At 35.3% G+C, this 72,089-nt stretch overlaps 1 protein-coding gene across 1 annotated transcript; it reads right to left on the bottom strand.

Annotated features, from left to right (window-relative positions):
* Nucleotides 1-13,039: 13,039 nt before the first annotated feature.
* LOC146159014 (uncharacterized) lies at nucleotides 13,040-62,129 on the bottom strand. The gene is made up of 31 exons (XM_083384825.1): nucleotides 61,815-62,129; nucleotides 59,532-59,746; nucleotides 58,835-58,966; nucleotides 58,283-58,438; nucleotides 58,149-58,211; nucleotides 57,626-57,860; nucleotides 57,211-57,395; nucleotides 56,754-56,825; nucleotides 56,265-56,462; nucleotides 35,597-35,668; nucleotides 35,168-35,362; nucleotides 33,070-33,141; nucleotides 32,105-32,299; nucleotides 31,780-31,851; nucleotides 30,465-30,659; nucleotides 30,013-30,084; nucleotides 28,789-28,860; nucleotides 27,037-27,231; nucleotides 24,932-25,120; nucleotides 24,518-24,589; nucleotides 23,460-23,531; nucleotides 22,596-22,757; nucleotides 20,852-21,049; nucleotides 20,527-20,598; nucleotides 20,041-20,208; nucleotides 19,663-19,734; nucleotides 19,178-19,369; nucleotides 16,831-17,025; nucleotides 15,912-16,103; nucleotides 15,203-15,274; nucleotides 13,040-13,357 (listed from the first exon to the last, which is right to left on the bottom strand). The coding sequence occupies exons 1-31, from the start codon at nucleotides 61,870-61,872 to the stop codon at nucleotides 13,040-13,042; spliced, it is 4,428 nt and encodes a 1,475-aa protein (XP_083240951.1). The 5' UTR covers nucleotides 61,873-62,129.
* Nucleotides 62,130-72,089: the final 9,960 nt, after the last annotated feature.

The following is a 72,089-nucleotide window of genomic DNA, read 5'->3' as shown; positions in this document are numbered from 1 at the left end:
CCATCTTTTACGGCTTATCCAAACTACACCAACCTGAAATCCCGCTTAGGCCTATTGTTTCATTCATTGGGTCCCCCAGATATAACTTAGCTATACGTATTTCATTAATTTTGATCTTTAGGTCTCTCTTAGGTCAAGCAGAATATTACGCACAAACTCGATTGATTTTGTTGAAGAAATTACAAGTCTTTAAATACAAAAAGATTGTTTGCAAATCCCTGATAACCAGGCTATACAAGTTGCTAAATAACGCCTTAACCTAGACAACACACTGGAAAACAAGACTAAGTTTAATATTAATGCTATATTAGAAGGGTTAACAATATGTCTAAAATTAATATTCCTTAAACTCATAGGAAAACATTAAAAACAGATATTTGGAACAGTAATGGGATCACCTTCATTAACTGTGACAAACTTGGTTATGGAGGACATCGAACAATGCTCCATGAATTCATTTCCATACCCCTCTGCTACACCTATTAAATTTTTCACTAACAATAGGGACGAAGCTCACGAAATTAAACATGTTTAAAAGGCATAAGAATTATTCCTTATATTCCAGGTCTGACAAAAAAACTAAAACTTATTTTGAAAAGCCAATACATTTCTACAGCTTTTAAACCGACAAGAAATTCGAAACATTTTACCCTCACCTGAAGATCTAGTTAAACCAAAAAAACGTAAGGGGCTGTTTATGAGATTCCCTGCGGAGGTTGTTTAGCAACATAAACAGGGCCTGAACAAATGCGTGATGTCCGCCACGAAAGGGCATCCCGGTCAGCTCTGGCAGAGCAAGCGATTGAACTTCGACACGAAATTGATTAGGATATTCGTAACATTTTAGACTGGGGATCGCACTATTACAAAAGGTTTATTCAATCATTCGAGATTGACAAATTTCCTAACACCATTAATAAAAAGGATTCGTGGTATCCGACTATCTCTATTCGTCGTTGTAGATAACGCCATAGCTGATAAACGCTCGTTGTCCGACGGTGCAGTACTGCACTGGAGGATTCTGTCGCGTCACAGCTTATCGCATACTTCAGTGAAGTCTAGATTTATTAGTTTTAATCTATAGTTTTTTTATTTTAGACTTTTTAATATATAAGATGGCTAACGCACTCTCGTTTTAATTATTAACCCTGGTGAGGTCAGCTGGTATCTGCTGCCGAAACGTCGTTTATACTTCGTTTCCACCAGAATAGCGATTTCTATCTATTGTTATGTTGGAGCTAATTCTATTTCGGAGCACTAGATTGTTGCCAAAGCTATGTTTGGCCAATATCATGAATGCAATGCAACAAAAAATGTTAAGGTTTAGTTTTACTGAGCTACCAATGTGGTATATATATTAGTTAGTTAAATATTATTCTGCAAAAATACAAGGTTATTATTGCCAGTAATACGTTACTATGACTTAATAATTACGCTGTACGTAATCTCGCAAAATATGTGACCTTTAGCAAATTCGTAACGAATTTTGCGCGTTTTACGATGGAATCTTGCTGATGAAAGATTAGGACAAAAAAGGATAAATTATATCGCTTCAACTTCAAATTACCTAAATAAACAGCAGAATTGGATTCAATACCGATTTATATTTTAATCCATGATTCGACATTCTACTGGCGAGTATAATTTTGTAAGCAAAAATATTTAGAAAACAGCGTTGCAAAAATACGTTACAATGAAGGTTTCCAACTATATTGAAAAAAAAACTTAATTATTTACCAAATTTAAAAAATCACTATCGTTTTTTAGTTCCCCGACCTAGCTGGAAAGTTATGCCTGTGAATGTTCCGTGACCCCCCATGTGTGTCCGAGGGGCAGGGTTGGGGGAACCAGTGTAGGCTGTAAAAAATACAATGCTTACCTCGTCCATAGTCTGCATATATTTATCAATGATCTTTTGCATCTCGCTTTCAAGCTTCTGTTTAACATGTTCCTGCCAAAATAAAGATGGAAATACGGATGGTAACTGCAAAAATTATTTCCGTGTCTTTTCCCTAATTTTTATAATGTCGAAATAAAAATTGAAGCACAAATTTGAAATTAATTTGATAATGAAAAAGTAAAATAACATCTAAATAAGACATGACAAAAGCAAAAGCGTTCTTTGACTCCCTGTATCCGGTAAATATGCACTGTAAAACATAATAAATAGGCCTACTTATAAACTTTGTGTTATAAATAGACGTCGATTGGGACTTTTTAAAATAAAATCTGTAAAAAATTTTCATTTCGTAAAACACCGTTTTTGTAGTTTTTCGACTAGGGACCATCCTATGGAGACGGGTATGCAAGTTTTTTGCGCAAAGTGCGCAAAAAGAGCCCGCGGAAATGTGCACACATTGTTTTTAAGCGCCTTCAATAAAGAAAAACTATAGGAATTTAACGATACGTGGTTAGTGAAATTTTCAGATGTGTACGCTTAGTAAAGGTTTTGTATTTAAATTTTTAGTCACAGGTTCTTTGTGTAATTTATATTGACGATAAGTTATTGTATAAGTGACATTTGTGATTATAAATGTCAGTATCTATTAAATTATCGTGCCAGTTTTACCACACATATATTTGTTTTAGGATGGCGCAACAATAGTACTAAAATGAATTTAAGTTCACCATATTTAATTTGAGCAAAATATGAACAATCGCACAACCTATAAATGCCGATAATTATTTTTGACATTGAAACATTTTATTTTGCAAAAATCATAATTTACCTCATTGATTAATATAATTATATATGTGCACGGTGCATATAAAAAAAATAGATTACCTCATTTTGATCAAATTCCTCCAGAACTTCCTTAAAGTGCATTTTTATATCGTCTTCTAGCTTTTGTCGAATATCAGTAAAATCCTTTTCTGGTTTTTGATGATTGATGAGTACGTCGTATTTTTTCAAACTGTTGGTTCTGTTACGCTCGTGTCGTTCTTCCAAGTTTTGTCTGTCTGATATTTGAGAGATCTAAACATGTTTGCGATGGTCAGCCGGCAAAATTTGCTTATTGTATAATTATGGCCTAAATTTATTTTCGAAAGATATCTTGTTTTGCTGTTATTTTCTATGGACCAAACATTTATTCTCGGGACATATCGTGTTTTGCCGCTGTTCTTTTTTGGTTTGTTTTGATATGTTTCAGAACGATATAAAACCAAAGTGTAATTTATAAGATTAAATAAATAAACCAAGTATATAAGCCTATTTATAATAACCCAATTACTTACTCCCTCCCTCTCCTGACAAAATATACAACAACCGCAATCGCCATCCACTCTAGTTTAAAACACTGTTTTTCGATTGATGGGCCATTTCACTATAGGCACATACCAAATACGTGTAAATAGTACAGTGTTTCCTTAAGGTAAAAATAACCTAACATAGGAACTTAAATGTACGCAAATCATCTTAATTATTTAATTGGTTATGTTTACTACTTACATTATTTTTCATTCCTTGTTTATATTTCGAATGTCAAATGCTTTATTCTTTGCTTTTATAAACTCGTATAGTGCATTTACCTATGAGAAAATTTCAAAGAAATGTAAAACTTCGTTGGTATAGTATAACTTTGCGAGCAACGTTCATACACGTCCCCGTGTTTTTTCTATACCTCTTTAAACTATAGATTAGCTAAAAAAAAAAACAAGCTTTACACCTTTTTGCTATACATTAAAACAAGGTGAAATGTGGCTTGGTGACATCCTATATAGCCGATAACGGTTGTTTCGTTGACATACTTTTACCAAAATTTAAAACTAACATGAACCGCTTGAAAAATGCATGTATTAACAGTTTTGAGAAATATAATCAGATATCAGAGTGTTGAACAATATTTTTGTTGAATATAGCTGCTTTAAGTTCGTAATGAAAGAAAAGATGTTTAGGTGAGGTGAAATAAGTTGCATTTACAGATTTGCATATACGAAACAGTGATTTTGAGATTACTTTTAATGTATGTTTTTACAAGTTGATTTAGCAAGATTGCAAATTATTCGTGGTAACCTTTTTTTATTATTCCGCCGCAAAATAGAACGGAAGTAACTATAAATATCTTCATTGAGGCATTCACGAATCTCTGTAAATTCCTTGTTTAACTTCTTCTCATTACGATTATATTCTTTTTCACTTTTAGACTTTAGTTTCTTATGCCTTTCCTGTAAAATGCTGTCCTCTTCGTAGAATTCAGATACCTAAACATGTTTTGTGATCACCGCCAACAACACAACTAATTAAAGATGCTGTTGCAAAAAAAAACGATGCCAAAGATTTCCACTGTAACATTTGCAAATAAAAAACACTAAGATGCCTTTTTTTAAACAAGAAGACAACAAACCACGTATGAATAAACAACTTTTAGGAGGTTCTGTGATTTGTGGGACAAAAGGTTATTTTTTTGCAATATTGCATTCCTAAATATATTTACCTCGTCATCTTGTTTTTGGCAATATTTATTGTAGACGGTATTCCTTATTTTTTCCATCTCATTTAGAGCATTCTCCTGCAAGAAATATTTGCAATCATCATTGTAATTCTCCTATGTTATATATTTTGAAGTTTACTTTTTATAAGCGACATAATATCGACTCCAAACTGGTCAGTCGTATAATATACTAGCACAGCTCAGCTACTTATGGTAACAGAACAACTGTTTAACTAATGTATTTTACATAAAATACAACAATTTTGTAGTGCCTATATATAAGTGTTGGGCAATATTAGCCCGAACAAACAATGCGCCACTGTACGAGCTCTGGTTGAATTTCAATAATTTGGACTTCGTGATACAACTAACTTAATAAACAGTTCTTGTTTTTTCAGAAATATTGTTTGCCATTGTGTATCTAACAATAGCTCTATATATCTGGAAAAAATTGGGTAAAGCTTTTGCATGATTCGTGAAAAAAGAAATTAACGTTAATAAAACGTTTAATTTAGAAGTACACGATCAATAATCCAAAATTACTTAAAAATGGCAATTTCTAATATAGCTTCGAATTTTATCATTTGTCTAATTAATTATCCTAAATATTGTTAATAAGACAGTTTATATTCAATCCAATTGCATATGGAATCCTCTTAATCTAAATAAAACATACGAAACCATGTGAGCCTAATAGTATTAATCCTTTAAGTAAAACATACAAAATCACAATATGATTTTCTGGCGGAAATTTCAGCATGCCACTCTTTTAATTGATGAGGACCATGAAAAACAATGGGTAGAGCATTTGCGGGTTCTCTATTTTGTTATTTCGACAAAAATATTATTGCTTTACCATTTGATCACAATTGCGCCGTTCCACATCATCAAAGTACTCATCAATTTCATTTTCGAGATTTTGACGAATTGTTTCAAAATAATCTTCTGGACGCTTGCTGGCCCTATCGTCGTAATATCACGGTTTAGTTAGGTGCAACATCTCAATCCTGTGCGCAACTTTGTAACAGTGACAATCACCTGAAAATAAATTTCCGTATATTGGTCTTTAACCTAATGACTCCTTACAAGACGAATTGTCAGCAACGACAAAAATGCGTTTTTGCAAGTTTAAATATTTTTTAAACATGAAGACTTTTTTTGGGATATTGTTTCTTGACAACATGAGTTAACTGTCATCTACCTTGTCGATATTTTTTCGGTAACGTGCGTAGGCATCGTTCTTTGCTTTTTCCGACCTGTTTTGAGACTTTTCCTGAAACAATAGATTTGTGGAAAGTTAGCAAATACTTCATATGTGCTTTAGCATTAAAGTTCAGTTTACCTCATATCTTATTGAGTTAATGCTATCAAATCATTAAACTGAAAGCTCTTGAAAAAACGTTTGAGTTGCTCTAAAAGCATGTTATTCACCCTAACTCAGACAGAAATTAAGTTATATCGGGAATGTATCGAGTAAATTCAACGTAGTAATTAGAAATCGTAAAATGCCGTGAACGAAATTTCTAGTTTAGCTGTTAGAGCGGGTAACGTGATATGATTTCTATGAAAATAAACATGTCGGAGCAATCACACTTTCCTTTTTTAGTTTGGCGGAGTCATGCTTAGTTTAGACCAGTGGTTTTTAACCTGGGGGTCGCGACGTTTACTGAAGAACTTATACAGTTACACACCAGCCCTTGCAACTGGTCCAACAACTAAGTGAAAACTCTAACCTGTAATCCAAGTTGCAATTACTTATATTGCGCTATGCTTATTCTCAAATTTAATAAAGACAGAAATCAGAAGCTAAACAAGTGTTTACTGTACTGCAAAAAAAACTGCTATCCATTGTCGCAACAACTGCGTTGTGACAATAACTATAGTTGTTACGTCACATTTTTTATCACGACAAATATTTGGGTATGATGTCACAAGTAGAGCCAGATCTCAGGTGTGCCCTGGCAACAACAGAGCCACGCGAGCACGCATAGACAAGCTTGTCGCCAAGATGCAACACTAGCCATCTCACTGATGCTGCCTTGTGCATGAATTTAATAAATGTGTATTTTTTTGAATAGAGTGGTACTATAATTTTTGTTATTTTTAATAATATTTTTTTGTTCTATTGCGCATACACAAATGTATTACATATGCAGGAATATTTTTTTTGGAGGGCGTCATTTGTTACCTTGGGTTGTTAAAATGGGTCGCAGTATGAAAAAGGTTGAAAACCATTGGTTTAGACGAAATTCTGACGAGAGTTCGTTGCCTAAAATGTTTAAATGTTTGCAGTGCAATTATTTATGTTAATTTTGTAACGAAGCGACAATTACCCAAACAAGGTGGGTTTAGTAGCATTGCCAAAATTAAATCTAGTACAAGTGTCTTGTGGTAAAAGTACTGGTATTGTACTTTTTCCGGATTTATATCTGCGTAGTGCAATAGTATTTTTCTACCCTATTAAAACAAACGTTACTTCCAATCACCTTATTTTTTTGGTTTTGTTGCTGAACAAATACAAAGTGCTTATTAATGTCTTCATTAAGCTTTCGTTGAATCTTATGGAAATTTTCTTGTGGCTTCTTATTCTCGATGCGATTATTATATTCTTGCAATGCTTCTGACTAAAGTCGCTTGTGATTTTCCTTTAAACTTGTTTCACTTCGGTAGGTATCGCTCTCCTATATCCATTTTATATAATCTATTACCTTTAATTTGTGGTTCGCAAGCGTTTTGCCATTATAAGAGACTTATATATGTATTATTTTTATGGCCTTAAATAAAAATAGGTCAATATAAAAAATATAGGTATTTTAAAGTTCAACAATTACTCCAAAATAGGAAAAATATAATTGAGTAAACGTTTAACAACTCCTAAACAACCTCCTTGATGTTTCGTTGATAAAAAGTGAAGGCTTCGCTCCTTGCATTTTCGAAATCGTTTTGTGCACTTTCCTTCAAGTGGTAGAAAAAATAATAAATTTTTTATTACGTGGACTTGTCTAAATTAATAGTTAGGTTAACTTTGAAAAAAAAAGTTTGGCCAAATAGCGATAACACTATTTGGGTGTGTAACGATCGTCACAGTACTCAATTGACCATGAAACTTTATTTGTTCTTGATAGATTTTATACGTTATACGATTTCCTACCGCACGCTGTTCGTTCCGTCGTTTTATCTTGTCGAACTCGTTGTCAAGAAATTCGTCGAGCTGTGAGCGACATACCTGTGCGAAATCTTCACCTCTGTTCTGTACAAGCAGTGCTCGCGCTTTGATCTTGTTTAGTTCGTGTTTTTCCTCGAGACGAGATAGTTCGGTGTAGGTCGAGCCAAAGGCCTGTTCCTATAGGAATATCGAAGCCAAATAAAGGTCGGGCGGCGTTGGTAATTTTGCCCGATAAGATAAACTGTTCATATTTTGACAACCTTAAGTGCTAAACAAACAGGAAGGATATATGTAAAGAAAATGAGCGAATAACCTTATGTACTATTTACTGCACTATTTGAAACGTGAAATAAGGAATGAACGTGGGCCGTTACAAGTATTATATAGTTGGATCAATAGCGGTTATATTCGAAATTGCAAGAATACAACTGGTATTTAAAACGATAAAAGTGTTCTTAGTCTTACTTCTATCATTTGAAAAATGTAAGAAGTATCCTTAGCTGTGTTCATCAACCCCAAAGTCTGGTCTTCAGCTCTTCTCTGAAATCAAATTTTGCTTTAAAGTTTTACTGTGAATATCTAAAAACTCCTAATGTACATCAAATATAATGTTTGCAAATGATGAACTATTTAATGTAGTTTACAATTGATGAGTATTACAAACGAAATGCTCTGTTGCCTGAATGTTATTAGCAGTTTTTAAAATATATCCTACAAACCCTAAAATGTTTAAACATTTTTAAACCAACAAATAAACAATTTTTCACGTTTTGAAAGGGAAGTACTGGCTACTAAATTTGTGTAAGAAGCCATGTTTTTAAAAACTGAAAACGTAAAAGCAGTTTACAGTTTTCATAACTGGCGAAATCACGCGCGACCAGCACCAAAAGTTTTCAGCTTGCAACACTTAATGTCTAATGTTTATAACCTATATCATCGTAAATGTCAAACTATTGAAGTCATTCGATCGGATAACTGAATCGAAATACCAATATATTTACTTTGATAATGTCGTTGGTTGCATCTTTCGTTTTCTTCGGCGATTTTTTCCAGGAGGCGTTTTCGTTCTCTCTCTCGCTCTGGATTCGCTTTGTCGTACTAATAGAAACACCTGTCCGACTTGAAAGAAAACACCTGTCCGACTTGAAAGTTCAACAAGATAAACGCAGTGTATACTTTTTAGTTGAATTCTATAGCCAGGGTTGCCATTGACGTGGACCAAAAAATAAGGACAACCGAAAATTAGATTAGCATTTAAAAGACGTTTTTTGACATGCAGTTTTATTATATGAGCCGTGTCATATTACACTCCATACTTTTGCAAGAAACAATCTACTCCAGCAAGTCCTTGTTATTAGCAATAGCTTCGTGGATTACACGACAGCTCAGATCTAGGTTTACTTTTACTTTTAGCTGAGATTTGACTGTCATTTCACTAAGTCTGTTCCTTTTCTTGGTCAACTGGGCCGAAACAAGAGAGAACACTCTTTCCACAAACGCATTGCTGACCGGAAGGGAGAAAATGATGCTCACCAGCTTGTAGAGCAGCGGAAAAGAGTTGCTTCCGGTAAACATCTTCATCCACTTGGCCTCAGGGTCATCCTTGCGGAACACATCATCTGGAATCTTCTTGAACAGAGCGTTAACAGCTGAGACCTCATCAAACAGCTCATCGTTCATTGCCATTAGTGGATCAACTTGCTTCGCCAAAGCCTTGACTTCCTCGTACTCGACTGCCTGATCTTTCAGCAGGGTCCAGTTGATGTACGTTGGATGCTTCTCAAATCGATACCACTTGTTGATATATTCCAAGGTAATGGTATTGAATTCCTGGAACCTTGCTTCAAGAACCTTAGCATGCTCTTCATCGACTGTTTTTAGCAGCTCGCCTGTTGTTGCCCCGAAAAACCCTGAACTCTGGCTTGTAATATTTTGATCTTGAAAGATTCAAGTTGACTTTTGCAAGAGTATAACAGTGGTTTATTGAAAAACAAGAGAGCGCTGTGGAGGAATAAAACGATGATCAGTGACTCTTCTGATTTAAATAAATGCGCTTTGAGTGGTTCCCATAGATCGACCATTGGCTCGAGTACAACATCAAGTGTGGTCCATCGAGTCGATGTGTGAGTTGGTAGAGTCGAGTAGTTGCTATCAAGTTACTCACAGAAATGTGGAGCCTCATCGCCCTACCAGTTTGGCTTTTAAAGAGGCTACCAATCTTCAGTACGATTCTTTCTATGTCAAGTTCGAGGCGCTCTGCTTCCTTCTCTGCTGCGTTATGTAAAATATGAGCAGGGCAGCCTACTGGGATCAGATTCAATGTTTTCTCATTAAGACGAGCGAAGACGTTGTTTTTTGCACTATGCTGTGATCCTCCAAGATTCACTGGCGCATTATCGGCACAAAAGGATGACAGCTGTTTCATGTCTAGGCCATTCTCTCGAATAGAGGAGAGAATAAAGTTTGTGATCTGTGCCGAGGTTTTTGCCTGGCATCGATCGCAGGTCAAGAAGACGCACTCGTACTCCAACTTTGGCGTTGAAGAATCGGATGACTAGAGGAAATAGTTTCACTTCGTTGTGATTAGAGGCGTCAACCGAGATGGAGAAGGGCTGTACACAAAGTTCAGACAAAATCATTTTTTTAGCAAATGGAGCAAGCACTCCAGTAACGATGCTTGTAGTCTTGGTCCTGGCGGAAGCAAACTTTTTTGCGATGTTGGAATCGGGGAATATTGCTTTGAACTATAGCGATGTGCAATCGTTGGTGAGGAATGATTGCTGGTGTTTGACAGTATGGAATGCCCAGGTACCCTCAGCAGGCAGCTGCCTTGTAGTCTGTGGTCGTTGGCGCTGATCGACTTGTGAAAAAATTAATCATCGACTGGTTTGAATTAATCATCATGACACACTTCTTGTGTTTTTGGGTATCAATGTGATGTGAAATAGCGCTCTTTCCTATAGTATCACATTTGCAGATATTGCAGTTGTGCGAAATACTCACCCTTCACGTTTGATTTCTTTGAATTCCCTCTCATAATCGTCACGAAAAACGTTTTTACGCTTGCTCATTTTAACAGATTATCAGAATCTAAAACTATATACGTGTAATGTAATTCAGATAAATTTATTTATCATTTATTGCTTTGCTGCTTAATCTAAGTGTCGATCGACTACACTGCCTTGCACTCATTTCCCCATTAACAACTGTCACAAATTAGTATCTAACGCTGGTATTTAACGTGGTTGTTTACGAGTAACTGTCCGTATTACGTCACAATGCCCCCAAAGTGGCGTGAGGTTTTCTGCGTTAAAGCAGAGAGCGTTCGATATAAAAAGTGACAAAGTTAAAAATTAGACAAAATAAAAACGCAAGTCGAAAATAAGGACATTTCTTATAAATAAGGACATTTAAGTTTTCTAAGATCTGTCCCATCAAAATAAGGACAAATCTTATAAATAAGGACGGTATGGCAACCCTGTCTATAGCTGTTGAATGAATGACGCACAACCAATCATCTTGATAAAATGTGCAATACGTCACGTCTCTATTGTCTAAAGTTGTTAATCTACAATAATGGCATTTTTTCGCCTTAATTATTCAGGATTGCTGATGTTTCGTTAAAAGATATAATTTACGAAAACGACCTGCTTACAAAGTTTTACCGTCTGTTAGGGCTGTATAACTATTGATATTGTGGTACACTTGAAAATTGTGTCACTTATCAAATAAACGATAAGAATTTTCTTTCGCAGATCGAACTCGTGCGTGTGCAATTGATATAGGTATAAATGCTTTATAAAATTCACATTATAATCAGATAGCGACAAAAGCATGTAGTTGCGCGATGCCCAACGAAAATGCAGTTATTTTTATTTCATGGCCAAAACTGTTTTTTTAAACTTAGAACTTCTAAATTCAAAATTAGAAGAGACGAGACACATTGTGCACATAAAAATGCACATTTCTCGGTATAATTTTTTTGAAATTAAGATAATTTGAGCAAGCTACTTGAGAGGGTCATACATCTCACAGCTTACTACAGCTAAACAGAAACCACGCAAAAGATATTCGCAAAGTGCGGAAATATAAGCCGCGTTGATCTTGTTCCAAAATGAGTTACTCGAAACAATAAAATTATCCAAGAAGCCATTTACTTTTACCGTTAAGGAATGTAGTTTAAGTTGGCACAAATTGCAATGTAATAGAAATCTTTACTTCATAACCTTACATATATTGAAAAACATCTGTATGCGTTTTTGCTAAAATGATTCGCTCTAAGCACGGTTAAACATGCATAAAGCAAACAAGATATGCACCTAGCTCTAATGGTTTGGCATTTACCTAGTAAAAATGAACGCATCTTATATACCTATGTGGGAAGTGATGGATATTTTATTACCCCATTAAATCCGCCCTATACTAATCTAACACATATACCTTGTAATAAATCTTAAAAATACAACATGAAACATCAACATAAAGAAACGCATAACGCATGCGGCTAGCGATTTGTGTGTTGGATACTTCTGCAATACACTTTGAAAACAAGCGAACGGCTAAGAGGTTAAGTAATAACGCAGTCAGGTTGGTTCTTTTGGTTTTCTGCCTTTACGTTTTCAAACAGAGTCTCAAGTTGATAGATGCACCTTCCTTGGAATCTTTCCGGCGACGAATCGCAATCTCGAAGTCTCGCTATGTATTCATTCGTGAGGGTCTTGAGCACTTCGCTAAGTACGCTTTGCAAAATGTCACAAGAGTATTACTTTTTATTATGCATTTGCAACAAACTTTAATGATGAGGCTAATCTTTTGACAAAATGGCTTGTTTCTAAAATTTATTTTTGCTGATGAGTAAGTATTGTACTTACTTTTCTGGGTTAACAGATATAAACCATTTTTAACAAAACATATAGTAACGCTATAAGTAAAGTATTTATTCTAAACATAAGATCATAGAATTCGGCTAGAATGCAGTTACTTTTATTGTTCAAACTTAGTCAATTGTTTGTAGCGTGTTAAAAAGTACTTCTTTTAATTTTAATCAAATGAAAAATTCGAAACACGTCTGTGTCGTTTTTTATTCTGTTTCAAAACACCGTCAACTTCAGCTGACGCGAAGTTTCGCAAAGCTACAACACACAAATATACAGGTGTTATTAATACAAAGTGTCCTTAACACAGGACTAGTATATCGAGATGGAAGAAAGGCAATGGTATTAAGAACGGATACAAACTATACGGTTTTAAAGCCAACACAAAAAACTTTTAAATGGGTAAAATTGATGTTTACAGAAAAGTATTTTGATGTTTGGAAATTTCAGCATTTCGGTGAATATAACACATCGAAGCTTACACCTAAAAATTGTCGTTACAGAAACTAGTTATAAGACATTCAGGTTTGAACACATAAGCACAAATTTCAATTCACAAAGCTCTGTCATTCATCAGATGAGCCCGTAAGATGATTGGCAACCTTTTTAATCATTTTGTTGAAATGCATTACACGTTTCTCAAAAGGTTGTGCAACATACTGATCAAAGGAACTTGTAACACGATACCACAGGGTTCTGTTTTCTTCGTTTCTTTCCTTCACAGACTTGTACTTCTCGTTCAGCTCCGATTCGCATCTCTTCAAGAATGGTTCAAGAAGCTCCTTGCTTTCTGATGCTGTTTCGATTTGGCGTCTTCCGCGCGACTGATGTCCATCATGTACATTTTGGAGGGCTTCCTTCTCTACGTAACGTCCGTTGCATTGATGTGGTTACAGTTTGAAAAAAGTTTTAGGAGAAAAAATAATTCCTGTTTAATTTGTTGTACTTTATAAAAACAAGTACGACATTGATGACTAAATTGTAATAAGCGTTTAGCTATTTTTTTAATTCTTTTTACTGTGTTTGGGGTTGGCTGTACTTTGCACTCACGTTCTAAGGAAATTGAATCTTCATTTCCGAATTCACAGAAAAAAATAATTAATGACATACCTCGTGTTTACTACATTTGTCTTTTCCTGACAAGTCAAATTTTAACTAATTTTCGAGCAATTTTTTCTTAATGTTAGCATTTTTTTCTCTCCATTTCGGACGGATAAAGAGGCCATTATATTGAGCGATGCGGATCAAACCTCTCTCAAGCCCTAAAGGTATGTCCGAGCCCAACACATATATCCTCAGTGTGACTCGAGTCTACTTTATCTATAACGTCGGATCCGAATACTGCATTTCATTTATGTATGTGTAACTAAAATAGGTGTATATAGAACTTTGTAAGGGTCCCATACAACTCACTCTTCCAGACATAACTATGGGAGATATTAAACCATATGCTATTTCGCGTTTTACAGTTTGCCCTCATGTCCGCTAGAATTTGGAACTGTGCATGCGCACGTTTGACTCGGAACTGAGGTAGTCTTATGTTGAGTTCCTTTGTTCAAAGTTTTAAGTCCCACTCCTACTCTGCTGCTCTGATTGTAGCTCATAACTACAGATGTTTTCAACAAGTTAAGTGTGAAACATGCTGTAAATCTCCCCCATTGGCATTCTCCCAGTGTTCGGGAATGTATTTAGCGACTAGTGGACAACTTAATAAGACTATGCATACATCATTAGTTACACAAATTATTAGACGGCTTTAATAGTTCATGCTAAGCGCTTTTAATAGGTTCACAATATAGGTATATTGTTACGTGCTTAATTAGCACTACAAAATTATCACCGGTTGCTAATTACGCCGACTGTAAATTCTAACATTCATTATTAATTTTGCGCCTTTGTTCTTAAATGTAGGGCTAGGAATTAGGTTTTCGCATTTCGAGACATGTATAATTGTATATTAACGTAATATTCTTGTGCGCTGTGGTGTTCGCCGTTAATTGGACTTTAGACATGTTTTTTTCCTGTCTCCAAACATTTCTGCAAATCTCACAATCATTTATCGCTTGTTTTCCGGCGCGGTTTAACTTCTCACTAAAAGGTCCGCCCAATGTTATCTTTTCACGAAACGGCCGCCCTGTAAGGCAGGCCTGGGGTTTCCGGGAGGGCGTCGGTTCTAGTGAAAAGGAGTTTTGTTTTAGCGTATATTACGAGCGGCTTACCGCCTACAGCGGAGAGAGACGTCTGGGTGTAGCCTTGTGAAAGTAGCGAGTAAAACTTTAAGTTTCATTATGCTCTGTCTGTCGCCTTTGTAAGTAATTGTGTGTGTCTAAGTGTCATTATTGTTTGTGGTGTGGTAATAGTCTACTCTTGCAACCAATACATCTGTACATTGGGTTTTCTTGTTGTGGTCTTTAATATAAGTTCTCCTTGGTAGGTTATTTATTGCCCGGAAATAAGAACTCACAGCGACTTTATAGGAGGTCCAGGTAATTTTCTAGAATTACTAGTAAAGTCGTAACATATATCCAATGCCTTAGATCGCAATAACGGATATAAATTAAGCAATGGAAATGATTTGCTTTATACGACAGGGAGTAAATCTGGCAACATACTTATTAAATTTTACTAAAGAGTCTTCTGAATTACCAGAATTATACTCCGGGCAATAAAACGCTCGACTTTCGCTTAGCTAATATAACCAAAAAAATCATTTTAACAGATTGGCTTACTTTGTCCATGGTCTTCATGTATTGCTCTTTTATGTCTTGCAACTCTCGTTCTGCCTTTTCCTCACACTTTGTCTGCAAAACACAAGGATCTATTAAATAAACAAACACGGGGTGAATGGAAATAATACTCGGAGTTAGGAAAAACTTGGCATTATACAAGCTGGTTCTAGGAGGGACTTTTTAGCAATTGTTTTACAACTATGGCTATCTCTCAGAAAATAAAAGATGGCATTCAACCATAAAATGTTCGTCAAGAAAACTTGTTGTTTTTATTATGATGAAGTAACTTTCATCATAGCCTTGCAATTGTAATATAGCAACTCTCCCTATAGTTTAAATTTTGTGCGCACTGAAATTATTCACCCCCACGTTTTTAATTTACGTTTTAAGTCAGCGATTTAAAATCTGACAAGAAAATTAAAAATTACAAAACGCATTTCAAACGTAAGGAAAACTATTTTTTGATGGAGGTTGAATCCGAAAATAAATTTCAACGAATATCAAATTAAATTAATCCGACAAAAACATAAGGTTCAACTAGATAAAATGGAATGAAAAAACTTAATCTATGAATATTTTTATTGCAAAAATTCCTAAAAACGACCAGGATTAAGGCAGTGGTTCCTAACGCCAGCAATACCAGTAGCAGCAGCTTGAAATAATTACCCGCAACTACAGCGCTAGGAAAATTCCACATTTTTTTCTCTACCTTGTTTTCGTCGTTTTGCTCTTTAACTGAAACATAATGCTTTTCAATGTCAGCCTCCAGTATTTGACGCATCTCGTCAAAATAATTTTTTGGTTGCTTTTTGTCGAAGCGATTGTAATCGCTCAAAGCGTCGCTCTTCAGTCGCAAATATCTCTTCTCCAACTTGGATTCTTCGTGGTAAGTTTCGGCGCTCTAAAACGTATTCAAAATGTCATTTTGTCGTTAATGTATTTAAATCTACTCGCATGACAAACTGTAGGAAATTCGACAGCTTCCAATAAACGAATTGAGAATATATATAGGCCTAATGGCTGATAAATTAAAAACCGATTTCCGAAATCAAAGATCAGTTGCACAATCTAAACCAGTATCTTAAACTAATTTGGAATGTGAATTTGTGAAAACAGAAAATGTGCCATTGTATGCAATCGACAGTAATTTCACCTCCTCGATTCTACGTTTATAATGAAGATAGGCTTCGCCTTTTGCTTTTTTGAAGTCATTGCGAGCCTTTTCCTATAATAGAAATAAATGTAGTCAGATATTTAAAATATATTTTGTGTCCTTTTGTGCAAGGCGTTCAATCAAATTTTGCTATTTTACGACGGCAAATTTAGCATAAATATTGCTCGCTTATTGTGGTATGCGTCAATCAAAACAGACCCAATGAATAGCAGCAGCTAAACTCTTGATAAAAGAAGTTTTATTATCTTGTCTACCCATGAAAAAGCCCCATAATAACTTCATAACAAAAAGCGATGTCAATAAATAAATATGCAAAAACTAAATATAAAAATCTCAAGTGGTAATTTGATTCACTACACATTTACCAGCGACTTAATTCACCACCGTCCTTCGACAACAAATTGAAAGAAAAACTATTTATTTATCACAGTCTTCATTCATTACAGTTACCTACCCCACGAGCGTCGTTTTTACGTTTTATGTTGACAAATTCGTTGTCGAGAAATTCGGCGAGCTGCGAGCGATATTGCTGTGTGAAATCTTTGCCTCTGTCCTCTTCCACAGACGCGATGATTGCTCGCGCTTTGCTCTTGCTCTCGGCGTGTGCGTTTTCGAGAATCGATACTTCGGTGTAGCCCCTACTGCAAACCTGGGTAAGAGGACAAGAGGGTGCTGTGTGGTTTATAATGACGTTGTTTGTGCTGAGATGCTGTATCGATGGAGGGTATAGGACATCACAAATAACAAGACGAAAAAATATGATAATAAGGTAATTTAGCAAGATCTGTAGCTCATGTTCCCTAAAACGCATTTCATGATCAAATAAGTTACACTAGGCCAGTGGTTCTAAGCCTTTTTGCACCCGTTGTCCCTTTTTGATGCTTTAAAATATTCGCGGACCCCTTACATTTTTCTGGTGTAATATCTGCGTATCTCCGAAGTAAGTCTTGAAATGCGTGTTTCTGTTTTTGACAATGCTAAACGCATGTCATCTTTGCGAACGATATCACAAACTAAAATCAAGGACATGGAAGCTTTAATAATGCTGCCTTCCATTTCACAATTTATTTGTTTTACATTAAAATGAAAGTGTTACGTCACACTCAATACGATTTACAACATGTTACAAAGTGATTTTATAACTTACCAAGATTGTGATTAAGCATGTTTTCCAGCGTTAATTAATTTAATAAAGGTGTATTTAGAAGGTTTTGCGGACCCCCTGAAAACGTTTTGCGGACCCCCAGGGATTTGTGGACACCCGGTTGAGAACCACTGCACTAGGCATTCCAAACTAGTCAAAATAAATTGCACAAGTCATTCTAACCTATTCCTTGTTTTCCACCTTGTAAAATGAGGATATTTATACTAAAAGGAATCACACGTTACGTGCATTTCAGATACAGCTATGTGTTTGCCCTCCTAAAGAATTACCTATTCCTGCTGTTTCAGGTATCAATGCAACATTGAGCCTCATTTATTGGTAGTCTTGTTTATAAAAGACGATAAATGTAGGCCAGTTGGCCGAACTACAAAGAAAAACGGAAATAACATAGTAAACACTCCTTGCTGAAGCGTCACGTAGCCATCAGCACGTAAAGCACCAGGTGTTAAGGTTAAATATTTAACCGGTCTAGTTCGGTAACTGCTTGTAATGACCGGTTCTATGCCTAATCTGGACGTATGTGTCCCTGCTATCCTTTTTTGCAAGTGGGTTTGCTATACATGTTTCAGCATACGTTTATTACCGTTATAATTTTAGCCTTCTGAAAACTCAAATAAAAGCTGAACGAGTTTAAGACGATTTTAAAATCTATTATAAACGTTTTTTTTTGTATTAAAAACGTTTTAAATGCAGCCCAATAAGTTAACAAGATAAACGCTCTAATTTTGTGTATTACCACAATGTATTACAAGATTTTTCTGCAGCAATAAGACTGTGACTCAATTAACCTCACAAATGTATGTGTTTTAAATGCAATTTGTTGCGCTTCGCAAAGGCTGTGTTTCCGTTTTTTGCGGATATAACTAGACATTTTTAAATCGAATTAAAATCCTTGATTAGTCCCTCATTGAGAGGCAATTATCAACTTTAACAACAAAATTATTAGCAATCAATTAATTATAACCGGCCGGGAATGTGCTTAGTTTAGATTTTGAACCGCGACTTGGAAAAGACTGCCCATACGTGAACTAACCTGTGATTTCCATAAAAAATATTTCATTGCCATAATGTAGGATGCCGGCAGGTGTCAGTATCGTAACTAGAGCGAACCTCAAGATAATACTGGTATACAGTGTTTTTTTTTTTCAGTCATCGATGGAAATCAACGACAAACAGTGGAATATATGCTTTAAATTTCCAATGCTTTTGGAACGTAATCGCCCTCAGCCAATGTGGACATGGCAAAAACAACCGCAAACCATTACACAAATATACAGCAGTGCAAAAGGAAGAAAATGTAAGGATATAGGTTTGCATGCTAACGGCATTATCACAATCAGCTGACTACCACGCTGTTCTACATTCTACTTTTATAAAAACTTAGGCAAATGTAACACAGATCAGACATTCAGAATGCAACCTGAAACCGCGTGACCCAGAAAACCGTGAAAAAGCAATAGTGGATTTAGTACAGATGCAAACAGTTCCATTTACGGTTACATTACGAAGTTTTCGTGAAGATTCCCTTGAGCCCACCTAGAGCATATGTAATACCATCTTTTAAAGGTTTCACTACATATTTCTCTGCAGGTTGTGCCACCCACTGATCCACGGTACCGGTAACGCGGTACCAAACGGTTCTGTTTGCCTCGTTTCGTTCCTTCACAGACTCGTACTCCTTGTTCAGCTCAGATTGGCATCGTTGCAAGTACGGTTCAATGAGCTCCTTGCATTCCGATGCTTGTTCAATTAGCTCTCTTCCGCGCGACTGTAGTCCTTTATGGACCCCCGAAAGGACGTCTTCTTCCACATAACTCCCGCCACAATTCTGTGATCATAGTTCGGTTGAAAAAAAGTTTAAAAAAGAGAAACTAAGTATTTTATGGCCCGCTGGCTCATTTTGGAGGATTTCATACTTTGATTTGAACAAAAGTCTTTGACCAATTTAAAATCTCATGTGGTTCGTGTCAATTAGAGTTAAAACGTGTATTAAACGCATTAACAAAATCAGAGGTTATCGAATACAAACAATTTACCGATTGTGCGTACCACTTGTAATACCATTCTCCAATCACACTTATAATACAGTATAAAAAAAAATTACAAACCAGAAAGATTTACCTTATTCATTTCCTTCATGTATTCTTCTTTGATTTCTTGCAACTTATGTTCTGCCATCGCCTCTTCCCTTGCCTAAAAAAAATTGGATAAAACAAAAATAAAATGAAATAAAAATGAAATGAGTTGAAAATAAAAAACGCTTAAGCAATTATGTAGGCTAGTTATATGCGGGAATTTTTAGAAAATGTTTTACCAATATGGCCTAACTTCCAGAAACTTAATACCTTTTTCAAGAAAATTCAAAACATATTTTCAATTTTCACTATTTAAGGTATTTTTCTCATTGCTTTCCCTATATAAGTTTTTCAATTTCCCGCAGCTAAGGTCTACTATTAAAAATTAATTGTCTGCCTTGTTTTTTTTGTTTCGCTCTTCAACAATTGAAACAAAATATTCTTCAATGTCAGCCTCCAGCTTTCGACGAAACTCGTGAAAATATTTTTCTGGTTGCTTTTTGTCGATGCGATCGTAATCGTCCAAAGCGTCGCTTTTCAGCCGCAAGTGTCTCTCCTTCAACTTGAATTCTTCTTCGTAAGTTTGGGGGCTCTAAAACGTTTTAAGATTGTCAAAGTAAAATGTGTTCATTCCAAATTTAGTTTTTCGGTTTCTTATCTGAAAACATAGCGGGGTTAAGAGCATTAATTGAAGATTTTGCATTTGTTTATTAGTTACCGTTATCTATCAGTGCTCGATAATGAATGCCTACAGTAGATATATACAATGTGTGACTGAAGCTACAGCTAAAATCAATCTGAGCGACAAAATATGCGTTTGGCCCACGTTCCAATCGTGAAAGGGAGTTCTCACGAAGCCAACATTTTTTGTGTGAAAACGTATTACTTTAAAAGTTCAACAACGATTTACCACGTGAATTGTCCGTTTATAAACACGGGAGGCGTCCTCTTTTGCTTTTTTGTAGTCATTGAGTGCCCTTTTCTAAAAAATAAACAATTTTTCTCATTAATATGAAACTTATTCAGTGCCTATCTTGCAACGGTGGCAAAGCAAAACTTTAGCAATTTTTCTGCGTCAAGTTTTAGGATAGTAACTGATTTTTTTGTTGTCCTGAAAAAAACTCCAATAGTAATTTTAATTACTACAAAAAATGTAGAAACGCATTCCAAAAAGGCGTATTTCTCTACCACCAAGAGCCAATGATTAAAAGACCACATTTTTTTCAAGAGTTCACCCAAAGAGCGTTGTTATTTCGTTTTATATTTTTGAATAGATCGTCGAGAAATTCGTCGAACTGAGAACGACATCGCTGTGCGAAAACTTCGCCCATGTCCCCTTCCACAGACGCGATGATTGCTCGCGCTTTGCTCTTGCTCTCGGCGTGTGCGTCCTCGAGTTTCGATACTTCGGTGTAGTCCGAATCGGAAACTTTCTAAAAAAGATAAGGAGAGTATGGGTACCTATCTGTTGTCAGGCGTTTTAAAGTATATGTCAAGATGTCGGCGGTGAACGCTACATATTGAATGTTGATTTTTTCACCTATAGGCTATAAAATTTATTTTCATTGTGCATAACAATTAATCGTCTGTAACTCATCCTAATACAGTCGTAATTGTGATATAACCAACAACTTTAATGTGCTATAACTGCTGATGTACAGATTGACATTGCTGAGCAACAAGGCTCTTTTTCTGGTCTCACGACTCCATACTAAGTCAAAGCTAAGCCAGATGTCTCGAAATGACAACTTTTTTTGCAAAACCAGTCAATTAATGAGCGTCTTACAATTTCTTGATTTTGTTTTTAAAATTTATAATTTCCTTCCGCCAAGCCTTTATATCAGGGTTGTGCAACCTGCGGCCCGCCTAAAATGAAAAAGAAAACAAGGCTCGTTTTCTTTTTTTCTTTTTCGCCTCGTTTTGCCACATTGTTTTTTCGTCGTTTTTCTTCACTATATATATACCTCTGCAAGGTTACAAGTTTATATGCCCTGATGAAGATTACCTGAATAGGTTATCGAAACGTCGGTACAGAATAAATAATTGTCGGAAGAACCTTCTTTATAATTAATACAATGCCTGGCAGCAGCAGTATATTCATTTATTACAGGATGTTTGTGCAGCAATAAGTTTGTGCCCCAATTAATTTGCCAAATATATGTGTTTTTAAATGCAATTTTTGCGCTTTGCGAAGGCCGTGTTTTCGTTTTCCTCGAAAATAACTAGTCATATTTAAATCGCTTTAAACACCTGGATTAGTCCCTTGTTAAGAGGCAATCATAAATTTTAAATTCAAAATTATCAGCGAAAACCTAATTAGTTTGGACAACGACTTGGAAACGATTGCCCATACGTGAAGTAAACTGTCATTACCATTATATAATATGTCATTACCATAATATAGGATGCCGGTAGGTGTCAGTCTCGTAACCAGAACGAACCCTAAGATAATACTGGTATATACTGTTGTTTTTTCAATACTATAGTGATTTCCAGAAAATCAACGACTTCAAAGACAAACAGTTCAAGTTTTATTGTTTTAGATACCATAAAATGTGGAAATTTAGGAAACAGAAATGTACAGAAGCGCGAAGGAAATTACATGCAAAAGAAAAGCTAATAAAATAAGATTGCCGTAACGTAACGGCTATATAAGAGTAACGTAACGGCAGTATAAAACGCAAATAGACTACCACATTATGTTACATTTAACATTTACACCACATTCATACCACCTAAAAACTTGTGTTACAGAAAACAGCGAAAAACCAATACCTGAATAAAATTTATGCACACAGTTTTGTTCACGGTTAGATTACGACAATAATTTTTTGATCGCACCTAGACGATATTTAATGTTATTTTTTATCGGTTTTACTATTCATATTTCTCATCAGATTGTGCAACTGACTCCACGGTATTCACGGTACTTGTAACACGATACCAAAGGGTTCTGTTTTCCTTATTTTGTTCCTTCACAGACCTGTACTCCCTGTTCAGCTCCCATTCGCATCTCTCCAAGAATGGCTTAAGAAGCTCCCTGCTTTCCGATGTTGTTTCGATTTGGGCTCTTCCGCGCGACTGCAGTCTATCGTGGACCTCTCGAAGGACTTTTTTCTCCACGAATCTTTCATTACATAGCTGTAATCACAGTTGTAAAGAAGAACAACATTACTTATTAGTATATATCTTAACCCTTTCCTTCCCAGCGAGTTTTTTTTTAGTTTACTATATATATTAGCGATATCTAATACTATATTGCACAAAGCGTTTGCCTATTTTGTTAACCCTTTTTAAAACAACAAAAACTAAATTTTAAAATGTTTTACGATAGTTGTACAATGCACTTACGAGCAAAAGAAATGGATTTTCTATTTTAAATCAACGGGCAATAATACTAAAATATATGCACTCTTTTATTTTTATTTGTCTTTCTCTGGTTGGCGTCAATATTTCAACTATTTCGCAGCTAATTATGTGGCCCGAAAAAAAAATTTTTTTGGACACATGTTGTTTTTGTCCAAATTTTCTTTGTTTGTTTTTAAGATTGCAGTTTTCTAGATTTTCCCGGTGTTGGTCTGGTAAAATGTCAGTTATAACTACAATCATTTTAAACAAGTTTACTAAAACACATGCCGTAGTGCCGAAACGTGGTATTCTCATAGGGCTTTGTGCGCGCACGCAATGCATTTGACAACAAAATGAAAGGTTATTGGACACAAATAAAGTAATGCAATTTATTTAGACTTAACCGAATGGGCGTACCAGTGGTACTACAGTTATCCAATCAAACTAAATAATACAGCATAAAAAACATAAACATTATTAACCAGATCAATTCACCTCGTTCATTGTCTTCATGTATTCCTCTTTGATGTCTTGTAACTTTTGTTCTGCCATTGCCTTATCCCTGGTCTGAAAAACAGTTAAATAAAACAAAAATAAATTAAAAACGCGATGATTTGAAGCAAACATATATAAATCACGAAAGGCTGGTTATATGCGGGAAACTTTAGAAACCGTTAAAAAACGAAAACGAAGATTTAAATTGTATTTTTAAGTTTGACTATTGAGGATATTTTCCTTGTTGATTTCCCAACATAAGTTTGTCGATTTCCCGCATTTAAAGCTGTATACAAAACTACTAAAATTCAATTTGTTTTTGCCTTGTTTGGGTCGTTTCGCCCTTTGACTGAAACAAAATGCCCATGAAAGAGAGTCTTCAGCTTTTAACGAAAATCGTTAAAATAATTTTCTGTTTGTCGATCCGATTGCAATCGTTCGAAGCGTCGCTCTTTTGTCCCGAGTCTCGTAACTTTATTCCTTCTTGGTAGATTTAAGAGCAACAAATACATATTAGGATTGTCCAATAAATGGGTGACAAGATATTTTCTTGAAGAAACTTTAGACGGTTTTACGTTTTACGTAATTATTTAGATTTTTTATACCGTACCCGTGGCAACTACAAAATTACACATCAGTCTGTGTAACCTGCCACACGCAAAGCAAAAATACGTCACCCGTGGCTGGCTTTTGATATAGGCCGACAGAAATTCTTTGAAGAGCAGTTATGGCCCATTGAAGGAAAATATGTTAATCGCAAATTTATAGTTTTTCAATTTCTGATTGAAAAACAGACCGGGATTAAGAGTATTATTGTAATATTTTGCATTTTTATTTTGAGCATTTTTTTTAAACCAGGACTCACTAATTACCTTTATCAATCAGTACTGAAAGATGAAAACCTAGATATAAATAAAATCTCCCCAACACAAAGCTAAGGTGGATCTAGTCGATAAAAAATCGTTTGGCCCTTGTTTTGATCATGGAACAAGGTTCGCACGGACCGAGGATTTTTTTTTCTAAAAGTGTTACATTTTAAAAATTCAACAATGATTTACCATGGTAATTTCCTGTTGATGCAAAATGTAGGCTTCGTTTTTTGCTTTTTCGAGGTCATTGCGCGCCTTTTTCTAAAAAATAAACAATTTTCCACATTAATATAAAACTTATTATATGCCCATCTTGCAAGTGTCTCAAAGCAAAACTTTGGCTTTTTTGTGGTAAATGTTAGCATAGAAACCGCTCTCTTTTCGACGTCGTGTACATCAAACGGATAGGACCAAATTTTATGAAAAACAGTATAACATTGATAACTTTGTCAAAGTGGCTTTGTTAATAGATTAGTATGTAAAATGTGCATTTAGAAAAAAAAAATTATAATAATAAATTTAATCACTACAAAAATTGTCGAAATGCTTATAGAAAACAAGCATTCTATCGCCAACGATTAAAATACCATATTTTGAGCTCACCCCACGAGCTTCGTTCCGTCGTCTTATCTTGTCGAACTCGTTGTCCAGAAATTCATCGAGCTGAGAGCGACATTGTTGTGCGAAATCTTTGCCTCTGTCCTCTTCCACAGACGCGATAATTGCTCGCAATTTGCTCTTGCTCTCGGCGTGTGTAGCTTCGAGTACCAAAACGTCGGACAAATCGCAAACCTCCGAAAAAAAGGAAAATATTGAATAGCAATCTGTTGTTAGACGTTTTAAAATATACGTCAAGATGTCGGAGGAAAAAACTACATATTGTATGTTTATTTTAACCTATCGGCTATATGATTTTATTTTCATTGTGGATAGCAAATAATCGTTTGTAACTTATCTTTATACAATCGGTATGGTGATATAATAAACAACTGTAATTTGTTGTAATTTGCTGATGTACAGGATGACATTGTCAAACCGAAGTTTATCTAAAGGAAACAACTAATATTAAACTAATTTTTAAATGGGAGTTTTTCAGTCAACAGCCTTTTTGCATCGTTTGCGCGATTTTCTATTAATTTAAAAACACTGAAACAAAACGATTTTTGCAATTTATGGAGAGGCACAAAAGGGTTAGGAACTCGTGTGCATCAGGAGTTTTTTGCGTTCATTAAGTCGTTTTACGTCCACGGGTTGCAAAACTTTAAATGATAGCGCATGATTACGATCCATAGCTAGAGTCATAACACTCGATTGTTTTAATGATTGAAGATTTCATGAGCAGTTACATAGAATAAAGATATATTTTGAACGTAACTTTACCTCGTTCATTAGGTTGGTATAGATATCTTTAGCTGCATTCATTATCTCAATTGTCTTGTTTTCCGCGTGTTTCTAAAAAAATGTTTGTTTACAATTCGTTTTCCATGCATTCAGTATATAATAACACTAACTAAATATAAACCAAATTCTTAATTTCTGTTCTTAACCTATATTAGCTTCTTTGAAAGAAGTGATTCATATTTCCGGCGACTCCTAAGTATAGTATAGAGTTGCCAAGCACTCACAGTCAGTTAAGTATAGCACTCACAGTCAATATTTAGAGTTGTTCTTATTTTCATTTGATACAATCGATTGTGTTTTGTTGTTGTTTCGTCTGTGTGTTGTTGTGAGTTTGTAATTCTTAGACGAAACAGTGTTATGTTTCAGCCATAAATCTGTTCTGTATTGCATTTATTTGGTTTATTTCTTTAACTTTTGTCTTTCGTTTTGGTTGTTGTGACATGAATAAAACATAAACACATGGCAATGTTGGTTATTATTGGCATTATAATTTTTAACCTGTTTGTTTATAACTTGCCCGATTTCTTGGCTTGGATTTATTTCTAAAAAAATGACTAATTGAATTTAGCAACTAGATTTACAGTGCTATGCTGTAAGTGATGTTATTAAAAGCCTGCTTTGAAAGCATTTTCTATTTTAAATATTGTTAATAAACTTTTGGTTAAATTAGGATTTCGTGACTGTCTATATCAGGGATGGCAAACTGCGGCTCGCGAACCGCATGCGGCTCTCCGGCATGTTTTTTGTGGCTCGTCTAGTTGAATCGTAAAATTCCAAAATATTGTAAAAGTTACCAAGAGTACGGTTTATAAACGTTTCTTTCTTTTACCTTTCTTTATTTAAGCCTGAATTCCGTTGATGTCGTAACAATAAACATTATAGTCCAAAGAGTTGTTAACAAAAGACTGATTTTAACAAATATTATGCGTGTTATTTTGCTATTGCAGTTATTATTATTTTGTTCATTATTACCGTTTTGTTTTGTTATAATACTATTCTGTTATTGTATGCGGCTAACTTTGCTTTATTTACGATTTCTATTGAATTAATTTCGAGGCTGTCTGGTTCTTGTATTTTATGCAAATGCCTCTTCCTTTGAATACATTTACCCACCCCTGATCTATATTATACAAGAAATGACTGAGACGTAAGTTATTCTGTTAATGTTCAATTAAAAACGTTTAGTTTTACAAAGTATTTATTCACAAAAAAGAGTAGCCATTAAAGAAACTGTATGTTTGCTGTCATTAAGTATTTTCTGTGGTTAACTATTTACTGTCGTTCTTCGTTGCCGCAGAAAAATTTACTTTGTTGATGTCATTGGATTGCTTCATTATTCGTCTTTCTTCTGCGATTTCCTTCAGGAGGCGTTCCCTCTCTTCCTTCCGCTGAGGAGTTCCTCTGCCGACAAGTGAAAAGTCAAACATATTTAGAGCACTCTTCTGAGACGAATCATGAGCCGCTTCGAAGTCGTCGTCCTCCAGAAAAACGTCGCTGATTTTCTGGGACAAACAAGATGAAGAACTGTGTTACGTGCTTACTTAGCACTACAACATTATCACCGGTGGCTAATGACGCCGACTGTAGATTCTAACATTTATTATTAAATTGCGCTTTTGCTCCTAAATTTAGGGCTAGGAATTAGGTTTTCGCATTTCGCATTTCGGAACATGTACATAACGTAATGTTTCCGCGCACTCTTGTGTTCGCTGGCTTAATTGGACTCTGGACCTTTTATTTCTCGTATTTAAACAAATCTGCAAATCTCACACTCATTTATCGAATTGTATTTCGCCGCGGTTTAACTTCTCTCGAAAAGGTCCGCTCATTGCAATCTTTCCATAAAACGGCCGCTTGTAAGGTAGGCCTCGGGTTCTCAGGAGCGCATCGGTTCCCGTGAGAGAGAGTTTTGAACGGCGTATATTTATGAAAGACCGGCCGACTAGAAAGTAATAGATGTTTGGGTGAGGATTGGTGCATTCAGCGAGTAAGAGATTAGGTGTTATATGCTCTGTCATTTAATTGCTTGTAAGCAATTGTGCCTAAGTGTAATTGTTGTTTGTGGTGTAGTAATATTTAACTCTTATATCTAATAAACATTTGGTTAGATATTGTGGTCTTTAATGTAAACTCTCATCACTAGGTTATTTAATAATATAAATCACTCGCGGCTTTACCAAGAGGTCTTGGTAATTCTCTACAATTACTAAGTCGTAACAAACTGTCTTTGAAGCGTCTTGAATACGAGCACAAGCACCCTATTAAGTTAAGAACGTAAACTTCCGTCCCATAAAACCAATAGTAGGAATGTGGCTAAAAGCGATGCCGAAATAGCGGTTTAAAACTTTGGCGTATTCAATACCCCTGTTCTTTGTCCTAATATCTAAATAAACCATTGCAAAATATTTTAAAAATAGGGTTATGTTTAAACTAAAGTTTAACTGTCTGATCACGTGTTATTACTTTTATTTCCTTAAACTTAATTTTCACTTTTGTACAAATTAGTTTTTAATAGCTTGTATCTGTCGATTAACATTTTTCTGACGCCTTTAAGCACAAGTAAAGATTAAACATCTGCTTTTGGGTGTTTTGGAATTTGCTTAATTAACGCCTACATTCGTAAACCGGCCGAGGATCTAAATCCCCATGCACGAATAATGCTCTAAAATTTGCTTAATTATTATTTTTCATAGGGAACGCTTCACGCTTTTGCATTCGCTTAATTTTTAGCTTTGAACCACCGGCACATTTCGTACTCTGTTCATGCGTGTGCTGCAAATGTCTATTTGTGTAATTTAGTGGCTTCGAGCTTTGAACTATTTGTGTAATTTAGTGGCTTCGAGCTTTGTTGTGTCGTTTTGCGAAACACAACTATTCCTTAACAGCAATTTACTCATATTTTTACTTTTCCTAATGAAACAAATTGTACTTGAGTGATTTCAATATGAATATGATTATTTTTATATCATGCTTTAACAACTTCAAAAGATTTCATTAAAAACTTTAAAGAATCTTGTCTGAAATAGATTCGGTGCTTCATTGAAAGTCCACCAAATTACCTGTTCCATTTTCTTCACGAAATCATCAATTGACTTCAGAGTTTCGCTTTCTAAAGCACGTCGCAGTTCCTCCTAAACAAACTTAACATTAGCCATTCAGATAGACATTTTACATGACTTTGTGTAGGATATGTAATACATTAAAAGTTGTTCAACAATTGTCAACCCAAGTCAACCTGCCTTTAAATTAAAAGCGGATGAAGTAGGTTTAAAATAATTTAGATACCACGAAGTCGAGTTTTCCATGACAAAATGCATGTTGACTTTTTTTGAAACGGCAAATTATTAGCGGACTGAAAGAGCTAGGCGTCTGTAGACCTTTATAACTGATTAGTAAATTTAATATTAAATTCGCTAAAAGGTGCGGTCAACTGGCCCCAAAATGGGTATATGACCTTCTTGATTTTGCTATGGCGTATAATAGGTATAACTATAGGGGATTAAAGTTTTTGACAACTCGCTGAGAAATAAACAAAAACGTTTCAATACACGGGTTTTTGTATAGATGTGGCAACTACAAATTTACACATCAGTATGTGTAAACTGCCGCCCATCAGTATGTGTAAGTCGGCCGCTTTTTCACCACTGACCCTGTTTTATTACTTCGTTGGTGCTAGTTTGTAGTGGCAGGAATTGTTATCGTTGTTTTTTATGTGTGGTTGGTTGTAATTGTCGCTTTATAAGAAATCTGTCTTGCATGATATGCCATTTTACTGATGAAGGCGTCTTGTCTAGGATGTCCAAAAACTATGGTTTACAATAAAACTGCTGGATGAGCAACACTCGGATATTTATAGACAACATATTTCTAATACTACAACTAAGGTGAATCTAATCGACGAAAAGTGCGTTTTGGTAAGTCGCTGTTGTGTCACGGTTACCCACAAAAGGAAATATTTGCCTGAATTGCCCATGCAGAGAGAAATAAATCTGAAGAATTTTTAATAAATTGGACAAGGCAAAGCAAAACCAGTCAATCGAGCTTGTTTAATTGTAAATCAGCAGAAGCAAGTTCCCAATGTATTTACGAATAGCTTTCCTGACATACTCGTCCTTATTGGTTCCACTGGAATAACAAAGCAACAATAAGCCGACCATGGAGGTGGCGTTGCAGACGCAAGTGATTTTCATGCAGTAAAAGCTCCGACAGTCAAAGAGAGTTCGCACGAAGCGAGGATTTTTTTTCTAAAAGCGTTTCATTTTAAAAAATCAACAACGATTTACCATGGTAATTGTCTGTTGATACCAAAGGTAGGCTTCGTTTTTTGCTTTTTCGAAGTCATTTTGCGCCCTTTTCTGAAAAATGAACAATTTTCCACATTAATATAAAACTTATTATATGCCCATCTTGCAAGTGTCTCAAAGCAAAACTTTGGCTTTTTTGCGGTAAATGTTAGCATAGCAACCGCTCTCTTTTTGACTTCGTGTACATCAAACGGATAGGACCAAATTTATGAAATACAGTTTAACACTTGTCAAATATTGAAATGCGTGCGAAAAAGTTACACATTAACTTTCTCAAAGTGGCTTATATAATAAATTACTATGTAAAATGCGCAATTAGAAAAAAAGCTAGTAAATTTATTTACTTAAAAAATTGTCGAAATGCATATTGAAAAAGCGCATTCCATCGCCACCAAGCGCCAACGATTAAAATACCATATTTTTGAGCTCACCCCACGAGCTTCGTTCCGTCGTCTTATCTTGTCGAACTCGTTGTCGAGAAATTCGTCGAGCTGCGAGTGACATTGCTGTGCGAAATCTTTGCCTCTGTCCTCTTCTACAGATGCGATGATTGCTCGCGCTTTGCTCTTGCTCTCGGCGTGTGCAGCTTTGAGTACCAAAACGTCGGCATAGTACAAATCGCAAACCTCCGAAAAAACGTAACGAAAATATATGAATATTAATCTGTCCACCGTTTTTCAATACGTCAAGATGTCGGCGGCAAAACCTATACATATTGGATGTTTATTTTCACCTATGGGCTGTATGATTTTATGTGCATAGCAAATAATCGTTTGTAACTTATTATAGTACAATCGGTATGGTGATATAATAAACAACTGTAATTTGCAATAATTTGCTAATTTACGAGATAGCATTGACAAACCGAAGTTTATCTTAAGAAAACAACTAATATTAAACTAATTTTTTAAATGGTAATTTTTTATTCAAATGCTTTTTTGTACCGTTTGCGCGATTTTCTATTAATTTAAAAACACTGAAAGGAAACGATTCTTGCAATTTATGGAGAGGCTCAAAAGGGTTATAGGAACACGTGTACATCAATTATTTCTTGCGTTCTCTGATCGACAAGCTTCGATTAAATTCCCTTGTTTTTCATATATTTATTTATATACTGTGACTTTAAACTAAACTATACGATGATGTATTCGTATAGAATTGAAAACTGAGATAATACATTCATGAGAATAGTGTAGGGGTGCGCAACTTACTGCCCTTTGCAAATAGGTCACGGAGTAATTCTTAAATTTTTTGGCTATCTTAACTACGAAAAACAAATATTTTTGCGCTTTGCGTTAATCCTGTTCCTCCAAGTGTAAATTGCAAAAAAACTAGTTTTGACACTAATTAACTGTCGTTGCGGTTATAATAAGATGCGTAAAGTCTATAAGTTAATATTTAACGGCCCGCGTAGACCTTTTTTAGTTTGGTTTTGTCCCGCCACTAGAAAAAGTTGCCGACCCTTGGTTAACAGTATATTCCCGGTGTCGTTTGTGTTTTTTTATTCTTTATATTCCGTTTGTAAGTAAGCACATTACGCAAACTCAAAAGAGATCAACCCAATTCAATACGCCGACATGTTAAGTCGTTTTACGTGAACGGTTTGAAAACCTCTGACATAAATGACGATTGTTGTATAGCACATGATTACGATCCATAGCTAGAGTCATAATACGATTGTTTTGATGATTAAACATTTCATGAGATGTTACATAGGATAAAGAGATATTTTGAACGTAACTTTACCTCGTTCATTAGGTTGGTATAGGTAACTTTAGCTTCATTCATCATCTCAATTGTCTTGTTTTCCGCGTGTTTCTAAACAAATGTTTGTTTAAAGTTCGTTTACCATGCATTCAGTATATAATAACACTAACTATATATAAAACAAATTCTTAATTTCTGTTCTTAACTTATTAGCTTCTTTGAAAAAAGGGACTCATATTTTCCGCGACTCCTAAGTAGTATAGAGTTGCCAAGCATAGCACTCACAGTCAATATTTATAGTATTTTCTGTCGTTATTTATTTACTGACGTTTTATATAAACTTCGTTGCCGCAGAAAAATTTACTTTGTTGATGTCATTGGATTGCTTCATCGTTCGTCTTTCCTCCGCAATTTTCTTTAGGAGGCGTTTCTTCTCTTCCTTCCGCTGAGGAGTTCCTCTGCCGACAAGTGAAGAGTCAAACATGATTAGAGCACTCTTCTGAGACGAATCATGAGCCGCTTCGAAGTCGTCATCCCCCAGAAAACTGCAGGTTAATTTCTAAGACAAATAAGGTGAAAAACTGTTTGTTTTTAAAGTGTCGTGGATATGAGAACAAGCAGCCAATCAAGTATCGAACGTAAATTTATCCTATACAATCATAAGTACAGGAATGTGGCTAAATAGCAATGCCGAGATAGCAGTCCAAATCTCCCTGAACTTTGTTCTGATTCAAGGTTTTTACATTTAATTTCCTAACCTTTATGTTCACTTTTTAGACTTATTAGTTTTTAATAGGGTATATCTGTCGATTATTATTGATTTGACAAAAGAAATAAATACCAGAAAAGTTTAAACATCTGTTCATATGATTCAGGTGTTTAGAAGTTTGCATAAATTACGTCTACATTCGTAAAGCGAAAAAAAAACGAAATTTCCGTGCACGAAAAATTAAAAAAATAATTGTTTTTTATAGGGAACGCTTCACGCTTTTTTACGATTTTTCTTTTGCTTAATTTTTAGGTTTGAACTACCGGGACATTTTCGTACTGCTGCATGTGCTGAAAATGTCTTGCGGCGAACTATTTCTGTAATTTAGTGGCTTCGAGCTTTGTTGTATGGTTTTGCGAAACACAACTATTCCTTAGCAGCAATTTACTCATATTTTTACTTTTCCTAATGGATTCAAATTGTACTTGAGTGATTTCAATATGAATATGATTATTTTTATATCATGCTTTAACAACTTCAAAAGAATTCATTAAAAACTTTAAAGAATCTTGGCTGAAATAGAGTCGGTGTTTTTTTAATTTCTAAGTTCACCAAAGTACCTGTTCCATTTTCTTCACGAAATCATCAATTGACTTCAGAGTTTCGCTTTCTAAAGCACGTCGCAGTTCCTCCTAAACAAACTTAACATTAGCCATTCAGATAGACATTTTACATGACTTTGTGTAGGATATGTAATACATTAAAAGTTTTTCAATAATTTTCAACCCAAGTCAACCTGGTTTTAAATTAAAAGCGGATGAAGTAAGTTTGAAATAATTTAGATACCACGAAGTTGAGTTTTCCATGACAAAATGCACAATGACGTTTTTTTGAAATTTTTGTAATTCTTTTGGGACCGAGGTAGTTAGGCGGAAATAGACCTTTATAACTAACTAGTGAATTTAATATTAAATTCGCTAAAAGGTGCGGTCAACGGCCCCAAAATGGGTATATAACCTTCTTGATTTGGTGTTGCGTATCATAGGTATAACTATAAGGGATTACAATTTTGACAAATCCCTGAAATATGAACAAAAACGTTTCAATACTCGTGCAATGTTCGTTAAGTTTTAGTAAACTTATATAAGCGATTTACAACAGTGTATTTATTACATTTCACGGGATAACTTTTATTTTGCAAGACTCGCAAGAATCTGTCGTCGGGATTGAAAGGATGGTAGGATTAACAACAAAGACCACTAGACATACGGGTATCAGATGGTTGACAATAGTTTGCTTTGAAGGTATTATAACGAATATTTTGTGGAATTAGTGGTGATGAGGTAGGAGTGTATGGTTAAAATCAGTTACTTTTAGATGTATCATAACGAACATTTCGGAAATAAAGGTTATCGAGGTAGAAATGGATGGTTAAATGTAAATAACTTTAGAGTTATTTTAAAGAACGTTTTGATTACAGTTGTGAGTGGGCAGAAATGGTTTGTTAAAAGTATTAACTTTAGAGGTATTATAACGAACATTTTGGAAATAGTGGTGATGAGGTAGATATTGATGATTAAAATTATTTAACTTTAGATGTATTGTAGCGAAAACTTGGAAAATAGTGCTGGTCAGGTAGAAGTGGATGGATAAAAGTAGTTAATTTTAGAAGTAATATATAGAAAGTTTTGTGGAAATAGTTGTGGTGAGGTGAAAGTAGTTTTGAATTAGTGGTGGTATAGTAAAAATGGATGGGTATTAGCAGCTTACTTTACAGGCATTATAACGAACATTTAGGACATAATGGTATTGAGGTAGAAGTGGAGATAGTGTTTGTGTAGTACATTTTGGAGATAGTGTTTGTGTAGTAGAAGTGGATGGGTTAAAGTAGTTAAATTTAGGTATTATACCGAACATTTTAAAAATAGTGGTGATGCGGTAGAAATGGTGGTTAAAAGTAGTTTTTTGTGTAAATGGTGGTGATGATTTGTTAAAAGTATTTAGCCCTAGAAATATTATACCGATCATTTCGGAACTAATGGTGATAAGGTAGAAATGGTTTGTTAAAACTACTTAACTTAAAAGGTATTAAGACGAATATTTCGGAATAAACGGTGTTGAGGTAGAAGTGGATAACTAATAGTAGTTAGCTTGAGAGGTTTTTAACAAGCATTTTGGAAATGTAGTTGTTGATGTAGAAGTTGATGGTTATAATAGTTAGCTTTAGAAGTATTATAACGAACATTTGGGAAATAGTGGTGTTGCGGTAGAAATGGTTTGTTTAAAGTAATTAACTTTAGAGGTATTATAACGAACATTTTGGAAATAGTGGTGATGCGGTAAAAATGGATGTGTAAAGGTAGTTGGCTTTGGAGGTATTATAAAAAACATTTTGGAAATAGTGGTGATGAGGTGAAATTAAACTGTTAAAAGTAGTTAGCTTTAGAGCTATTATAACAAAATTTTGAAAATAGTAAAAGTATAGATGGTTAAATGTAGAATCGCTCAATCACTACAAATGTCCGCAAATATCATTAAGATAAATAGCAACAAGATAAGGAACTCTAGGATTAATCGCAAGAACAACAAGGATTTCTAGAATTACTAAAATCTTTAGGATTAACCTCATAATTTGTTTTATAAAAAGTTGATAACTCTGTGCGCTGCACGTTTTTTTTTGTACTTTGAATGACTATCTACGCAAACAAAACTGGTTACCCGCTTATGGCTATTCCTCAATTGAAACCGCTTGAACTCCTGTCTCGCGAGTTCGACCAGCTTGTTTCTGTATTGCTCCACAAACTCCTGCGGGCAATCTTTGGTATTTTGCTCGTACAAGTCGAAAGCTGCTTGGCGGCTCTTGTCGTTTGCTTTGAACAACCTCTCGTCATCCAAAAAATTGCCATCTGCAGCCTACAGGGGGCAAGTTATATTGAGCCAAAGGTTCGGGTAGAACAACATAAATATAGTGAGAAATATTTTGCGATGACTTCATTTTGAAACTTACAATCGTTGTCGAATATTAAACTACAAACAACTTCGTCTGAAATAGCTTGGATAGATAAAACATTTCAGCAACTTGGTTGCGAAGAATTGCTTTAAAGTTAAGTTACATAAAAGGGCCAATAAATCATATAACTCACTTACATTTTCGAGGCTAGCTGAATATTCCTTTCCGGCATGTGCCACATACTTGCGAAGACGGTTCTTTAATCGTTCCTATAGAAATAATTTTTCAATTAAGCCACATATATAACAATAATTGTTTAATAATACCCAAATGGACAATAATTGTAAAAGCAACTAATATTCTAAAATCTCTCTGTTTTAGCTTTTATGCTGTTTTTTTACTCTTAAATCTATCTATTTATATGGGCCGAAAATTTATTTTCGGGACATATCTTGTTTTTGCCGTTATTATATGGGCCGACAATTTAATTTCGGGACATATCTTGTTTTTGCCGCTATTTATATGGGCCGAAAATTTATTTTCGGGACATATCTTGTTTTTGCCGTTATTATATGGGCCGAAAATTTATTTTCGGGACATATCTTGTTTTTGCCGTTATTATATGGGCCGAAAATTTATTTTCGGGACATATCTTGTTTTTGCCGTTATTATATGGGCCGAAAATTTATTTTCGGGACATATCTTGTTTTTGCCGCTATTTATATGGGCCGAAAAATTATTTTCGGGACATATCTTGTTTTTGCCGTTATTCTTTTTTGGTTTCCTATGGTTTCCTATGGTTTGTTTCAGACCGACTTTTGTCCGAAGCTTTATAGAAAAAGTAGACATCGTGGAACCTTCAAATTTTCAGACATGGCGTAGAGTGGTATGTAGGTGCTTTGTAAAAGTTTATGAGGCTGCACTCACAGGGGCCTTTGCTTGAGGGGTAAAAACCTGAAATATTGCGTTTAAGCACTTTGTAGCTAACGACAGCCATCTAGCAGCAGAAAAACTTTCATACAGAATTCGTTCATATTCGATTGCTTTCTCCAGCTCGCGTCGCGACGAGGCGGCTGCTGGCATCCCTGCTGCGCCCTATTGTCCCGCGCGTGCAACATTTGTGTTGGAAGTGGCTTGCCTAGTAAAACTATGCACATGCGACTTGCCTTTCATAAAGAGGCCTCTCTAAGTAAAAAAACCTATTGCTCTTACAACACAAAATATTTTACCACCGCAAATTTAAATGCGAATCCTACAGGCAGTGTACACATCTCTGTTAGCACATGTTGTAATTGTTGCACCATTCAAACATATCAACACCAGGTCTAAGCAAATATAATTATACAAGGGCCGCAACAACAAAAAGCTTAAGTTTAACGCATTCTTAACGACGACGTTACAAAGCTACGTCATAACATGGCGTCATAAATAAATAAATCTTGCGTTTATTGGATTTAAATTGGCAAAACTTTCAATATAAAACGTGGCTTATTAGGCACATAAACGTGTTTGCATATTGCTCAAAACTACAGATTTAAACTCTGTTTCAACAGTGATTGCTCAGACCAAGGCATGGTAAAAATTTACACAGTAAAAGTTGGAAAAAGTATAGCAAACCATAGACGTTAAATCATTTAGAGAGAATGAAAATATTGACTTTTTAAACATGCTAGCTGACCAAAATGTAATAACATGGCCGTAAGCATTATCTACGTAAATTTTTATTGATCAAATGTATGTTTCGATCATTTGCCAAAATCTACGCCATATTTGAACCCCCTTCGCTTCAAAGCCATAAGTTATTATATTATTATACACAACTTATAATTGTGTGTAGATATGTTGAATTGGAGTAACATACAGAACAGGTGCAAATAGCAAATATTCTCCAAATACGATTTTTCCAATATTCTCCAAATCGTATTTCATCGTATTGTCGCGGTAATACACAAAGAGGTAAGGCCGTGAATAAAGTTTCACCCTCCGTACAATTAACGGAGGGAAGCATTGCGAGTAGAGATGTTCAAAGCAGAATATCGACGACTCATTTATAATGCTTGCTTTCAATGCGGCGTTAGTTTTTTTTCGGGCGACCAATTACTTCGCGATAATCTTCGCCTAATAATTAAGTGTCAATAGGGTGTATTTACCGCCGCAAGTTTAAATGCGAAATCTTAAGGCAGTCTACGCTTCTCTGCCCAGTCAGAAATTATCTTGGAGTTATCCCTGGGCCTTACTAGGCATGTTCGAATTAGCAGTGGCCTATCTTAGATAAACTAGGCATGTTCGAATTTGCAGTGGCCTATCTTAGATAAATTAAGATAACTTATCTTAACGAAATTTAGTGTAAGATGTTGTGTTGTAGATGTTTTGATACATAAACGTTAGTTTTTTGTTGTAAATTCAAAAATTGCTAAGGTTTTTAAGAGCTGTTTCTATGATATTCTACGATAGCCCACGGGTAAATCGAAGATTAGCGCATGATATTTCTTGCATGGTTTTTAAGCTCAAATAATTCACTTTAAACAAAGTAGAAAGATTTTTAGCGACAAAAAAGTCGTTTTTTATTGTAAGTGGAAAAATTGCTGAGGTTTTTGTAAACTGTTTCTATGATATTCTATGATAACCCGCGGAAAAATCGAAGATAGGTCAATGGTATTTCCTGCATGTTTTTTAAGCCCACATCAATGACTTTAAACAAATTGAATATCTAATATTACTTGTTCATCACGGGTTCCATTTTTTGAGCTTCCTAGTGTTACCAAATTACGATGAGCTCAAAAGGGTGAGGATAAACTATTTTTTTTGGAAAACATGTGATATAACCAATGTGTGTTTTATGGATCAAGCGTGAAAATGTCATTGTACGAATAATACCAAACATATTGGATACCTAAACTGTCCTTAATGAGACTTCGGCAGGAAATCGATTTTTAAATAAAGATCGACATAGCGTAACGTAACATTTTATGTGTTGACTCTTGGCCACTACCAGGTATAACACTTTTATTTGTTTAAATGTTTATAATCTTAAAAAAAATTCGTCGTTATAAAATTTAAAATTACCAGCAACACTTTTTAAAATCACCGTTAACAAATTTAAAATTGTTGGCGGGAAACGTTACGTCACAATTACAACCATTGTTGCGGGTTGTTCGACCTCTTTTGAAAAGTGAACTGTTTTCTTTTACCAAACGGATGCATTGAAGAAGCAGCGCAAGTTTTTAAGTTTTTGCGTATCGTGAAAATGTTATGAAACAAGTGCAGTTGTAGCTTGTGGACAACGAAATTTACTATGCAGCTAAGGAAGGTTGTAGGCTCGATGCTACATTGTCTTCGAACAGAAAAAATGATGAAGAAATGTAAAGTCCATCTCAAACCAAATCCCCATATGGTAAGTCAAAATGATTTGTTGTTTTTGTTTTTTTTAATGTTAAATTTGTATGTTAAAATGTTTAACTAGAAAATAACCCAATACCACTTAAAACTATATTGTTTCATCTTATGAGTTTTAGCTAAATTATGAGTTAATCCACTTGATTTTAAAGATTTTTTAACAGAAAAATACTAGGTATCCATAATGAAAGTTCATAAAAAGTCTGCCTATAAAATGAAGAAATAATTCTTACAAGGACCTCGTTTTAAGTTGTAATTGAAGCAGTTTACACAAGAACAATTATTTTACTTCAGTATAAAAATATACATTCCTTAGATATTTCATGTATTTATTTTCAGAAAGTGGAATACTCTTTATAATTGAAAGCCAGAAAAAACTATGAAAGGTACAAAAAGGTATGGTTTATTTTTTTGTTACTGTGAGGATTATTATATTTTTATTTAATTGATTATCTCTACTTACATAATATATTGTGTTAAATGTGTATATTGAATTTTTTGGTTCAATATAACCTAGTCTGGAAAGTGTGACATGTTTTGATGAGATCTCACAAGTGCACAAAATATTAAAACTCACCCCACTTATGAATCATAGGCAAATTGGGGTGCAGGCTAGGTCTACTAAAAAATTTTTGTGTGCACTTGCCACACTTTCCTGTGTGCTATATTGTTAAATATGTGTTTTGTGGGTACAACTACAAGCACATCATTTTTATATAAATTGTGGCCATTTAACTGTTTTTGTTTAGAACTTGAAGTATACCATTTCAAAAAGTCATCTACAGACAAGCATTCCTGCAAGCACTATTTTATGAAACAGGCTACATCCACACAGGGATGCAGAGATTACACGAATGCTATCAAAGAACAAAAAGAAACTGTCAAGTTCAGGATTTTTTCTAAAATAAAGTGACTAACATAAATTTTAAATTATAATTACATGTTTTATGAATTATTTTTATTAAGGAAAAGGCTTTATTTGGTTTGTTGCTTTTGTAAACATAGTTAGTTCAAACGTTTTACTAGCACATAATTTTAATACATATATATATACATGTATACACATACATTAACACTTATTATGTTATTACAGATCTTCCATATCCTCACTAAACACTCAATATTGTGTTTGTAACCACCAAGAAACAATTACAAGTGGAAATGAAAACCAAAACTCAGGCATAAATTGCATTAATATGTGTTTACTTATGAGTATACTGTCAACAGTTACATTTAGCCATTTATTGTTTACGAACCTCTTGGTTAAGCTTTCCATCAACTGTCAAAACTCTGTGAAAGAATTGGCCATAACTTATGATTTAATTGTTTAGTATTTTGCGGTTTGTTTTAACTCGTGTGATGTCATAAGTTCTATCCATGTTTTTTTTGCTACAGCATTGTTTATAATTCTTTTTTTCTATTTGTGTTTATATTTAATCATTCCTAAGTTATTCTTTTAAGCCGTTTTATTCAATTGTTTTTAACATTTTTTTTTAAATAACCGTTTGATATTTTTGTACGTGCTGTTATTGTGCATATGTGCGCGGAAATTTAATGACAATAAATATTGATTGCTTGCTATTTTAAAATTGGTGTAAAGCAGGAATATAATTGGCCAGGCTAGTTTCACGCTTGAACCATATGTGGGATGCCATGTATGGGAAATCAAAAGAAAATCTAACATGGGCCGATGTTACCTTTCCGGTCTCCCAGCTGGGATATATCTATGGGGTTTCTGTGGTAATCTGGTAATGGGCCATACTAACACCGATGATAGTTCGAGTAAGGCCCGCATTAAAATTTCTGACTGGGTGTTAGCACCTGTCGTGCATCTTGCTCCAATCAGCATACTACCAACATCAGGCCTAAACATCTAGCAAAACTTTCGATTTAATAGTTTGCGTATTGAGAACATAATAGTGTTTTTCATATTGTTTAAAACTACAGATTTAAAGCCTGTTTTAACAGTGATTGCTCGGCCCAAGCCATGGTAAAAAATTACCGAGTAAAAGTTTGCAAAAGTATAGCAAACCATAGGCGTTAAACCATTTTTAGTCTTTAAGAGAATAATAATATTTGCTTTTCAAACACGTAAGCTGGTCAAAATTTAATAAAATGACCATACGCATTATTTACGTAAATTCTATTTATCAAATATATGTTTCGATCATTCCCCAAATTCTACGCAATATTTGAACCCCTTTCGCATCAAAGGCATATTTTAAGTGGGGAAGTTTTCGGCCCATATCTGTTTTTGCTTGCAGAAACAAGTTAAGGAAAATGAAAAACAAAATATATAATATAAAGTACACAATACAAAATATTAAAAAAAAAATTTAAAAAAAAAAAATTAAAAATAAAGTAAAAATTGAAAATAAACACTAAGCCCTGAAAATATATCCCCTGACAAAATATACAACAACCGCACCCCCGTCTAGTCTTTTTTGGTTTCCTATGGTATGTTTCAGACCGATTTTTGTCCGAAGCTTTATAGAAAAAGTAGACATCGTAGAACCTTCAAATTTTCAGACATGGCGTAGAGTGGTATGTAGGTGCTTTGTAGAAGTTTATGAGGCTTCACCCCCAGGGGCCTTTGCTTGGGGGGCAAATACCTGAAATATTGCGTTTTAGCTCTTTCTAGCTAACGACTGCCATCTAGCAACAGAAAATCTTTCATACAGAATTCGTTCACATTCGCTTGCTTTGTCCAGCTCGCGTCGCGACGAGGCGGCTGCTGGCATCCCTGCTGCGCCCTATTGTCCCGCGCGTGCAACATTTGTGTTGGAAGTGGCTTGCCTAGTAAAACTATGCACATGCGACTTGCCTTTCATAAAGAGGCCTCTCTAAGTAAAAAAACCTATTGCTCTTACAACACATACAGGCAGTGCACACATCTCTGTTAGCACATGTTGTAATTGTTGCACCATTCAAACATATCAACACCAGGTCTAAGCAAATATAATTATACAAGGGCCGCAACAACAAAAAGCTTAAGTTTAACGCATTCTTAACGACGACGTTACAAAGCTACGTCATAACATGGCGTCATAAATAAATAAATCTTGCGTTTATTGGATTTAAATTGGCAAAACTTTCAAAGTAAAACGTGGCTTATTAGGCACATAAACGTGTTTGCATATTGCTCAAAACTACAGATTTAAACTCTGTTTCAACAGTGATTGCTCAGACCAAGGCATGGTAAAAATTTACACAGTAAAAGTTGGAAAAAGTATAGCAAACCATAGACGTTAAATCATTTAGAGAGAATGAAAATATTGACTTTTTAAACATGCTAGCTGATCAAAATGTAATAACATGGCCGTAAGCATTATCTACGTAAATTTTTATTGATCAAATGTATGTTTCGATCATTTGCCAAAATCTACGCCATATTTGAACCCCCTTCGCTTCAAAGCCATAAGTTATTATATTATTATACACAACTTATAATTGTGTGTAGATATGTTGGATTGGAGTAACATACAGAACAGGTGCAAATAGCAAATATTCTCCAAATACGATGTTTCCAATATTCTCCAAATCGTATTTCATCGTATTGTCGCGGTAATACACAAAGAGGTAAGGCCGTGAATAAAGTTTCACCCACCGTACAATTAACGGAGGGAAGCATTTCGAGTAGGGATGTTCAAGGCAGAATATCGGCGACACATTTATAATGCTTGCTTTAAATGCGGCGTCAGCATTTTTTGGGGCGACCAATTACTTCGCGATAAGCTTCGCCTAATAATTAAGTGTCAATAGGGTGTATTTACCGCCGCAAGTTTAAATGCGAAATCTTAAGGCAGTCTACGCCTCTCTGTTAGCACCTGTTGTGCATCTTGCTCCAACCAGCATACCAACATCAGGCCTAAACTTATCTAGCAAAACTTTCGATTTAATAGTTTGCGTATTAGGCACGTAATAGTGTTTTTCATATTGTTTGAAACGACAGATTTAAAGCCTGTTTTAACAGTGATTGCTCGGACCAAGCTATGGTAAAAAATTACCTAGTGAAAGTTTGCAAAAGTATAGCAAACCATAGGCGTTAAACCATTTTTAGTCTTTAAGAGAATGATAATATTTGATTTTCAAACACGTAAGCTGGTCAAAATTTAATAAAATAGCCATATGCATTATCTAAGTAAATTCTATTTATCAAATATATGTTTCGATCATTCCCCAAATTCTACGCCATATTTGAACCCCTTTCGCATCAAAGGCATATTTTAAGTGGGGAAGTTTTCGGCCCATATCTGTTTTTGCTTGCAGAAACAAGTTAAGGAAAATGAAAAACAAAATATATAATATAAAGTACACAATACAAAATATTAAAAAAAAAATTAAAAAAAAAAAAATTAATATAAAGTAAAAATTGAAAATAAACACTAAGCCCTGAAAATATATCCCCTGACAAAATATACAACAACCGCACCCCCGTCTAGTTCTTTTTTGGTTTCATATGGTTTCCTATGGTATGTTTCAGACCGAGTTTTGTCCGAAGCTTTATAGAAAAAGTAGACATCGTAGAACCTTCAAATTTTCAGACATGGCGTAGAGTGGTATGTAGGTGCTTTGTAAAAGTTTATGAGGCTGCACTCCCAGGGGCCTTTGCTTGGGGGGTAAAAACCTGAAATATTGCGTTTTAGCACTTTGTAGCTAACGACAGCCATCTAGCAGCAGAAAAACTTTCATACAGAATTCGTTCATATTCGCTTGCTTTGTCCAGCTCGCGTCGCGACGAGGCGGCTGCTGGCATCCCTGCTGCGCCCTATTGTCCCGCGCGTGCAACATTTGTGTTGGAAGTGGCTTGCCTAGTAAAACTATGCACATGCGACTTGCCTTTCATAAAGCGGCCTCTCTAAGTAAAAAAACCTATTGCTCTTACAACACAAAATATTTTACCACCGCAAATTTAAATGCGAATCCTACAGGCAGTGTACACATCTCTGTTAGCACATGTTGTAATTGTTGCACCATTCAAACATGTCAACACCAGGTCTAAGCAAATATAATTATACAAGGGCCGCAACAACAAAAAGCTTAAGTTTAACGCATTCTTAACGACGACGTTACAAAGCTACGTCATAACATGGCGTCATAAATAAATAAATCTTGCGTTTATTGGATTTAAATTGGCAAAACTTTCAATATAAAACGTGGCTTATTAGGCACATAAACGTGTTTGCATATTGCTCAAAACTACAGATTTAAACTCTGTTTCAACAGTGATTGCTCAGACCAAAGCATGGTAAAAATTTACACAGTAAAAGTTGGAAAAAGTATAGCAAACCATAGACGTTAAATCATTTAGAGAGAATGAAAATATTGACTTTTTAAACATGCTAGCTGACCAAAATGTAATAACATGGCCGTAAGCATTATCTACGTAAATTTTTATTGATCAAATGTATGTTTCGATCATTTGCCAAAATCTACGCCATATTTGAACCCCCTTCGCTTCAAAGCCATAAGTTATTATATTATTATACACAACTTATAATTGTGTGTAGATATGTTGGATTGGAGTAACATACAGAACAGGTGCAAATAGCAAATATTCTCCAAATACGATGTTTCCAATATTCTCCAAATCGTATTTCATCGTATTGTCGCGGTAATACACAAAGAGGTAAGGCCGTGAATAAAGTTTCACCCACCGTACAATTAACGGAGGGAAGCATTTCGAGTAGGGATGTTCAAGGCAGAATATCGGCGACACATTTATAATGCTTGCTTTAAATGCGGCGTCAGCATTTTTTGGGGCGACCAATTACTTCGCGATAAGCTTCGCCTAATAATTAAGTGTCAATAGGGTGTATTTACCGCCGCAAGTTTAAATGCGAAATCTTAAGGCAGTCTACGCCTCTCTGTTAGCACCTGTTGTGCATCTTGCTCCAACCAGCATACCAACATCAGGCCTAAACTTATCTAGCAAAACTTTCGATTTAATAGTTTGCGTATTAGGCACGTAATAGTGTTTTTCATATTGTTTGAAACGACAGATTTAAAGCCTGTTTTAACAGTGATTGCTCGGACCAAGCTATGGTAAAAAATTACCTAGTGAAAGTTTGCAAAAGTATAGCAAACCATAGGCGTTAAACCATTTTTAGTCTTTAAGAGAATGATAATATTTGATTTTCAAACACGTAAGCTGGTCAAAATTTAATAAAATAGCCATATGCATTATCTAAGTAAATTCTATTTATCAAATATATGTTTCGACCATTCCCCAAATTCTACGCCATATTTGAACCCCTTTCGCATCAAAGGCATATTTTAAGTGGGGAAGTTTTCGGCCCATATCTGTTTTTGCTTGCAGAAACAAGTTAAGGAAAATGAAAAACAAAATATATAATATAAAGTACACAATACAAAATATTAAAAAAAAAATTAAAAAAAAAAAAAATTAAAATAAAGTAAAAATTGAAAATAAACACTAAGCCCTGAAAATATATCCCCTGACAAAATATACAACAACCGCACCCCCGTCTAGTTCTTTTTTGGTTTCCTATGGTTTCCTATGGTATGTTACAGACCGATTTTTGTCCGAAGCTTTATAGAAAAAGTAGACATCGTAGAACCTTCAAATTTTCAGACATGGCGTAGAGTGGTACGTAGGTGCTTTGTAAAAGTTTATGAGGCTGCACCCCCAGGGGCCTTTGCTTGGGGGGTAAAAACCTGAAATATTGCGTTTTAGCACTTTGTAGCTAACGACTGCCATCTAGCAGCAGAAAAACTTTCTTACAGAATTCATTCATATTCGCTTGCTTTGTCCAGCTTGTGAAGTGACGAAGCGACTCACCGCCTGCTGGGCTTTATTGTCCCGCGCGTGAGACTTTCATTGTGCGAAGTGGCACGTCCTAAACTGGGCTCGTGCGACTTGCATTTTAAAACAAGGCTTCTCTTTAGTAAAATTACTTAATGCTGTTAAGAAACAACTTATTTTACCACCGCAAATTTAAATGCGAAATCTGGTGGCAACTCTAATCCAATATATCAACACCAGGCCTACACAACTTAAAATTGTGTGTTGATATGTTGGATTGGAGTAACATACTAAACAGGTGCAACTAGCAAATATTCTCCAAATACAATTTTTCCAATATTCTCCAAATCGTATTTCATCGTATTGTCGCGGTAATACACAAAGAGGTAAGGCCGTGAATAAAGTTTCAGCCACCGTACAATTAACGGAGGGAAGCATTGTGAGTAGAGATGTTCAAAGCAGAATATCGGCTACTCATTTATAATGCTTGCTTTCAATGCGGCGTTAGTTTTTTTTCGGGCGACCAATTACTTCGCGATAATCTTCGCCTAATAATTAAGTGTCAATAGGGTGTATTTACCGCCGCAAGTTTAAATGCGAAATCTTAAGGCAGTCTACGCCTGTCTGTTAGCACCTGTCGTGCATCTTGCTCCAACCAGCATACTACCAACATCAGGCCTAAAATCTAGTAAAACTTCGATTTAATAGTTTGCGTATTGAGAACATAATAGTGTTTTTCATATTGTTTAAAACTATAGATTTAAAGCCTGTTTTAACAGTGATTGCTCGGCCCAAGCCATGGTAAAAAATTACCGAGTAAAAGTTTGCAAAAGTATAGCAAACCATAGACGTTAAACCATTTTAGGTCTTTAAGAGAATAATAATATTTGCTTTTCAAACACGTAAGCTGGTCAAAATGTAATAAAATGACCATACGCATTATCTACGTAAATTCTATTTTTCAAATATATGTTTCGATCATTCCCCAAATTCTACGCCATATTTGAACCCTTTTCGCATCAAAGGCATAAGTTAAGTGGGGAAGTGTTCGGCCCATATCTGTTTTTCCCTGCAGAAACAAGTTAAGGAAAATGAAAAAGAAAATATATAATATCAAGTACACAATACAAAATATTTTTAAAAAAATTAAAACAAAAAAAAAAAATTAAAATAAAGTAAAAATTGAAAATAAACACTAAGCATTGAAAATATACCCCCTGACAATATATACAACAACCGCACCCCCGTCTAGTCTTTTTTGGTTTCCTATGGTATGTTTCAGACCGATTTTTGTCCGAAGCTTTATAGAAAAAGTATACATCGTAGAACCTTCAAAATTTCAGACATGGCGTAGAGTGGTATGTAGGTGCATTGTAGAAGTTTATGAGGCTGCACCCCCAGGGGCCTTTGCTTGGGGGCAAAAACCTGAAATATTGCGTTTTAACTCTTTGTAGCTAACGACTGCCATCTAGCAGCAGAAAAACTTTCATACAGAATTCGTTCATATTCGCTTGCTTTGTCCAGCTTGTGAAGTGACGAAGCTACTCACCGCCTGCTGCGCTTTATTGTCCCGCCCGTTAGACTTTCATTGTGCGAAGTGGCACGTCCAAAACTGGGCTCCGTGCGACTTGCATTTTAAAAAGAGGCTTCTCTTTAGTAAAATTACTTAATGGTCTTAAGAAACAACCTATTTTACCGCCGCAAATTTAAATGCGAAATATGGTGGCAACTCCAATCCAACATATCAACACCAGACCTACTAAACTTGAAATTGTGTGTTGATTGTTGGATTGGAGTAAGATACTATACAGGTGCAAATAGCAAATATTCTCCAAATACGATTTTTTACAATATTCTTCAAATCGTATTTCATCGTATTGGCGCGGTAATACAAAAAGAGGTAAGGCCGTGAATAAAGTTTCACCCACCGTACAATTAACGCAGAGAAGCATTTCGAGTAGGAATGTTCAAAGCAGAATATCGGCGACACATTTATAATGCTTGCTTTAAATGCGGCGTTAGCTTTTTTTCGGGCGACCAATAACTTCGCGATAAGTTTCGCCTAATAATCAAGTGTCAATAGGGTGTATTTACCACCGCAAATTTAAATGCGAAATCTTGAGGCAGTCTACGCCTCTCTGTTAGCACCTGTTGTGCATCTTGCTCCAACCAGCATTCCAACATCAGGCCTAAACATCTAGCAAAACTTTCGATTTAATAGTTTGCGTATTGAGAACATAATAGTGTTTTTCATATTGTTTAAAACTATAGATTTAAAGCCTGTTTTAACAGTGATTGCTCGGCCCAAGCCATGGTAAAAAATTACCGAGTAAAAGTTTGCAAAAGTATAGCAAACCATAGATGTTAAACCATTTTAGGTCTTTAAGAGAATAATAATATTTGCTTTTCAAACACGTAAGCTGGTCAAAAGGCAATAAAATGACCATACGCATTATCTACGTAAATTCTATTTATCAAATATATGTTTCGATCATTCCCCAAATTCTACGCCATATTTGAACCCTTTTCGCATCAAAGGCATAAGTTAAGTGGGGAAGTGTTCGGCCCATATCTGTTTTTGCTTGCAGAAACAAGTTAAGGAAAATGAAAAAGAAAATATATAATATAAAGTACACAATACAAAATATTTAAAAAAAAATTAAAAAAAAAAAAAAATTAAAATAAAGTAAAAATTGAAAATAAACTCTAAGCATTGAAAATATACCCCCTGACAATATATACAACAACCGCACCCCCGTCTAGTCTTTTTTGGTTTCCTATGGTATGTTTCAGACCGATTTTTGTCCGAACCTTTATAGAAAAAGTATACATCGTAGAACCTTCAAAATTTCAGACATGGCGTAGAGTGGTATGTAGGTGCATTGTAGAAGTTTATGAGGCTGCACCCCCAGGGGCCTTTGCTTGGGGGCAAAAACCTGAAATATTGCGTTTTAACTCTTTGTAGCTAACGACTGCCATCTAGCAGCAGAAAAACTTTCATACAGAATTCGTTCATATTCGCTTGCTTTGTCCAGCTTGTGAAGTGACGAAGCTACTCACCGCCTGCTGCGCTTTATTGTCCCGCCCGTTAGACTTTCATTGTGCGAAGTGGCACGTCCAAAACTGGGCTCCGTGCGACTTGCATTTTAAAAAGAGGCTTCTCTTTAGTAAAATTACTTAATGGTCTTAAGAAACAACCTATTTTACCGCCGCAAATTTAAATGCGAAATATGGTGGCAACTCCAATCCAACATATCAACACCAGACCTACTAAACTTGAAATTGTGTGTTGATTGTTGGATTGGAGTAAGATACTATACAGGTGCAAATAGCAAATATTCTCCAAATACGATTTTTTACAATATTCTTCAAATCGTATTTCATCGTATTGGCGCGGTAATACAAAAAGAGGTAAGGCCGTGAATAAAGTTTCACCCACCGTACAATTAACGCAGAGAAGCATTTCGAGTAGGAATGTTCAAAGCAGAATATCGGCGACACATTTATAATGCTTGCTTTAAATGCGGCGTTAGCTTTTTTTCGGGCGACCAATAACTTCGCGATAAGTTTCGCCTAATAATCAAGTGTCAATAGGGTGTATTTACCACCGCAAATTTAAATGCGAAATCTTGAGGCAGTCTACGCCTCTCTGTTAGCACCTGTTGTGCATCTTGCTCCAACCAGCATTCCAACATCAGGCCTAAACATCTAGCAAAACTTTCGATTTAATAGTTTGCGTATTGAGAACATAATGGTGTTTTTCATATTGTTTAAAACTATAGATTTAAAGCCTGTTTTAACAGTGATTGCTCGGCCCAAGCCATGGTAAAAAATTACCGAGTAAAAGTTTGCAAAAGTATAGCAAACCATAGGCGTTAAACCATTTTAGGTCTTTAAGAGAATAATAATATTTGCTTTTCAAACACGTAAGCTGGTCAAAATGCAATAAAATGACCATACGCATTATCTACGTAAATTCTATTTATTAAATATATGTTTCGATCATTCCCCAAATTCTACGCCATATTTGAACCCTTTTCGCATCAAAGGCATAAGTTAAGTGGGGAAGTGTTCGGCCCATATCTGTTTTTGCTTGCAGAAACAAGTTAAGGAAAATGAAAAAGAAAATATATAATATAAAGTACACAATACAAAATATTTAAAAAAAAATTAAAAAAAAAAAAAAATTAAAATAAAGTAAAAATTGAAAATAAACTCTAAGCATTGAAAATGTACCCCCTGACAATATATACAACAACCGCATCCCCGTCTAGTCTTTTTTGGTTTCCTATGGTATGTTTCAGACCGATTTTTGTCCGAACCTTTATAGAAAAAGTATACATCGTAGAACCTTCAAAATTTCAGACATGGCGTAGAGTGGTATGTAGGTGCATTGTAGAAGTTCATGAGGCTGCACCCCCAGGGGCCTTTGCATGGGGGGCAAAAACCTGAAATATTGCGTTTTAACTCTTTGTAGCTAACGACTGCCATCTAGCAGCAGAAAAACTTTCATACAGAATTCGTTCATATTCGCTTGCTTTGTCCAGCTTGTGAAGTGACGAAGCGACTCACCGCCTGCTGCGCTTTATTGTCCCGCCCGTTAGACTTTCATTGTGCGAAGTGGCACGTCCAAAACTGGGCTCCGTGCGACTTGCATTTTAAAAAGAGGCTTCTCTTTAGTAAAATTACTTAATGGTCTTAAGAAACAACCTATTTTACCGCCGCAAATTTAAATGCGAAATCTGGTGGCAACTCCAATCCAACATATCAACACCAGACCTACACAACTTGAAATTGTGTGTTGATTGTTGGATTGGAGTAACATACTATACAGGTGCAAATAGCAAATATTCTCCAAATGCGATTTTTTACAATATTCTTCAAATCGTATTTCATCGTATTGGCGCGGTAATACAAAAAGAGGTAAGGCCGTGAATAAAGTTTCACCCACCGTACAATTAACGCAGGGAAGCATTTCGAGTAGGAATGTTCAAAGCAGAATATCGGCGACACATTTATAATGCTTGCTTTAAATGCGGCGTCAGCATTTTTGGGGGCGACCAATTACTTTGCGATAAGCTTCGCCTAATAATCAAGTGTCAATAGAGTGTATTTACCGCCGCAAATTTAAATGTGAAATCTTGAGGCAGTGTACGCCTCTCTGTTAGCACCTGTTGTGCATGTTGCTCCAACCAACATCAGGCCTAAACAACTAGCAAAACTTTCGATTTAATAGTTTGCGTATTAGGCAAATAATAGTGTGTTTCATATTGTTTGAAACTACAGATTTAAAGTCTGTTTTGACAGTGATTGCTCGGACCAAGCCATGGTAAAAATTTACCGAGTAAAAGTTTGCAAAAGTATTGCAAACCATAGGCGTTAAACCATTTTAGGTCTTTAAGAGAATGATAATATTTGCTTTTCAAACACGTAAGCTGGCCAAAATGTAATAAAATGGCCATACACATTATCTACGTAAATTCTATTTATCAAATATATGTTTCGATCATTCCCCAAATACTACGCCATATTTGAACCCCTTTCGCATCAAAGCCATAGGTTAAGTGGGGAAGTTTTCGGCCCATATCTGTTTTTGCTTGCAGAAACAAGTTAAGGAAAATGAAAAACAAAATATGAAATATATAATATAAAATACACACTACAAAATACAAAATATTAAAAAATAAGAAGTATAAAATAAAAAATTAAAATTAAAAAATGAATATGAAAAAATAAAAAAAATAAAATCAATTTAAAAAAAAAAATTAAAACAAAATAAAAATAAACACTAAGCCCCGAAAATATACCCCTTGATAAAATATACAACAACCGCACCCCCGTCTAGTTCTTTTTTGGTTTCCTATGGTTTTCTATGGTTTCCTATGGTATGTTTCAGACCGATTTGTGTCCGAAGCTTTATAGAAAAAGTAGACATCGTAGAACCTTCAAATTTTCAGACATGGCGTAGAGTGGTATGTAGGTGCTTTGTAAAAGTTTATGAGGCTGCACCCCCAGGGGCCTTTGCTTGGGGGGTAAAAACCTGAAATATTGCGTTTTAGCACTTTGTAGCTAACGACTGCCATTTAGCAGCAGAAAAACCTTCATACAGAATTCGTTCATATTCGCTTGCTTTGTCCAGCTTGTGAAGTGACGAAGCGACTGACCGCCTGCTGCGCTTTATTGTCCCGCGCGTGAGACTTTCATTGTGCGAAGTGGCATGTCCTAAACTGGGCTTGTGCGACTTGCATTTTAAAACGAGGCTTCTCTTTAGTAAAATTACTTAATGCTGTTAAGAAACAACTTATTTTACCGCTGCAAATTTAAATGCGAAATCTGGTGGCAACTCTAATCCAACATATCAACACCAGGCCTACACAACTTAAAATTGTGTGTTGATATGTTGGATTGGAGTAACATACTATACAGGTGCAAATAGCAAATATTCTCCAAATACGATTTTTTCAAATATTCTCCAAATCGTATTTCATCGTATTGTCGCGGTAATACACAAAGAGGTAAGGCCGTGAATAAAGTTTCACCCACCGTACAATTAACGGAGGGAAGTATTGCGAGTAGAGATGTTCAAAGCAGAATATCGGCGACTCATTTATAATGCTTGCTTTCAATGCGGCGTTAGCTTTTTTTCGGGCGACCAATAACTTCGCGATAAGTTTCGCCTAATAATCAAGTGTCAATAGGGTGTATTTACCGCCGCAAATTTAAATGCGAAATCTTGAGGCAGTCTACGCCTCTCTGTTAGCACCTGTTGTGCATCTTGCTCCAACCAGCATTCCAACATCGGGCCTAAACATCTAGCAAAACTTTCGATTTAATAGTTTGCGTATTGAGCACATATTATTGTTTTTCATATTGTTTGAAACTACAGATTTGAAGCCTGTTTTAACAGTGATTGCTCAGACCTAGCCATGGTAAAAAATTACCGAGTAAAATTTGCAAAAGTATAGCAAACCATAGGCGTTAAACCATTTTTAGTCTTTAAAAAAATGATTATATTTAATACCTATTGCATCAAAGGCATAAGTTAAGCGGGGAAGTTTTCGGCCCATATCTGTTTTTGCTTGCAGAAACAAGTTAAGGAAAATGAAACACAAAATATATAATATAAAGTACACAATACAAATATTAAAAAAAAAATTAAAAAAAAAAAAATTAAAATAAAGTAAAAATTGAAAATAAACACTAAGCCCTGAAAATATACCCCCTGACAAAATATACAACAACCGCACCCCCGTCTAGTTCTTTTATGGTTTTTTGGGTTTGTTTCAGACCGTTTTTTGTCCAGAGTTTTACAGGAAAACTATAATTTGGAGAGACTTCAAATGTCCATACAAGATGAAGGCGTATATGTAGATGAGCCTTTAAGGGTTTAGATGTCTAATTACCTAGGGGCCTTAAGCTGAGGGTACAAATTGCAAACAAAAGATGACGTCATCGCAAAATTGGTTTTAGCTCTGTACTCCACCCTAGCGGTAACAATATTTCCCAAAAAGGATATGGTTAAAACGAAACCGGCAGACTGGCTCGCGTTACTGTTAAATCAGCGAAACAGATTCCGCCAAGGGAGTACATTCTGCTTTGAAACGCCAGACACAAGTATGTCAATGCTTACAGCCGAAACCTAAACATCTTCCCTGCCATCGGTTGTTATTTGCAATTACGAAAACTGCATATGTCCATTATGTTTTTATAAGCCTATGGATTTGTGTATTTTTATTCATTAATGCATTAGGCAAACCACAATATAATCCATTCTTTGAAATGTATCATGTTACTCTTAAAACCCGTACTACGGTATGTAGTGGCTACGGTATGTTATGGATTCTACACTAAAAGCTAACATTGTATAAGGTTGTGGCCCGAGTATGATTTAGCTCGTTTTAATGGAATCGTTGTGCAATTCCATAAGATTTACAAAAGTAAACTTTGTATCTCATGCGACTCTTTGTAAAAAATTTGTCTATTTTGGTTTAAATGTTTGAAATACGATTTTCAATTGAAAAATTATTTTTTCAAATTTAATGTCACAATAATATGTCAATTGCAGTCTTACCATTTTAGGAAAATCATTTTTAAAACAAAAATTCAATTTATCAGTGTCTTTCATCTATTATGTCACAGTTAGGCGCACAAACGTTTGACGTATTTTTCGCAGCTGCAGTCTGGGGAAGTTTCTACTGCTCTGTTGTGAAATGATCTTTGGTTGGCTGCATTATATTAAAACTGATGCCTGGCCGCCCTAAACAGACACCGCGTAACGCAATATAATTTATGTTTATTGTCGCGTACAAACTGCAGTAATGCGGTTCTAGTGAGCTCCAACGCACCTCATGGAAACGAAAATACGTAATGAAAAGCGAAACATAATAATCAAACCGAATTAGGCTACGCTTAATCAGAACCGGAACCTTTTGCGCGCTTGCGATTACCCAACAACGTTTATTTATTGCTTCACTACCATAAAAATATGATTATTCGCAAGGATAGGAAGAATTACAATTTTGAATTTTAACTGGAAAAATTAATTACACAAAAACTGTAAAACTTTTCGCTTGCAATAGTAGAATATAATGGACAATTATAAAACGAAATCAGTTTTTTTTGTGGTTTTGGAAAATTTGTTTCCTGTTTTTAAAAAACTAAACGAGTTTGCCGCAATCTATTAAGTGGAACATGCACTAAATGTTTTATTAATGCACAGAGCAAAATATTTTCACTTTTAGCCAAAACACACACTTCAAAGAAACATTACAATCTCCATTACCAGGATTATCATTTGAAACGCAAAGGCTGGCATAAGTTATGTCAAAAGTCGAATATTGGGCAAGATCCATTATAAGTGTGGTACAACTTTAATATTTGGTACAGCTGTTCGGACTATAATGTCGATAGCCATAATAGGTTGAAAGGAAAATATTGTGGAGGCTGTTTCGCGCTAATAAATGACAAAGGGGCACCATGATTGCAGCGAAACAGATTAAGTTAAAGCGTTGTATCTTACTTTAAAACGCCAGAAGCCAGTATGCCAAACAAATACAGAAAAAACCTAAAAGTCTCCCTGGCCATCAGATGTCATATGCATTTATGGAAACTGTTTAGTATGTTACCATAAGCATTTATATTTCGCAGTATAACCAGTTCATCGAAATGTATAACGTCATCTTGAAATTGTGTGCGCATTCTAAATTTTTATCTTAATAAACAAATACGGAATACGGAAAGAAACAGTCTAACGAATTTTAGACAAAAATCTCACAGTTTTAAGAAGAAAATGTAATTTTTTTATTGTCTTTATTGGCAAAAGCAGTCATCTATTTATACGACGAAAATGATATAATGATTTTATATTCACAAGTAAACAAAACAAAATCTGTTGGGGAATACTATTTACTAGGGTTGCCATTTTTTTTACATAATCTCTGCTAAACAACATGCTGGTTTGGGGGACATAAAAAGGCCGGAAACGTCATAACGTTTTAAACTTTAAGAAACTTGCTGTTGTCACGCGAAATAGACCGCAAACAAGCGGTTAAGTTACGTGTTTTTGCGCAAAGCGCGAAAATGTTTTTTTTGAATTGTTTTTACCATGTTCATTGTTCTTATTTCAGAAGGGATTTTGTTAATTGTGCCTCAAAAGTTTTGAGGGTCTATAATCTGGTACTCATAAAGTTAACCTTTAAAAGTTTACATATTCGGCTTTCATCTTTAAAATTTATGTTTATTATGTAATTTTGGTTTATAGGTTTGAAATTATGAGCGGGTCCTATTTTTTCACAATAAAATAGTGTGACGTTAAGTTATTTGAAGCTCTCTGCGCCTACCTAGCGACAGTAATATCTAGCAATATATCTCCCTTTTGTAGTGTTCGCCAATATGCTATTTATGTAAATCAAACCGCTAGTAAACTATAAAAATGATACTACGAATCACTTGTTTGTTTTTCAGGCCTAAACAACCCAACAATCAGGTGCTTTTGTGGGAAATTAATACAAAACGTTTATTTGAGTTTAGATAAAAAAAGATGATGAAGAAGGTAGATTTTTGTGATTTTGGCCCAAGGGTTGGGGCAGCATTTTTTGAAGGGCGTTTGAAAAAATTCAAGAATATTGTTTTGTTAATGAAATATTTACGTCCGGGTGGAGAATGTTTTGTTTATCGTTTATCTTTGGTTTCGGGGGAATCAAAAATATTTTTTTAATGGATTGCAGGTTTTTTATTAATAGGGGGAAATAAGTTTTATTTGGTTTGGGGGGAGGGGCTAAAATCGATAGGCATTTTTGTTTTGTAAAAATATTTGCATCTACGTCAGAAGTGAAGGCAGGAAATTTTCGGCCCATATTTGTTTTTGCTTGCAGAAACAAGACAAGAGAAAGTACAACTTAATGTAAAGCGTAAAACGAATAAACCAAAGTATAATACGTAATACTACAAAAAATAACCTGGTAGAACTCTATTCATAATGACCCAATTATTGAATCACCAATGAAATAAGGCTCTGAAAAATAACCCATGACAAAATATACAACAACCGCAACCCCGTCTAGTTTTATATTGTTACGGTAAGGGAATACCGCCGTCTGTCCATAAAAAAGAATACGGTTTCCATGCGGGAAACATAAACTTTGTTTTCGTTAGTCAAACTATACTGCTATAATTAAAAAAAATAACTATTTATTACTAAATACCTTTTGTGCAATGTTGGTTTGCCAGTGGATGGCAAAATCGTGTCTAAAAAGTTCGACTAACTTCTTTTCATATTCGGCAATGAAGGAATCATTTCCAAGTTTTGGAAGCTCGTCAAACTGCTGCAAACCAATATGCCGGTAGTACTGGTGTTGTTCCTGAAGCTGGTTTTCCTCCACAAAACCAAACTCGTCAAAAAGCTGAAGCGTGAAAAATAAACGGTATCTGTTTAAATTTTATATTTGGGCACCTCTGTTTCAGGGAAACAGGCCTCAATACAACCTTATAAAAACAATATTACCTATTTAAACAGCCGAAAACTAGACCCACAATCCAATTTACAGAGCTAGCATAACAATTGACTACAAAGCACCCCTGGATAAGCTATATTAAAGGATTATTTTCTTGTTGTCCATGCTCTTTTAAAACGCGTTACTCTTTGGGGATTTGTGTTACCCTTTACTTAGTTAAAGGCGGTCATTTATACATGCCTGAGTCATTTTGTTGGAGTAAGCATCCCTGCATTGCTGAAGTATTGGAATCATTGCCGCCTTAGCGCTTCCCTAAAAAAACAGAAAGATTGGCACAAATTATCATGACCAGTCTAGGCAAATCACCAAAGTGAATATAACATAATACTTGATTAATCTCGACCACAACAAATTTATCTCGATATTTACATAATATCCAAGGTTATTAACAATAATTATAGCATATTGATATTATTCAAATTAGTATCATATGCGGAATATTTACTAAATTACAAATATGTTTTTGGCAAAATGTTGCTATATACCATCTATCCTAGAATTTCAGTATAATTACTGCAGAGCCAGGTCGGTACTTATTGGATTCTTCTGAGGTTTGGGAAGTGGCAGAAATGTATGGTATTTTAAAATGTAAATTTATGCGACTATTTCCTCCACGAAGGAAACAATTGAAACAAACCTGCAAAATTGTTCCGACGTCTGGCATTTTCCCACTTTGAAAGATCTCGAAGTAAGCCAGCATAAAGTTGATGAGAGCTTTCCCTGTTACGATGTTGCCGTTAACCCTCTTGATGACGACATTGTGAGGCGAAAACAAATGCTGGGCGAGCTCTTGCAACTGATCGAGAAAGTCCTGGTCAACGTCTGCATAATAAATAATAATACAAAACGCTTAAAGTACATATAAAAAATCACATTTTGATTGAACACATGTCCATTCTAAATGTTTTTTTTACAGTATAGGTTAAACTGCTCGAAATTAGTTAGTAGTCAACAATTCGATTGCCCCCGACTTGGTCTTAACTCATGTAGCCATTGTCACGCTGATCTTGGGGCAAATTACATAACAAGGCCATTTTTGACTTGCAATTTACCTGCCAGACGAAAAGAGCTTCCCTGGTTTTCTCTTCTGAAAGCCACCTTCGTTCCAGGGTAAGGCATCAGAAAGCAGGACACGTCGTCGTACGATCCCTTCAAGTTTTTTCGGACGGACTGCAAGTCTTTGTGCTTCGTCTTTTCGGCCAATAAATCTTTCAAGACATGTCGACCGCCTCTTATACCAAACTCGCAATCAGGGTCCGGCCAATCTCGCACCAGAAAAAGCAGATTCTAAAATGTTTCGATTTGTTAGACATTGCACTCTAGCTGTTGGATGTCCATTGTCGTAAACTAAGCGCTGATTGTGTAGTTCGCAAAATACACTGTATGAACACAAAGTATACAGCAGGTATATATTAATAGAATTTTATCGATTGCAACGGTCTGAAGGGTAAAATTTGTGTGTTGAAATAAATAAAATCAGCAATTTCCAACAACCGTGTCTATATGAACTCATATTAGAAACGGTCAATTAGAGCAACTTTCGTTCGCTACAAATGCTTTAATAACATACAGTACCTGAAAAGGTTTTTTATTTTGACTGCTTGATTTGTGCGCCGCTTTGCCGTAGTCTGTGAACAACTGGTAAACAACTGCGAATTAGTTTTCAGACTAAAATACATCTATTTTATCAATTTCACTTATTTCTATACTTGTAAATGCTGGAGGGCGTCTTCTTGTATCTGCTGCATGACATTGTATATTTGCACGGAACTTATCATCGTGCTAAAAGCAAATATGACGGAACAGCCTTTGACCGAAGTAGAGCTGTCAAAGGCTCCCTGCGTGTCCATGAGAAACACGGCGATCTGTAAATAAATGTTGTGGTAAGGAAATTTGCAAATGCTGAGAGGTAGCGGCTCGGTTGTCTGCAGACTACTTCACCACATTTATTCCATTTATTGAATAAAATGCGATTTGTGTTGCATTGCATTTGCATCCCAGGAAAAAAGGTAAATCGACACTATAAAAATAATAAAGGCTGGCGGAAGATGCTGTTGTTTTGCACGATATACAATACAGCACTGAATTACCAGCATCACAAAAAAAAGCACTATGACTTAAAATTTTAAGTTTCTTTAGATCTTCATGTCGCAAGTCAGAGGTTCTCAATTGATTGAATTGTGATCGAAAGTATGTTGCTAAAACCTTTCGTTATATTTCTATTATGGATATATGCAGGACTCACATGCTAACAATGTTACCTCTCCAGCTGGACTTTTGACGAAGAACGGTTCGTCCCACAGCCAGACTCCTTGCGTATGCCTCTCCCTGCCGCCTCTCCAACTGAAACCCTCACGCAGCTGCTCGTCTTTGTTGGCCAGCCACGACGCAGACTAAAATACAATTTAAAACCGTTTAATAATGGTCAAGTTTAATCCTGATAAGAAGGTTAGTCAATTTATTCAGCTGTCAGGAACAATAAATATATCGCGACACCCCTACAATATTTTTCCGTAGGGAAATCATCACAATGTCACAATAAACGGAACTGGAACAACACACATTAACTCTGAACCACGTTGGAAGTTTTTAATTGAATTTATTTCACTCTAATTTTACACAAAAAGCAAATCCGCAAATAAAAGCGAATGTGAAACACTGATTAAATACATGCATTATTATTCATCGCCATTAAAACCTTTTGACTTTGCAACATTTACAGCCCCGCATTAGCGCAATACTGATTGGATTGTTGATTGTTAGGACCTTGTGAATTCCTACATACACTCCCCTGAATTGTAAACACGCTTCTGTACAATTGTAAATCCCATATTTCTAGGTGTATACTATTACGGCTCAAATGAATTGTTTCCGTTCGTACCCATGTTAATTTTGTTTGTTTTAGTACTAACAAAATGTGTAAATACAAACATGGTCGTACTCTGGAAGCAAACCTACCTTTCCTTGCTTCTGCGACCGCAAGAAGCGAAGAAACAAGTTCAGCATGAAGGATTTCCCTTTGCGGAACGCACCAGCCAACGAATACACGGCAACCGGAACGTCGGCGACCTGACCAAACACCCGCTCAAGTTCCGCTGAGTCGATTTCGAACAATCCCGAGTCATTTGGTCGAACAATCTGGACGGCCTTGAATGTTTCATTATCCTTGCGTTCTGCGTAAGACCGTGTACTGAATGTTTGTCTTTAATTATATTTTATACTGTTTGGCATTAGCATGGGTTATTTGCTACAAAAAGGGCTCTCGATTTAATCTCCCTCACTTGAAAAGGCAGGCCGCTCAAAAAATAATATTATTTCACACCCGTCAAAAATGCCACGCAATATACCCTTTGTATAAATACCACTCGATATAACCTCTCTATACAGTCAATGTAACGAATTTTCGGAAACCACGTAAAACACTGAATTTTCGTAGAATTTTGTCAAAGTAAAAATTGACATAGGAAAAAAATACAATATATTACGTTTAAAGTTTTACCGTCATCATGAGGTATCAGTAGCATTCGGATAAAACAAAAATAATGTGGGTTTTTGAGACATAATTTGTAGCCCTATTAAAAGCAGTGTCTTTGCAGCTGAGCATTACTATGGTAATTATTGTAAATTAATTTTACTGTGATCATTATTGTAAATAAGTTTTACTGTGATATCGTTGACTTATTTCGGTAATTTGTCGAAAGCTCGTTTCGCAAAACAATATATATAACTAAACATTCCTTAAATCATTAGGCGAGGCACAACAGCGATTTGTGTTTGGGAGCACTTCCGGTTATATATCTTTACACAGGGCCAATGTTATTTTTTGGCTTTTTTCTTCCTACTTTTATATTTACTATAGACGAAATACCCCGCGTTACCCAGGTTAAAACCTTTAACAATAAGCGGGATAAACCTTTTGCACAAAGCGCGATATACGCTTATTACAATAAGCGCGGTATATTACGTGCATTCGTGCAATGCCCCGGTTTTGCGTGATTAAATATATGTAAAGCCATCAAGCTGTTGATTGTTGATCTCCATCACATATTTTTGGGTACCATTTCCTTGTAAGTGTAGATAAACGTGTTATTTAAATTTTAACCCAAGGTATGTTCTGTATCTAAACATAATATAACGGAAAGTTTGTGAGTCGGCAGTCGGCTGCATGTTCGCGTATTTTAGGGGGACACAGACAGAGCAACCGTGGCTCATTCTGCTCCCTGATAAGCGAGCCGCCGAGCAAGTGGGAAAAATAAAAAGAAACTCGTGTGCTCCCAGACAAAAAAAATTTATTTCTTTCCATTAGAGAAAGTCTCGCATTTCAAGCGAGCGCCGTCGCAAAACGGTCACGATGGAGCAAATTTTATTTTTAAGGCGATTGTTAGCAATTCTGGATCGATTAACAAACTAGATACGAGCCCATTTGACAAACTAGATACGAGTCCATTTCAAATACTTTTTGACTATTTTATCTATATAAGTGCGAAACATTTTTGAGTTTCGCGCGAATCATCTTTTTACGACCGGCTTGCTTACGTTTTGATGCGGTCTTTTGAACTAGATCAGCGATTCGTTACCGTTAATGGAAAACGCGTTCAAAAATGTTGGACATATATTTTTTAACATTTTGTATTTTTGGCAATGTAATAAAAACTTGCAACAAATTTAAAAGAAATGCCGGTATACTGGTACCTAAAAAAATCGCGCTCACTTCGCACGCCACGTTCGCCCTGACATAGAAAGGTTAACAAACACTAAACAAGATTAACTATTAAAGTTATCGCGTTTACATGAATAAAGCACCAGGAAATTAAAGCGTGTCCAATATGAATACTATTCGTATTTGGTGGATCATCATGTTGTCAGGTTTAGCACCCCTGTTATAGACTATAACATGGGGCTAGCTATCAGTTTAAAATGTTACAACGTAATGTGCAATAGTAATAAAGAGCCATTGTGAGTTACCGTAAGAACACATATGTAGATGTGTGCGTATACGGTTTTCTATCCAAATCAATGTAATGTTCCTCAAAATGTCCTTGCGTTCTGCGTAAGACCAAAATCCAGCTACTTTATTTTTTGACATTCTACATAACATTTGGCCTCGGAAATTTTACTCTTGTTTTTCCCTCGGATCAACAAATCGATGTGACGTTCGTTAAGTTTAAGGTAACTATACATCTAATTATATAAATAATAAGTATAAAGCATAATAAAGTTAAATATTTGCGACTAACTTACGGTTTATTCCTGACAAGTCATTCAAAATGTCTCTTGACTGATCACCGCTTTGAGACATTGTTACCGTTTTTTATTTATATCAGGCTGCGATTAATATAGAAGGTTTGTTAAGTGTTCTTGTTGAGTTTGTACATGTTTAAGAAAATAATCTTGCATTGTTCAATAGGGAACCTCGACACGACTTTAATAGTGCGTTATGTAATAAACGAAAATATCTATACTTCACTTCGATCGTTTCGAACTGTTTCGACAAAACTTTAAAAAATCTCCAACATTCGATCTATAGCGTCTGCTAACCTTTCCTGCACCTGCTCTGTCCTTATACATCGCTGCGCATAATGAACGCGGCGACGCGCGGTTTTCACTCTATAAAGGTGTGGAGCGAAATAATGGTTCCCGTTTAAAGTAACGCCAGACGCCACGACCTCCTAAGGCGGCTTAAATTCGACCACCTATAGCCGGGATTCCCGTTTTCGTGTCGTTAACCGTGTCTAAACAAAACATCGGCCGCTGCAAACAGGTTACAGGTTGCACCTTGTGTTTCCCCTTACTAAAAAGGGTACCCTGCTTAGAAGGAAACTTCTGCGACGCCCTTTACGTTGAATACGGGCGCCTCACGTGCCAATTTTCGAATCCATTGTTCGACATGAGGAGCTAGTGTTTATTATTGCAGCGGAACGGAACAAAACAAAGTCGTAGAGTTTTGTTGTCATAAATAAAGCGTATATATCTCCAATGACCACTTATGAAAGCAGAATAGCCCGCGTTTGTCTTTCGCTCGTACGTTTTCTTGCCATTTTACGCAATTTTGACCAAACCCTTCAAAGTGGCCCCTCAGTATGGCCAAGAAGTTGTAAAAGCCCAAAGTTTTACCGAAAACCGGGCTAACAAAAGTAGGCTACCGTGCAAACTGTAGCGATACCATTTTGGGTAAAACGTCCTATGTAATTTTGGGTTCAAGGGCTATATACCCAAGTATTTTGGGTAAAATGGTTCGATGCCCATTGGTTTTTACCCAAAATAAAGATAACCAAAGCTATTTACCCAAATATATTGGGCAAAAAGTTGTTTACCCAAAACCGTTTGGGTTAAATGGTGTTTATACTATACCCAAGGAATTTGGGTAGTTTTCTTACACTATTTTTCTAACTTAACTCCCTCATTTTCTTTAAATTCGTTTAATTTTTCTATTTTTTTGAAATGACATTAAAAACATAAAAGCAACTTTTTACCAAGCCCAACATTCTAGTTCCAATCTGAAACTTTTGCCGAAGGGCTTTTTTGCACACAATCAGGCATGTATGACGTTATAAGTTAGACTTTCGTATTATCAGTTAAACATTTGTTACGGTCTATCCTATTAAATGAAGCCACAAAACATTTAAAACACATGCAACACTTCTATGAAATTAAATATTATTGCTTAAAAATGGAATCAACACATTGTGTGTTAAGAAAACACATTTCTGAAAAACAGTTTATCTTGCTCTGATAAAAATTGTGGACAGTTTTATCTATGTATGACGAGGTATGTGAATGTTTATTTTAATATTTGTTCTCTTGCTTTAAACTCATTGATTATGGCAAGGGCGGACAACGTGCGGCCCGCGTGCCGCATGCGGCCCTTTTCCATTTTTGTGCGGCTCTTCACCTTCTACCAGCTATTTTTCTCTAAATAAGGCTATAAGTGTGCACCACGTTGGAATTTATTGCTCTATCAGTTTCCTGTTTGAAGTGCGATGTAACCCAAGGCAGTTAAACGCAAATGGAATCTATTACAAACTTCATTCATAAAGTGTTACTTGTGTCACGTTGTTATGATGAAAAAATGTTTTGCAACAATTACACTTGTCTATAGTTTGGTCAAGGTGTAACAGACTTTGCCACGCATATTCACTGACATGTTATGTTTAACAGCTGGTTTTGAATTAAGGCTGCTAATTAAATTGTACTTAGCCGATCCGTACGAGAAAGGCGTCATTGGAATTGTAGAAAAAGTTATTTTCGAAGCCACAAGTAGATAGTACAAAAAAACTGCCGTAGTTGCAGCCTGGTAGCTCATTAGTTTATCTAGTGAAAGCTGAAAATATAAATTAGTGTTTTATTGATGTGCGGCCTTCCTGTAAGCAGTGCATTTCCACAAGGTTGCCCACCCCTGGATTAAGGCCTTTTTTAAATGTCAGCAAACAGAAACATTAGTGAGGCCAGCAATACATCCCAATATTCTACAGTGATGCTTTAAAGTGTTTTTTACTGTCTATAGAGCTATTGTACACATTAGTTATAAATTTTGTATTTTTGTATATCCTAATATACCACAGTGATTCTTTAAAGTTTAGTTTTACTGTCTTCAGAGTTATTTTACACATTAGTTATAAATTTTGTGTTTTTTTTTAGTTTATTCTTAAATTTGGAAGACTGAAAAACTTTGCTAATGAAACTGCATCAAACGACATTGGAAAAAACATATACAAAAACTTACTTTTTTCATCCGAAAACACTCAGCACTTCTATAAAAATTTGGACTACCTGCATTTTGAGGAAACTGAGAGTTTCACTGGTAAGTCCACAAAAAAAATTTACCAAAAAAATGTTTATTGTAGTTGTTCACCAAAAATATTTATTGTAGTTGTTCTGCAAGTATCATATTTGTTATGAGATAGCGCTTTTTGTATTTCAAGCATGTTTAGTGTAAGATTATTTGCCGTAAGTGGTAACTTTTGGTTGCCTTTTTTATTTGCTTGGTTATATTTTAATGTTTAGGCAAACACACCGATTGGAGATACAAAAGCAGAATTTGATGATCATCAGCAATTCATTTTTGTTGTTTATGGAGTAATTTTGTCGCCCTAAAAATTACCTTGATTTCTAAGTATTAGTATTAATTGGTAATGGTATTACTAAAAGCTAATAACCTTGTTTGCGTTGCATTATGTGCTAAACTAGAAATTCTGTCCACTTGTGGAAAAATCCTTACAATTTTTGCAAGTAAACCTGTAAACTGTACAAATTGTAAAACATATGAGATGTGTTGTTGCTAATTAGTTTTTACTGTACCCTCCTATTTTTCCTTCTGCAGCATATTTGAGAGCAATAAATGTGGAAAAAAACAAGTTTTGAAATATGCATGTTTGTTGGGTATAGTGTACCCAAATTAAGAAACAGTACAACTTGGGTAATTTTGGCATTTACCCAATAATTATTGGGTAAAACAGAATTTAATCCAACAAAATTTCAGTAAAAATTAGGTAAATTAGACATTTACCCCATAATTGTTGGGTAAACTAGTGGGGTAAAACAGCATAAACAACCTAAAAAAATTTGGGTTGCCCCACAAGGATACCAAATTTTTTTGGGTTTTTTACCCAATTTAAATGCCCATTGCTAGGTAATTGCTAGTTGAAAATAAATCAATAACTTTTAGTTAGCCAAATGCTGGAGTAAAAGTACAACCTTTTAATATTTGGTGCATGATTAGGGCGATGATATGTTTTCGAAAAGTGAACTGCCAAGAAGTTTATCGCAGGATATATGACATGACTACACAATAGAGAATCGTACCAATAAAGCCAACGGAATAATTTGCTTTCTTGTGAATACAGCACAACAACGATACCATTCTAATAATTAATTAATAGTGACTCGCTACTGCGCGTTGAAACTTAAATTAATAATAGAAACTTTTTAATTCCTACTTATACTGACATAGCACGAAATTTGTTCTATATTGAAACCCAATTATTTTTTATTTTTGGTTAAGGCGCAAACAGCTATAAAATGACATAAAAATAACAAACTACATCAAAAGCGCGTTGATAGACAAGCGCTATATGCACAGTATTGTCTACCATTTAACATTGTAACAATATCAACCAAAACTGCCAACGACAAAATACATAAATAGAAAAAAAAACACGATATAAAATAAACTCTTCATCGTCATTAATTTTCCTACATCGATGCGGAAAGATTTTTTTATTTCTACCAAGACGTAAACAATATATTTTGATCTTGTTTCAGCAATATAAAACAAAGTTATATCTAACGAAAAAAAATCGTTCCAAATATAGTACTTGTGATAAAATTGGCGATTGGGGATAAAATTCTATTTCGGCAAAATTTAATTTTGAAGACAGTGGAAGCAGAAGGCAAAGTCTAAAATGCACTATGATTCCATTGCGTTGTCTGTAATTATTGATGGTTAACACTTAATTGTTTATTCCAAACTTCAACATTAATGACCAACATAATTAATATCTCTTTAAAGGTTTAATAGAGTCGTGAAAATCATAATAAATGCTAATGCTTTGTATTGCCGTTTCACACTTCAAAGTTACGCTTAACTTGGTTAAAGCAACCACTTTAGCCCTGAACCCACTTTTTGCGTAGTATACACTATGATTCCAACACACATGTTGTTTGGTGACAAGGCATATCAAGGTCGCTCTGCAATATCGAAGGTTTCTTTACATCAACATGCTCCAAACTCCAAAAGATTTATCAATAGGCATACACGCAATCATTTTGACTTAAAAATGCTTAACAAATAAATAATATTGATACATTTACATATTATAGTTTGTCGCGTCTTAAGGCCATTTGTCAAATTACTATATTGTTGTTCTGTTAAAGTGTGCCGCGAATTATTCAAGATTTTTTTAGTGTTCTGCAAGCTGAAAAAGTTTGAGAACCACTGATGTAACGCTAAGACATAAAAAAGCAGGTTTGGTCATTGGCGAAAAACAAATGGTAGAACGAAAATTCGCAGACGGTGTGCAGATGTTTTTGGCAAATGTTATTTTGTTTAAGTTAGTGCAGATTGGAGAACGCAAATAAATGGTTAATATTGACCAGTGTCAGAGGCGTAGCCAGGTATTTGGGGGGAAAACTATTAAATTTGCGCCCCTCCTCCATGTTTAACCACATTTTCTATTACATTAACATAATATACATTACTTCATAGGGGAAAAAAAAACAAATTTTAACAGAACAATTGTAATAAAAAGCAGTCTCACTCTCATTTAAGCATTTGCAAGCCTTATTTGGGCATACCTGGGCGCTTGGGGATATATGTACCTAACCGACTCCGTAGCTACGCCTCTGCCTGGGTTATAGTGCGGCATTCAACCAGAACCCGACCTGTTCCGTTGGCGTTATAATTGAATGGGCGAGGTTTATGTGTTGCGTTAAATCAGCCAGACGTTATTTAGATGACGCCATGTGTGAATAAGGCAGCAGCCGAGCACAGCCGAACGTGAACTTTACCGTAACAACGAAGAATAGGACATTTGAGATGGGCTTGTCGAGGGATATATTTTCGTCTCGCTCGACCCTCGGTATATTTTGTTTTGCTCTGGCAGAGAATGAAATGAAAAAATGTTCTGTGAAAGACGAGCTTTATATTTGCCAGCCCTAATATGCGGGCACAATTTGATGCATCAACCGTTTTCCTGTTACTCTTCATCCTAACTCTAACTCTTTCTCCACTAAAAAATACTTTTTACATATTTTTTACAACAAAAAAAAAACAGAAAAAGTATTAGTTGGCTAACTTTCCCCTTTGCATCACTTTAGGTCAGGAGAAGGCAGGAATTTTTCGGCCCATATCTGTTTTTGTTTGCAGAAATAAGTCAAGGTAAAGTACAACTCAATATATACCTCACAACCAACAAACCAAAGTGTAATATATAATATTACAAGAAATAACCTGGTAAATAAATATATATTTATTGACCCAACTATACCCAACTACATTTTTAATGACCCAACCAATTGACAAACCAACATTAAAAATAGGGCCCTGAAAAATACCCATCGACAAAATAAACAACCGCAACCCCTTCTAGTTATATATGTTGTTTCTTACTCAATTATACCATAAAGTACATAATCCGTATAACCCGTAGCATTCTAAAAAAATGGGGCGCGGAAAGGAAATAGTAATAATTTGCTGCTTAATAAACACTTATCAATTGGAAATAATCCTTATAGTCTTCAATGTCTAAATCTTTAAATTAACATCTTTTTACCACTCTACGTCATATCTAAAAGCTTCAAGTTTTTACGTTTTTATTTCTCTAAAATCCTTAAAAAAATAGGCCCGAAACGTAACAAAAAACAGAAAAAACTAGACGGGGGTGCGGTTGTTGCATATTTTGTCAGGGAATATATTTTCAGGGCTTAGTGTTTATTTTCAATTTTTACTTTATTTTAATTTTTTTTTGTTTAATTTTTTTTTTTATATTTTGTATTGTGTACTTTATATTATATATTTTGTTTTTCATTTTCCTAAACTTGTTTCTGCAAGCAAAAACAGATATGGGCCGAAAACGTCCCCACTTAAAATTTGCCTTTGATGCGAAAGGGGTTCAAATATGGCGTAGAATTTGGGGAATGATCGAAACATATATTTGATAAATAGAATTTACGTAGATAATGCGTATGGTCATTTTATTAAATTTTTACCAGATTACGTGTTTGAAAAGCAAATATTATCATTCTCTTAAAGACTAAAAATGGAACGCCTATGGTTTGCTATACTTTTGTAAACTTTTACTCGGTAATTTTTTACCATGGCTTGGGCCGAGCAATCGCTGTTAAAACAGGCTTTAAATCTGTAGTTTTAAACAATATGAAAAAAACTATTATGTTCTCAATACGCAAACTATTAAATCGAAAGTTTTGCTAGATGTTTAGGCCTGATATTGGTATGTTGGTTGGAGCAACATGCACAACAGGTGCTATCAGAGAGGCGTACACTGCCTTAAGATTTCGCATTTAAATTTGCGGCGGTAAATACACCCTATTGTCACTTGATTATTAGGCGAAGCTTTTCATTATAAATGTGTCGCCGATATTCTGCCTTGAACATCCCTACTCGAAATGCTTCCCTGCTTTAATTGTACGGTGGGTGAAACTTTATTCACGGCCTTACCTCTTTGTGTATTACCGCGACAATACGATGAAATACGATTTGGAGAATATTGGAAAAATCGTATTTGGAGAATATTTGCTATTTGCACCTGTATAGTATGTTACTCCAATCCAACATATCAACACACAATTTTAATATAAATAAAAATACAGCTCCTCTGGTAAGTGTAATTGTTAACCAACGTTTCGGCAACCTATACAAGCCGCCTTCGTCAGGGTGATTGACACTGAACGCTCGTACAATAAATGGAAAGGAAAAAAGCAGAAATAAACGCGAGCAACAAAACGATAAGAAAATAATTAGCGACTGCCTCTAGGCGTTCAGCAGGTGCTTGTAGCATGCAGAAAGCATCACGTCAGTTTTGACGTTTATGGTGTTACCCTTCTTATAAATATTCCACGATTCCAAAAATAATCTTTTCCTGTAGTCTGATTCTCGTGCTATTATTGAACGTTAAACGTTGGTTAACAATTACACTTACCAGAGGAGCTGTTTTTTGATTTACATTACCATGCCTGGTAGCAACAGTTTATACACAATTTTAAGTTGTGCAGGCCTGGTGTTGATATGTTGGATTGGAGTTGCCACCAGATTTCGCATTTAAATTTGCGGCGGTAAAATAAGTTGTTTCTTAACACCATTAAGTAATTTTACTAAAGAGAAGCCTCGTTTTAAAATGCAAGTCGCACGAGCCCAGTTTTGGACCTGCCACTTCGCACAATGAAAGTCTCACGCGCGGGACAATAAAGCGCAGCAGGCGGTGAGTAGCTTCGTCACTTCACAAGCTGGACAAAGCAAGCGAATATGAACGAATTCTGTATGAAAGTTTTTCTGCTGCTAGATGGCAGTCGTTATCTACAAAGAGCTAAAACGCAATATTTCAGGTTTTTCCCCCCAAGCAAAGGCCCCAGTACTTGTGATAAAATTGGCGATTGGGGATAAAATTCTATTTCGGCAAAATTTAATTTTGAAGACAGTGGAAGCAGAAGGCAAAGTCCAAAATGCACTATGATTCCATTGCGTTGTCTGTAATTATTGATGGTTAACACTTAATTGTTTATTCCAAACTTCAACATTAATGACCAACATAATTAATATCTCTTTAAAGGTTTAATAGAGTCGTGAAAATCATAATAAATGCTAATGCTTTGTATTGCCGTTTCACACTTCAAAGTTACGCTTAACTTGGTTAAAGCAACCACTTTAGCCCTGAACCCACTTTTTGCGTAGTATACACTATGATTCCAACACACATGTTGTTTGGTGACAAGGCATATCAAGGTCGCTCTGCAATATCGAAGGTTTCTTTACATCAACATGCTCCAAACTCCAAAAGATTTATCAATAGGCATACACGCAATCATTTTGACTTAAAAATGCTTAACAAATAAATAATATTGATACATTTACATATTATAGTTTGTCGCGTCTTAAGGCCATTTGTCAAATTACTATATTGTTGTTCTGTTAAAGTGTGCCGCGAATTATTCAAGATTTTTTTAGTGTTCTGCAAGCTGAAAAAGTTTGAGAACCACTGATGTAACGCTAAGACATAAAAAAGCAGGTTTGGTCATTGGCGAAAAACAAATGGTAGAACGAAAATTCGCAGACGGTGTGCAGATGTTTTTGGCAAATGTTATTTTGTTTAAGTTAGTGCAGATTGGAGAACGCAAATAAATGGTTAATATTGACCAGTGTCAGAGGCGTAGCCAGGTATTTGGGGGGAAAACTATTAAATTTGCGCCCCTCCTCCATGTTTAACCACATTTTCTATTACATTAACATAATATACATTACTTCATAGGGGAAAAAAAAACAAATTTTAACAGAACAATTGTAATAAAAAGCAGTCTCACTCTCATTTAAGCATTTGCAAGCCTTATTTGGGCATACCTGGGCGCTTGGGGATATATGTACCTAACCGACTCCGTAGCTACGCCTCTGCCTGGGTTATAGTGCGGCATTCAACCAGAACCCGACCTGTTCCGTTGGCGTTATAATTGAATGGGCGAGGTTTATGTGTTGCGTTAAATCAGCCAGACGTTATTTAGATGACGCCATGTGTGAATAAGGCAGCAGCCGAGCACAGCCGAACGTGAACTTTACCGTAACAACGAAGAATAGGACATTTGAGATGGGCTTGTCGAGGGATATATTTTCGTCTCGCTCGACCCTCGGTATATTTTGTTTTGCTCTGGCAGAGAATGAAATGAAAAAATGTTCTGTGAAAGACGAGCTTTATATTTGCCAGCCCTAATATGCGGGCACAATTTGATGCATCAACCGTTTTCCTGTTACTCTTCATCCTAACTCTAACTCTTTCTCCACTAAAAAATACTTTTTACATATTTTTTACAACAAAAAAAAAACAGAAAAAGTATTAGTTGGCTAACTTTCCCCTTTGCATCACTTTAGGTCAGGAGAAGGCAGGAATTTTTCGGCCCATATCTGTTTTTGTTTGCAGAAATAAGTCAAGGTAAAGTACAACTCAATATATACCTCACAACCAACAAACCAAAGTGTAATATATAATATTACAAGAAATAACCTGGTAAATAAATATATATTTATTGACCCAACTATACCCAACTACATTTTTAATGACCCAACCAATTGACAAACCAACATTAAAAATAGGGCCCTGAAAAATACCCATCGACAAAATAAACAACCGCAACCCCTTCTAGTTATATATGTTGTTTCTTACTCAATTATACCATAAAGTACATAATCCGTATAACCCGTAGCATTCTAAAAAAATGGGGCGCGGAAAGGAAATAGTAATAATTTGCTGCTTAATAAACACTTATCAATTGGAAATAATCCTTATAGTCTTCAATGTCTAAATCTTTAAATTAACATCTTTTTACCACTCTACGTCATATCTAAAAGCTTCAAGTTTTTACGTTTTTATTTCTCTAAAATCCTTAAAAAAATAGGCCCGAAACGTAACAAAAAACAGAAAAAACTAGACGGGGGTGCGGTTGTTGCATATTTTGTCAGGGAATATATTTTCAGGGCTTAGTGTTTATTTTCAATTTTTACTTTATTTTAATTTTTTTTTGTTTAATTTTTTTTTTTTTATATTTTGTATTGTGTACTTTATATTATATATTTTGTTTTTCATTTTCCTAAACTTGTTTCTGCAAGCAAAAACAGATATGGGCCGAAAACGTCCCCACTTAAAATTTGCCTTTGATGCGAAAGGGGTTCAAATATGGCGTAGAATTTGGGGAATGATCGAAACATATATTTGATAAATAGAATTTACGTAGATAATGCGTATGGTCATTTTATTAAATTTTTACCAGATTACGTGTTTTAAAAGCAAATATTATCAT

The sequence above is a fragment of the Ascidiella aspersa genome, chromosome 3 (assembly GCF_963924565.1).
Source record: "Ascidiella aspersa chromosome 3, kaAscAspe10.2, whole genome shotgun sequence".
NCBI lineage: Eukaryota > Metazoa > Chordata > Ascidiacea > Phlebobranchia > Ascidiidae > Ascidiella > Ascidiella aspersa.
This window is presented reverse-complemented; position numbering and strand designations above follow the sequence as displayed.

Excerpts from the sequence above, each read along its gene's own strand:
- LOC146159014 (XM_083384825.1), bottom strand. The coding sequence starts at position 61,872 with ATGTCTCAAAGCGGTGATCAGTCAAGAGACATTTTGAATGACTTGTCA. Across the intron at positions 57,396-57,625 it reads AAGCTCTTTTCGTCTGGCAG|ACGTTGACCAGGACTTTCTC; the intron begins GTAAATTGCAAG and ends TTTATTATGCAG. Across the intron at positions 20,209-20,526 it reads ATAAACGGACAATTCACGTG|AGCCCCCAAACTTACGAAGA; the intron begins GTAAATCGTTGT and ends AAAACGTTTTAG.